We start from the raw sequence: 72,089 nt of genomic DNA, 5'->3' as shown, positions 1-72,089 counted from the left end.
GTTTCAAAGTCTCCATTGAAAAATAAGGTGTTATTCTGAAGGCCTGCTTTTATATAGATTTGAATTCATCATTTTTTTCTTGCAGCTTTCGATCTTTTCTTTCTTATGTAGATTTAGTGTTTTGATTATTATGTACTGTGTTTGGTTTCTTTGCTAGTACTGTCTTTTTGGTGTTTGACATGCCTCTTGTACATTGATAGGCATCTATTGCCTTAGACTTAGGAAAAATTTTCCTAGGATTTTGTTGAAAATATTTTCAGTGTCTTTGAACTTACCTGGGTATAAAAGTCAAGCGGAAAACATTTTCTGTGTCTTAAATTATCTCAGACAAGTAATTATCAATAAAATGTGTAAAAACACAGAAGCCAACTAATGAAAAGAGATGAGGAATTTCAACTAGCTCTGTCCTGTATAGTTAAAGAAGAACTTCACAAAGAAGATGGTACTGTGGTTGGGGTTTTAGAGACAAGTGCTACTATTCAGAAGAAAAAGAGGAAGAAAGTAATCAGAGTTAGAAATACATAGCATAAAAATAGATATATGAAAGACCATGTTTTGTATGATAAAGAAGAAATTTTTGTATGGGTACATTGTTTTCTCTCTTCTGATTATGGATGTTTAGAGAAGAGAAATATCAAGGCAAGTGTAGAGAAGACTGAAGATTCCCTACCATGAGTGGCATGTATTTTCTCATTGATACAACAGACTGGGAAAGGATTAAAATGTAAATATGGGGCTGGAGAGATGGCCCAGCGGTTAAGAATACTGGCTGTTCTTGCAGAAGACCCATGTTCGAACCCAGCACCCACATGGCAGTTAACAACTGTCTGTAACTCCAGTTCCAGGGGGATCCAACAGCCTCTTCTATCCTCCGTGGGCATTGCACAACACGGGTGCACTTACCTACATGCAGACAATACATGCAGACACATAAAATAATAATTAAAAATAATACAAAAATGTTTAATGTAAAGCTATTTTAGAGCTATTTAAAGATCAGTGCTTAATTCAACAATTCTTTCTCTTTCTTGAAATACCGAACTTTACAGTGCTGCTTTCTACTAGTGATTATTTCTTAAACATTTAAAAGTTCATCTGTATACCCTATTATATATTCTTTCATTTTAAAACCCTGTGATATTTTCAGGAAGTGTTTATGGTTACATGTTATTAGATAAGATTTCCAAGGTCCATGTAATTTAATTCAGTTACTTAAATGCAAGTGTTTAATTTATCAGGATAGAGCTTCTTATCCATAAGACGCAAAGCTCGCTTCATCTGCCACTGTCAACCACACCCATTTGAATTACCTTAAAATCACTAACTTGTTCTTGAAAATAGTCTAAAGGACTTACACCATCTGGACAGGGCAAATCAATTTAAATGGAATCAATTTGAAGATGTGTTTCAACTTAGTGGCACCGTTTTCTATGTGAAGCTTTTTCTTACTAATGAGTCTTCCCAGACCCTCAACTTAATTGGCATCGGAATTTCCATTTGTGGCTCTCATTTCCCTGGATTTTGACAGTAGAGAAGTTAATAGAGCACTGAGTTCATGGCTTAAATAAGTTTTAAAAAGACCTTGGCTGTGTAGATGAAAGTGACACTGATAAACAGGCCCAAGTGATGATGTGAGACTTGTGGCCTCTGGTTATCAAAAAGTTCTATGGAACATTTACCATTGTAGACTGACATGAAGCTGATGGCATGTTTGTCTCTGTAGTCCCAAAGTCTCACAGTAATCTTCTGATAGAAGTGTTTCTGACACCTCTAAGGAAAAAAATTAAAACTTAAAGGAAGGAAATTAAAATGAAAGTAATATTGCATCTTGAAATCTATATCTAAAAACTAACAGTGAATACATGCCTGAACACAAAATAGTATGTGCCTTATTTGAAAAATATTTATTGATTTCCTAGAATGACTTAAATGATTTAGTCAATTCTTTGTTGAAATTCAAATGAGAGCCTAGGAAAGCTTGAATATTTGAGTAAATCAACACCTCAAATTTATATAAATTTCTGTATTTTCAGTGAACCCATTCCCCTCAGTTTGTATGTTCTCTCAGGACAGGGATAAATTTTGAATATTTTTGTAAATGTCTTGTTTGTAGAATGATTTCTAGTTAGCGCTTAATATGTACCTAGTATTTGGTAAACACTCAGCAAATATCTGCTAGTTTTTGGGTATTCCCTAACTGTTAGTTATGGAAGCACTGGTGAGTTATATTTTTCCACCATGATTTTCTATCTCCGAGGTTCCCAAAATTTAGTCTGCAAGATTTCTCCAGGGGACCTGTGAAGTTAACAATATTCTTGTAATAGTAAGACATTGGTCATTCTCATTGTGCTTGACCTTCCCATTGATATGTTAAAAGTAATGAGGGGTAAAATCATTGAGGCTTAGGCAAGAAACAAGGTATTACAATTAATCATTGTATTCTTCACCACCATGCACTTGCATTTTTTTGAAAAAAAGAAAGTTTCACTTAAGAAGGTCTTCTGTAAATCAGTAAAAATTATGAATTATGTTGAATCCTGACATTTGTAGAAAAGTCTTGTTAAAAGTGTCTCTAATGAAATAGAAGTGCATATGCAACATTTCTGTATGGAGAAGTATGATGATTTTCTTCAGGAAAAGCACTTGTGCATTCAGTTGTGCTATGAGCTCAACAAGCCATTTTTCCCCCCATGGGGCATCACTTTTACTTGAAAGGATGATTGATGAATAAACTATTATTATTCAGACTGGGATACTAGGCACATACTTTCTCTAAAATTAATGAAGTGAGGTTATTACTTCAATAATAATAAGTGACAATCCTTGTTACCATTAATGATTATATTTAAGATTTTGAACACATTAGAATTTTTGAAATCTGGTTAATTAAACTATCAGAAGATTTACTGCTTCCAAATACTTAAAGAATTTTCTAATGCAAGGGGTGGAGAGATGACTCAGTGGTTAAGAATACTGGCTGCTCTTGCAGAGAACCTGAGTTTGGTTTCCAGCATCCATATGGCTACTAACAGCCATCCATAACTACACTTCCAGGGGATCCATAAACATCTTCTTGCCTGTGCAGTCATTGCATACATTGGAGAACTTACACAGTGTAGGGCAAAACTTGACACAATAGATCATAACACAAATGACAGAATGTATGAATTCCAGTGTGTGTGGAGTGACTATGGGAGGGTGCCAGTGGGGAAGGGGATATAAAGAAGATTAAGATTGATTGGGATGTTCTGTATGAAATACACAAAAATTCAATAAAAACAAATTTAAAAAATAAAATATAATGAAAAATGACAATTAAAAGAAGAATTTTCTAATGTGATATGTGGTGAGAATAATGAAGATAACTTTTTAATAATATATAATTAAGTGTATCAATATTTGCAAGATCTACATTACTTGGTAGATGAATATTCTCCAAATCATAGATATCTGTTGCTACACAATCATGGATGAGCAGAATTCATTGAAGCAAAAGACATATGTAACACAGAAAGAAATGCTTCTTTGACATAATTGTAGATGTCTTATCTACATCTAAACTATAAGAAATCACTACATGTCAAGTTTTGGTAGAACATGGTTTTAGATAGGGGGTAAATTTCAGACAATAGTGAAACAGAGGAAAATGGGAAGGAACTGCTGGGTGTGGTGGTACACACCGTTAATCCCAACACTTGGGAGGCAGAAGCAGGCAGATCTCTGTGAGTTCAAGGCTGGCCTACATCGTGAGTTCCAGGACAGCTGGGGCTACAGGGAGACCCTGTCTCAAAAAGACCCCACCCAAAAGGGAAGGAACTGTATAAATGCACGGAAACATGGAAAAGCATAATATATTTGACAAATTACAGTGGTTATGTATTCCAGGATGTAGACAGAAAGGAAGTAAAAGGAAAATAAGATTATTCAGGATCATGTATGAAATGATGAGAACTTAGATATTATCACTTGATTAATTTCTCTAATATTTTACCTTTGAAATTATGAACAGCAGATGTTATACCAGAAAACAATTTCGATGGCTCTGGTTTTACTTCAGGTAAGAAGAAATAAAAGCAAAACATCATTTCCCCTGAATTAGACAGCAGTAGTAATTGTCCTACTTTGTTTCTCCATTGCTGTGACACCGGGTCACAGTTCATCAGGGAGCCCAAGGTAGGAACTCAGGGCAGGAACGTGGGGGCAGGAGCTGGAGCACAGGCCATGGAGAAACACTGCTTACTGGCTTATTCCCCTAGCCCCTACTCAGCCTGCTTTCTTATGCAACATAGGCCCACCCGCCCAGGGGTGGCATCACCCACAGTGGGCTGGGCCCTCCCATATCTCACAATAATCAAGAAGATGTCCCACAGACATGGCCACAGGCCAGTTCAATGGAGGCAATTCCCCAACTGAGGGTGCCTCAACCCAGGTGTGTCAAGTTGACACTAAAGCTATCCAGCACAGTAATGAAAAGTCAGAGAGCATTTCATGATTTGTTTCAGAGTTGAAATGATTTAGAGAATAAACATTGGTAGTGGGCAAGTAGCATGATTCCTTGATGCCTTCTAGTTTTCATATTTAGTGAATAATAGAGATTGTAGTTACCGCCTCCATATTCAATAGTTGAAAAAATACTTTTATGGAGTATGCATTTCATATAATAGATCTTAATCACATTTAGACCCCCTCCCCATTAGTACCCCTTATACCCCTGACCGGATTTCATGTATTTTGTCATATATATTGCTCTATCTGGACAAGCGTTTGAACCCAAATGTTCCTCAGTGTAAGTTTATCCACTGGAATCTAGTCACCCTATTGAGAGTCACTCCCTTAAAGATCTATTCCCCCTCACCCAATAGTAATCAGTTGCCAATAGTTCCTCAGCTAGGGTTAGGGTCTGCTGACCATTTCCTTTGTTCTTTGATGAATTTTTGTCTGATTCAGTCAGCATGGGTTTTGTGCATGCTGTCAGGGTAGTGGCAAGTTCATGATATGAACAAGTTCCCAATGAACTGAAAGGCTCTGTTTCCTTATGTTCATGCACCAAACCTGGCTCTTAGAATTTTTCTGAACCCTTTTTGCAATGGTCCCTGAGCCGTGGTAGGTGAGGTTAATATAGGTGACCTGTCTTAGGGACATACATTCTGAAGTCTCATATTCACTAAAACTTAGACAGCTGAGGACTTCTGTGTGCGTCACACTCTGCTATATGAGGAAGCTTTGCTGGTAAGTTGAGTGATGCATTAGTAATCTCTACCTCCTGTTCCACTATATGCCTGTTCCATTATGTTAGGTTTAGACATTCCACTGAAGATGTGTCACTTAGGGTTGGGCATCTGTCAGACTTATATTCCCTGTGTGACCAGTTGTGGAACTCTGTAATAGCCTCCATCTATTGCAAAATATTTCTTTGATGAGTGGTGAATGGTATACTTATCTGTAAATATAAGGATTCATATTTAGCATACAGTAAGAAATTTCATTTGTCTAGAGATATGCTAGAGATAGGGCTTTCTCTAGGATCTCTGAAGTCTCCAGCCATGTGTATTTGGCTATATTTACAGTTCCAGTGAGAGGGCTTAAATCTAATTAGATAGCTATTGATTACCCCCTAGATAAACGTGACAACACTGCACAAATAGAGATATTTGCTGTGTCAGTCTTTATGTTTATTAGGCTTTAGAGCTGGGTTGGACCATTAATTTTTACCCTTAGCAGCTTGCATAGTATCCTCTAGAACTATGAGAGCTAGTCTTCAGGGAGAAGGCTTCCAAGTCATTGCCAGCTCCGCTGCTCCAAGTCCTGTGTTTGAAGTATGTCCTGTCTTCAGGAGGTTCTTACCTTCAGCTTCTGGGAGGTAATCAAGGGCTGTGGCAATAGATTGTGTTATTTTGGGCATGCCTTGGATTACTCTGACCAGCAACTTGAAGGGAGATTTTTTTTCCTGTCTGTTACTATGTTCCTTTTTATAAAGCCTTCAGGTGTATACATGCACTCATGTTCAGATAGTGTATGTGTATTCTTCAGAGTTTTTTTTTTAGTTAATATATTTCCTGCTGACTTTTTACACTACCTAAGTTTTATTTATTTCTCCTATCTCTCTCCCAGTCCAACCTCCCTCCTTCATCCCCAGTTTAAGTATCCCCATTTCTACCATTTTCCCTTGATAATACCTGTTTCCTATTATCCCCCTTTGAGTTCCTTCTTCCTCTATACACCCATGGTTCCTTGTATGCCCTTCATTCCATCCTTCCCAGTTGAATAACCACATTTTCCACTTTTCTGCCTTGTTAATGTCTGTTTCCTACCATTCCCTCTCTCTCAGGCTTTCTTTCCCTTTAACACTGTGCTTCCTTTCCATTTACCTGGATCCTGCTGCTACATCAGGATATATAGTCACTTACAATAAATTGGTGCTAAAAACTGCAAATGAGGGAGAACATACACCTTTGCTTTTCTGAGTCTGTGTTACTTCACTTAGTATATTATTTTATATTTCCATCCATTTACCTGAAATTTTCTTAATTTCATCTTTCTTAAATTCTGGGTAGAACTGTATTGTATAAATGTAGCACACTTTCATTATCCATTCATCAGCTGAGGGACATTTAGGTTGTTTCCATTTCTTAGCTACTGTGAAAAGAGCAGCAGCAAACATGGATGTACAGGTATCTTTAAAGTAGGATAAGTCCTTCGGGTATATGCCAAGTAGTGGCATACCTGGATCATATGGTAGATTTATTTTTAATTTTATAAGTTTTCTCCACACTGCTTGCTTGTGATTGCAACAGTTTGCATTTCCACTATCAGTGAATGAGTATTCCCTTTTCTCCACATCCTCACCAGCATTTGATGTCTTTTGTTCTCTTGACCTTAACCAGTCTGGCTGGGATAAGGTGAAATCTTAAAGTGGTTTGATCTGCATTTCTCTAGTTACTAAAGATATTGAGCTCTTTTTAATGTGTTTCTTAGCCATTTTTCGTCTTTGGGTACTCTCTGTTCAGGTCGTTAGCCCATCATTTTATTGGTCTTTTATTTTTTTGTTTCTTTGTTTTTTTGAGTTCTTGTTCATTTTGGTTATTAGTCTTCTGTTGGAAGTGGAGCAGGTAAAGATTTTCTCCTACTCAATGGGTTTTCCCCTTCATTTCCTTGGTTGTTTGCTTTGCAGTACAGAAGGATTTTATTTTAATGAAGTGCACTTTTTGATGGTTTACTTTAATGCTTCAGCAACTTATTTCTGACTAAGAAAGTCCTTTTCTACACCTATATCTTCTAGGGTACTTCCTATGCTTTCTTTTAGAAGTTTCAGAGTTTCAGGTTTCATACTGAGGACTTTGACTCATTTGGAGATGAATTTTGTGTAGAGTGAAAGGTAGGGGTCCAATATTATTCTTCTACAGATGGCGATCCTCTTTTTCCAGCACCATTTGTTAAAGATGCTGTCTTTGCTCCATTGAGTGTTCCTGCTACCTTTGTCAATCATCGTGTGGCTGAAATTGCATGCACTCATGTTTTGGTCTTCTATTATGTTTCTTTGATCTACATGCCTGTTTTTTGCCGTTACCATTCTGGTTTTATGCCTATAGTTCTACAACATAGTTTGAAATCTGGTAAGATGATTCCCCCAGTATTGTTCTTTTTGCCCAATATTGCTTTGGCTATCCGCAGTCTTTTGTGATTCCATATCAATTTTAGGATCTTTTTCTCTAGCTCTGTGAAGAATGTCATGGGGATTTTGATTGGTATTGCATGGAATCTATAGATTGCTTTTGATAGGATCTTCATTTTCACCATATTAATTCTACCAATCCATGAGGACAGAAGGTCCTTACATCTCCTGGTGTCTTCTTCTACCTCTTTCTATAGATTTAAGCTTTTCATCATAGAGATCTTTTTTTTAACTGAGCTCATAAAATTTCATATAATATTTCCAACTCACATCCAGACCCCTTCCTCTATCCATGCCTCCCCCAACCACCAAACCCTACGCACTCTGTCTTACATGCTGAGTCCTATTCATTCAGGTGTTTGTACCAAATGTCCTTCAGTATAAATGCAGCCACTGGAGTGCAGTCAGACCATCGTGGTCGTATGTAAGTCATACTCTCCCTCATCCAGCAGCAATTAATCTCAAATAGTTCTAGAGCTAGTGCTGACCTGCCACCTATTTCTCACCTCTCCTTTGGGCCCTTGTTTATTTGAGCTGACGTGGGTCCTGTGTTGGATGCCATCACTGCCTCAGGCACACATGACCAAGCCTTCACTGGCCTGGAAGCCTCCACCTTATATATTCATGAACCAGCCCTGGCCCTTACAATTGTTCTGCCTCCTCTTGTGCAATGGTCCCTGAGCCATGGGTGGGTGAGTTTCCATATGGGCATCCAATCCTATACTCTACAGTCTCTTAAGTCTCCCAAACTTGGCCAGTTGAGGCCTTCAGTGTGTAATGCAAGCTGATGTACATGGAAGCCTCACTGGTGAGAGTTAAGGGGTGCATTAGCCCTCTCTCTACCCATTATTCATCAGCCTTGGTTGTACAGATTTGACTGCAGCTGTGTCATCTAGTACTGGGCATTTCCCAGTAGGTTCTCTATGCCTGGCCTGGTGTGCAACGCTACAGTAGCTTCCATCTGTTGCAAAAAGAAGCTTCTTTGATTAATGCTGTATGGTATGTTTGTTGCTCTAAGGGAGGACTCTTCTATCTCGCACTACCTGTGAACTGCATTAATGCTCAGGCACTCTATATGCATTTCTCATAGGGTTTCTAGGGCATCACTTTTCCCTCTAGATTTCCTAGCCCCTGCCCCCCCCCCCCGCCAAGATTCACTCACCTTTACTCATTTTCTCCCATCTGGTCTCCCTTCCCACTCCCTTCCTAGTCACAGTGTGCCCAATATTCCTATCCTCCCCCCAACACCTCCCAACTCTTACCATCTTTCCATTTCTAATTTCCCTTACTCCCCCACACTAGGCCCCTTGTATGTCCCTCCCGCCTCTCCTCCCTGCCAATTACTCACAATCTTTCCACCTCCCTCAGATAGCATCTGTTCCTTACTATCTCTCTTTCAGGTTGTTTCTTTTCCTTTACCTTCCTGTATCCTTTGCCTTTACCTGGCTCCTGGTGTTACATCAGAATTTATATCCTCACATATAAGGGATCGGTGCTACAATCCACAATGAGGAAAAACATGTCAGTTGCTTTTCTGCATTTCTGTTACTTCACTTAGTATAACACTAGCTCCATCCATTTACCTGCAAATTTCATAATTTCATCTACTAGAAACATCACATGGATTTTTTGTTCTTTTCTTAGTCCTTTTACCAGTTTTATTTAGTACTTCCTAATTGATAATCCAAAGCAACACTCTACTGTTGAAATCATTCTTTGAAAGATATCCAAGTATTTGTCTTCTTTTTGACACTTTCTTATTTCCATACAGACCATGCAGTGGGATCAATTTTTGGTTTTATTTTTTTTTGTTGTTTTAAAACCAATTTTCATGTTTCCCAGGTTGGCTTCATTATATAGCCACAATGACCCTGAACCTCTGTTCTCTCTCCTCCAACTCCTAAGTGCTGTGGTTACAGACATGTACTAACTACCACAATAGGTATGTGAGGTACTAAGGATCAAATCTAGGGTTTTCTGTGTTAGGCAAACACTCTACCAACCTACCTATATTACTAGCTTTTGGATGACTTTTTTTAAATATCCAGGAATCTATTAAGATATTTTGTTAAACAAAAATAATTTTTATAGGGGCTGGAGAGATGGCTCAGCGGTTACAAGCACTGACTGCTCTTGCAGAGGATCTGGGTTCATTTCCCAGCACCCACATGGCGGCTACGAACTGTCCTTAACTCCAGTTCCACAGGAATCCAAAGTTCTTTTCTGATCTCCTCGGTGGGTTGCACGACACAGGTGCACTCACATACATGCAGGCAATACACTCATGTGCATAAAATAAAAATAATAAATAAAATAGTTTTAAAAATAATAATTTTATTAGCGTGGAAATATCTGACCGTATTTGAATGTAACAATAGTTTTATTGCCATTCCATTTAAATAGTTAAACCACATCCAGAACAGATATGAAGGTCTACAAAACAAAAGGTCGATATGCAATAGTCTCGTAGTATCCATGAGGAGCAGACAGTCCCAGATATTCCATAGATACTGAAACTTGTAGATACTCAAATCCTTCTAGTTTTTCCACTAGTGAACTTCTTTGAAGAACATTGTGCTACTATAAAAAAGAAATAGCAATATATTTATATATAGCTATATATGCATGAAATTATTTCTAGAGAATGTAAAAACTATAATTTATATGCTACATAAATCATTCTTATTTTGTACTGCTTAGGGATGATGAGAAATAAAATGAGAACTGTATTAGTTCTAAAGAGAAATTTTAAAATATACACATTTTCAATTCAGGGTGGGTTAAATCTATTGATTTCATACTTTTGAGCATGGAAGGCTGATTTTATAAATAGAATTATGTTAGTAGATATTGAGATACATGGAAAAATAAGTGCTACAAATATGTATTACCACAAATAGTAAAATTTAATATTATATTTGACTGTACAAGTCAAGGCAAAAAATGCAAAAGTATAGTAGATTACTAAATCTTATCTCATTAAAAGACATCAAATTTTAAAAATACTACTGAATTCTTCTTATATTCAAATCTAAAATAAATTTTCTATACTTTTCTTTTGTAGTAGCCATCAGTGATGAATGGCATCTTTATATTTTACATGAGATGTGGAAACTTATTTTTACAGATCTTTAATTAGATTTTCTGTGTGATTTATAGACAAATATGCCATAAAATAGAATTTCCAAGTTTCAGTTAATAGCATTAAAATGCAAAATTTGTAGTGATTAATCTAGTTGCAAATATCAAATTAAAAATAACTAGTGGAGATGAATACCAAGTTCTTTAGGTACTTTAGTTTTGTTCTTTTGCTTGATAAAACGGTTTGATCAAAATGTAGGTGAGCAAAGGGTTTATTTTTAAAATATTTTATTTATTATTTTTATACTATATGTATGAGTGTATTACTTGCATGCGTGTGAGTTTACTCTTGTTGTACAATGTTCACAAAGGTTGTAAGATCACCTGGAACAGGAGTTACAGGTGGTTGTTACGTGCTGTGTGGGTGTTGGGAACTGAACTTGGGTCCTCTGCAAGAGCAGTCAATGTTCTTAAACCCTGAGTCATCTATCCATCCCCTAAAGGGATTATTTTAGCTTATACTCCCAAGTCATATTACATCATTGAGGAAAGTCATGGCAGGATCTCAGTCGAGAATTGGAAGTAGAAACCATGCTATATTCACTGTTTGTTGGGTGACTCGTAGGTTCATGATTAAGTAGCTTTCTTAAACAACTCAGGACCACCTTCCAAGGGAATAATGTTGCCCACAGTGGGCAAGATGCTTCTACAGCCATTAATAATCAAGGCAATCTTCCACAGACATGTCCACTGGCCACAATTTGATATGAGAAACCCTTCAATTAACATGCCCATCTCAGGTAACTCTAGGCTGAATCAAGCTGAACTGTTAAAGCTATCTAGTACATTATGCAGAAGTCAATAATGCACAAAATACCAAATCTAGTCTGGCATTTGTTTTTTTATGACCCATAACATATAAATTTTTTGCTTTATAAAATATTTGGATAAATTTTAAAAATAGTATTTTTGACACATGTAAATTACATGAGATTAAACATTCATAGTTTATGAATAAAATTTTATTCAAATATATCCAAGCTCTCTCAGCAGAAACAGAGACTCAGTAGGCAAAACTTAGGGGAAAAAAAGCAAAGCTGTCAACCAACAATCCTACAATCAGCACAGCTATTCTGTAAAAATGAATGTGAAAAAATGACTTTCCTAGATAAACAAACTTAGAGAACTTTTTGCTGAAGACATGTCAAACATTGAATAAAACAAAGAGAAATCAACATATAGACTTGTTTGGGATAGGGAAAAATCTAGAAAATAATGAGTAAGAAAAATCCAATAATGGGTACAGTTTTTCTCCTGAGATATCTTGCTTTCTATAATCATGCAAATTTCTACCAAATAACAAAGAAGACCAATTTCATTGCAAAATAGATCTAATTTAATTAAAGTTGACCTTATGAATTACATAATTTCAGCACAAATAAAGATCGACCACATGTATATATAGGTGGTCTTAAAACATAAGCTTTGTTGATTTTTCAGATGGGGTCTCCTGTTGTCCAATCAGACCTTAAGCATAATATGGCATTCTTCCACTCCCTGAGTGCTAGTATTAGAAGCATGTGCTACTCTACTTTGCATGGAACTTTCAAGGAATCTCAAAGTGTATTTTTAAAGCCTCTTAATGTAAGGCAGTGAAGGCTTAAGACTCAATAGTTGATTTCATCAGTGATACATACAGATCAAGGGTAGACCCACTTTTCTTGAGGTAACAAACTTATTTTGAATTTTCTGGGACAGTCAGATATTTATTCACCTATCAGTCCTAGAGCTGTGAAGTTCAGGTAGTTATTCAGATTTTGAAAAAGAGTTTATTGACTTCATGCAGTTATTTTCAGGTGGCCTAGAGAGATGGCTCAGCAGTTCAGTGCACTGACTGCCCTTGTAGAAGACCCTGGTTTGGTCTCCAGCACCCATATGGCAGCTAACAACTATTCGTAAATCCAGTTCTTTGGAACTGATGCCCTCTTCTGACCTCCATGGGCATTGCACCACATGGGTGCACTTACATGAATTCATATATACAAAAAAATGGCATTGTCAGTTGCTTAAAACAGTCTGGTCATACCTGATTTAATTAAATTCTCAAATATGAAATTCTAGTCAAAGCCCTGCTAAGGTAACTGTTTTTTTCTAGTTGTATACCAGTATAAAGGTAGCATATCCTTAAAAATTATTTTATTATTTTTATTTTATACGTATGAATATGTTGCCTGAAGGTATGTAAGTGTACCCATCCTGTGCATGGCCTGTGGGGATCAGAAGAGGGCATCAGATCCCCTGGAACTTAAATTATGGACAGTTTTTAACCACCAGCCACCATATGGGTACTGGGATTCAAACTCGGGTCCTCTGCAACAGCAGCCAGTGTCATTAACCACTAAGACATCTCTTCAGCCCAAGAGGACATATTTTATTAAACTTATATAACTAGTTACATTTCCATGAAAATGACACCAATTGATATTTTCTGTGTCACAGATATAGCACATCTGGCTGCTTTATAGAAATTAGTAAGCTAATCTTTAATTTATATGCAATAAGTCAAAATAAGGTAAGCAATTTTTTTAAGTGTGAGAGAGTGTGACCCTTGTCTTAGAATAAATATATAGATCAATGGAACATAATTGAAAGTCCAAAAGTGAACTTGTATATATCCCTGGTCAATTGATTTTCAACAAAAGTCAGCTGTTATCTTTATTGCCGTCCCTTTGTAAGTACGATGTCAATTTTCACTTTTCTGCTTTTAAGATTTTTTTTCTTGTTGTGACTTTCAGTATTTTTACTTTGTTGTATTTGCTTGTGGGTGTAATTTTGTTTGTCATACTTGCTATTTGCTTAGGGCTTTGGATATTGTGAGGGTTAACATTTATTGTCAAGTCAACTGAATTTGGAATCGCCTAGAGTTCATAACTATGAGGATGTAGATGGCACCAATCAATGTGCTGGGAACCCAGACTGAGTAAAAAGAAAAAAAAGGATAAAACAACTTGAGTATCAGCACTCATCCCTCTCTGATTTCTGCCTCTTTGCACATAGGTACCAGCTGTCTCATACCTCTGCCCCTACACTTTCATGCTATGATGGACTATATCCTGTTAAACTGTGAACCAAAATAAATCCTTCCTCTCTTAACTTGCTTTAGAGTAAAACATCTAATAAAAATATATAGAATGTTTACAACAAAGCTGCTAAGATTTTGTCATTGTTTTTCATGTATGTTTCCATTCTCTTCTATTATCAATTCCTGGGACTCAGTCTACATAATTTGCTTTGTTTAATGTTTTTTGTTGTTGTTGTTTGTTTAATGGGACAGTGGTCTCCTTTTTTTCTGGATTTCTCTGTATGATTTGTTTTTATAATCAATCTATTGTCATGTATTTAAGCTTGTTCATTTTATCTACCAATTCAAGATACTTTTATTTGATGTGCTCTAGAGAATTTCAGTCAGAGATTGTTTTTCAACTTTATAATTCTCATTTGGCTAGTCATCATAATTTCAATCACTTTTATGAATTAAGATCAATCTTTTTTATAATCTCTTTTTGGCATATTATCATCATAATTTCTTTTATTGCTGTAATCATTGGTTCCTGTCATCCTGTTACAATATATATAATTGCTATACTTTTTCTCCTGATACATCTGGTCCACCTCAAAGAAATTTCTTTTTGATTTTTCCTCCCTCAATGCATAAATTATATATTCTTTTCTCTTTTGAGACATAACCATTTCCTGTAAACTGAATATGTGAACTATATTAATATGGTATTAACTCTTTGTAATGCCTCCTTCAGGAGCTTCGAGTATACATGTATATGCAGGAATATGTATAGATATAAATATATTATTGTGCAGTTACTGTGTTATTTTAGTTATTTGCTCCTTCCTTATCCTATCCCATTTTTTCAGAATGTCTCAAGGTAAATTGCTACACACCATAATATAATCAAATTTTCCTTCTTGTGTATACTTTCTGAGTTCAGTTCTTGTGACTTTGTTGTCACCACAACTGCATGAGATGAAATACAAATACATGATCAGGACTTAGCATTCATAGCAGGGTGACTAAACTGGAGCTGATTGAAAGAAAGGATTCTTTCTTTCAACTGCACTTGCTTAAATATTAGTTTTACCAATAACTAAATGGAATTCTGAAAGGACACACTGGCGCTCTTATCCTTCCAAGACATAGTGCCAGTTGAAAACTTGTGAGAAAGTAGCTTGGTACTTGATTGGAGCATCCTGATCTGGAGTCCCTAGGTAGTTGAACTGAGAAGTAAAAGAGAGAATATATAATAGCACCTCCTTTGTGTTTCCATTTTATGTAGTTTTGGTTACCTATGATTAAAATCAATCTAAAAACATAAACTAGGAAATTCCTGAAATAACATATTCATGTTTTAAATTTCATAATGCTTAAAGTGGCATGATGACATCTCATGCCATCTTATTCCATGATTGGGCATGTATCATCAGTTGGTCCAAAATATTGACAATGTATGCATTACCAAGTGCTATCTAGCTACATAGTACTAATTTAAGATATCAGATCAACTGACTCATGGTATCGCAGACTGTGTGTTGAAGTGACATTTAGGTTAATTAACAGTGAATTCCAGAGTGAAAAAGTAGTGATATAAAGGAGACCTCAGAGAATACAATATGAGATGATAGATTAACTTAGGGACTATATGACAATAATGTAAGGCATATAGATTGCATTCATATAGATTGCATTCATATTGCATTGTAAGGCATATAGATTGCATTCATATAGATTGTATTCTTCAGATAATATTCAACTCAAGGTTGAATATTATCTGAAGATTCAGGAATCCACTATGGGTCATGGGACAGGTGCCCTGCAAATAAATGGTAACTATTATAGTGATCTACGCTCAAATACTTTTATTTCCTGTTCACTGTAGAGTCACTCCAAAAAGCATTTATTAGTCAGCTGTGTATGATTTGTGCTGTGGTTTGTGTGTGTGTTGTTTTCACTGGTGTTAGTGAAGTTAATTTTTTCAGTGTGATATTGATTAAAAGTGCTTCATACCTGACCATTAGTTCCTCTTAATAAAAAGAATCATCTAATATCTCTGATTCTCAGTTTCCACAACTATAAAATGAGATGGCTCATATAATTGGAACCTTTTTCTCACTTAATATTTGTATAACTCGCTATTTTAGTACTACAACAAAATACACAAGGTTAAATAACTCAGCTTAAGTCATAAATTCAATGAAATGAAAAATGGCATAAATAGTTTTGATTGATGGGAAAACAATACAAAACAACTTGCTCGGCATAAGCAATTTGGATTTTAAATAACACAAAGCAGAAAAATTACCTATTGATTCTTTCAACCAACTTCTTTTATCATGGGAGGTGTATTCAGATACATATATTCCCATGGTTACTCAATTGTTAGAAGAAAGAAAACATAGGCTCTTTGGGGCATTTTGTGGAGAATTTAGTTTTTATTAAGTAAATAGTGCTGAGTTTTGTATTCTACAATGCATTGACTGTTTTCTTGGATTTTAATAATCAGCAACTTTGTTTTTGTTAAGCCAAGTTTAAATTAATTTTAGTCTCTATGACAGTGTTTTGCTTAAAATACCCTCTTGTAACTGCTATCAACCATATGTAGCACACTTAGAAAGGGAGGTTAATGAGGGAGAAGTTACCTTAATTATTAAAATATGTGCCTCCAACTAGATATCAGTATTCCCTAAAGTAATTCACTGTACAAAATTGAGTAAGTAATAGAACCGTAAAGAGAAATGTGATGCTCAAATGTTATTCTGTTCTGAATGTAAGAAACTTACTTAACCACAACTGGTATTCTATCCCACTACAGTGGGACCTAGAAAATAGATAATTTTATTTATCAGAAAAATTATTAAAATTTATATGCTCTATTTTATCTGGTATTTTGAGGCAGGAATAACATTAAATCCTTTTGAAAACCTTTTCAGTTGGGACTTACTTATAGATTACTTAAACATGTTTTGTAATTTATGTTTATGAAATGCTAACTAATTTGCAAAAATCTCTCCAAAAGAAGATTTCCAGTTTCATCTCCCTGGTACAAAGAGTTTGGAAGTGTTTAGTTCTGTTCACACAATAAAGATAACTAGAGAAAAATTTATGTTTGCTCACAGTGTAAAACTGAGGTCAAAAGGAAAGTGAAAAAGTACCAAAATTTGAAGAAACAGCTGATATTAGAGAGTCATATCCAAGATCTGATAATCTATCAAAATTTTCTTTGAAATACACAAAATACTCTATCCAAAAGCAGAATACATACTCTTCTCAAACTTGTAAATAGCATTCTATAAGACAAACCAATTTGGGGCAATAGGATATAAATTAACACACTTTAAAAGAAGAGACTCAAGAAAATTATTCTATACAAATAAAATGGAATTAAATTAGAAATAAATGATAGAAATACAGGCAAAAATACTCCAGTGTTTGGAAATTAATCCAATCACTTCTTCACTATTCAAAAACAAAAAGAAAGGTCTCAAGAGATTTAAAAAAATGATTCTAAGGGCCTGGAGAGATGGCTTAGCTGTTAAGAATACTTACTCCTCTTACAGAGGATCTGCATTCAGATCCCAGCACCCACAGGATGACTAAAACTCACCATTAACTCCAGTTCCAGGGTAATAAACACTCTCTTCTGGCTGCTGCAGGCACTGCATATACACGTGAAGAAAGATACACTTAGGCAAAACAGTGATTCACATAAAATAAAAATGTGAGTTCCAGGACAGCTGGGGCTACAGGGAGACCCTGTCTCAAAAAGACCAAAAAATGAAAAAATAAAATAAAATAAAATAAAATATTAAATAGTATCTTTTGAAAATAGCACTTTAAGTGAAAACAAAATTATAATACAATTTGTGGGATTCAGCAAAATCAGTATTTAGAGTGGAATACTGGATTCATATATTGGAGAAAATGTCTAAATTTAACAATCTGAACTTTTACATTAGGGAACTTGTGAAAGAAAACAAATTTACACATTACATTATCATCATCATCACCATATTTAAGTATAAACCAATAATTGTGAAGACAGGAAATGTATAAAGCCAATCAATGAAACAAACAGTTGATTGGAAGATCAATAAAATACAAAAGTCTGTTTTAATCATTATTACTGATATTATGGGTAATAAAACTACAATCAGGATTAACATAAATGTGAGATATGTCCATAAAACGAGTTGTGTAAAAGGATCCAATTATTCAAAAGACAGAAATTCCCTCCTAAGTCTCAGGGATCATTGTGGAAGAGGGGTCAGAAAGATTTGTAAGAGCCAGAAGTGGTTGATGACCACAGGGAAACAGTTTTTCAGACAACTGGAAAGTTATTTGTATGGACTCACAGCAATGGTGACAGCATGTTCAAGTCCCACAGAAGCTCAAACCAGACAAAATTCCAGCAGGGACATGGGGAGGTAAGAAAGAAACCCTAACCCAACCTAAGGAACTAGTGAAAACCAATGTCTGCTTGGAAGGGAGAGTCAGCTTTCTTTACTGTGAGACTCTTGTTATGTTGACCAGGTTACAGTAAATGAAGCCACACTAAATGGTATTTTGGGACACAAGTTTGACCCTATAGTCTCTCTCTCTCTCTTTCTCTCTCTTTCACTCTTGATCTCGCTCTCACTCTCATGTCTCTCTATCACACACATATTGGGTATATTATACATATACGTATTTATGTATAATATATACACACATATGCATATATGTATACATACATAATGTATACATGTATGTATGTATATAGATGACCTGAAATTTGGTGGAGGCAGTGGAGAGGTGCTCATGAGGAAAGGGTCTAAATTCAATCAAAATATTTTATATGAAATTCTCAAAAATTCAACAAAAGTAAAAAAAGGCAGAAACTAAAACTCATATAAAAAAAAAGTATTTTAAAAGTTCTATACCTATTGTAAAAATTGGATAGGTAATCATTTTCTAAAAATCAATCACCAAATTTACATGGCTACACTGGTAAATTTTGTGAAATAGTTAACAGAAAAATGATATCATTAATACATTCTATAAAATAAAAGCGGAAGTAATATTTCTTAAATCAATCTATAAAATTGTCATTATTCCAGGACCATTCTCCACATTATATGAAGTAGAGAATGTTGGCAAATATTTTCCATAAATACAGATGAAAAACTACTGAACAAAATATTTGTAAATTTGATCTATCAATATAGGAAAAAATAATTTTAAACTAGGAAAAGGTGAGATTTATAACAAATACGCAACACCTAGAAAAAAGTCAAAATTTACATATGATGTTTGTCTGGTCAAATCTTTCAAGACTCATTTCGTTGGAAACATTCCAGTTTTAAGTAGCATGACAATGAAGTTTCTTTTATGTTTAATCTTCAGAAAAAGGTAGCCTGCAGTACCTGAGGTTAACCAACCAACTATCTTTCTTTTGTTAGATTTTCCATTCTCCATCTCATAAAAAAATAGCTTTGAAATGACCAGTGCACCTTTTATTCTTCATTTCTGCTGCTGTTTTGGATCTTTCACTGTGAAAACTACATCTTCTGCTCAGATCATGTGATGCTTACTCTATCATATGGAATGAAACGTTTCTTGACTCTAGAATTGCAAAATAAATTCAAGTAATCTTAAAAAGAACAAAAGATTCAATCCTTTTTATTTTTCCTTCTTTCTCACATGTGGACAAAGTAGTTAGAAAGAAATGGTTTTTCTTCCTTTGGAACTAGTACAAGGTTCATAACAGGCCTTCCTTCTTATGTTCGTTCAATGCTGTCTTCAAGGCCATTTTCGGCAGCCATAATGCTCTCCATATATATCTTCATTTTTTAATTAATAAGATTACTACAAAACATAAGCCAGCCTCAGTATTCAGAAACCAATTAGTATATTGTGCCATGCAGACAGATTAAAAAAAATTATTTCATAAAAAATATACAAAAAAATTTATTTGGGAAAGCTGACACCATTTTATGATTAAAAACTTTAAACAAAATATGAAAATTTGGAAATTTCCTCATCTTGGTGAGGAACATCTTCAAAATTCTGCACCTAACTTTTTATGGGTGAGAAATGGGATATTTTACCCAAAGTATGTGTGGTGGGTTGAATGCGAATGCTTCTTATAGGCTCCAGGTATTCAGACATTTTGTCCCCAGGTGGTGGTGCTGTTTGTGGCATGTCACTGGGGGGAAGGGGCTTAGATAATTCATAAGACTGCCTTCCTGTGCCTGCTTGAAGATGTGATAGCTTAGCTTCTGCTCCTATTCCAGCCACGACTGCTGCCATGCCTTCCTGCCATGGTGGACTCTTGCCCCTTTGGAACCAAAAACTAAATAAATCTCATATGTCCCTTGTTCATTGTGTTTCTATCACAGCAACAGAAAAGTAACCAAGACCATAATTGGTACCAGGAGTAGGGTGTTGACTGTGAAGACCCTGACCATCTGGGTTTTTGGAAGAATGTGGAATACTTTGGAAGTTTGGGCAAGAAAAGCAGGTGACTGTTTTAAGCAGAGCTTAGCAGGGCATTCTAGTAGATGCCTGGAAGAAAGTAGTGCTGAGAACAATGTAGTTCCAGAGTGAAATAAGGACTTAAGCAACACTTGGGATATTTTGGCTAAGAGTCTTGGAGTCTATCCTCCATCAAAAAGCTTGCCTGAGGATAAATTGAAAAGCAATGGACTAATTTCTTTGGCAGAGGATATTTCAAGACAGCCTAATGTAGAAATGGTAGCATAGCTATTAATGGTGACTATTATGTAGACCTACAGTGAAAAAGATCAAATGGGGCTGAAAGAAATTCAGAATTTAAAGTTTAGATCAAAAAAGAGCACTAGAAAGAATACTGTTGGAGTCCAGGCATGTGCTGAAGGAGAGAATCCCTTTGACAAGGGGATTAAAGTGATTAAGGTGACTTCTAGAAATTACACTTAAACAAAGGAGAGAATGCCTCTAGGGCAAGACCACACCCAGCTACGCCTCCAATTTACAAAAGAAAAATGCTGTTGGAGTTTTCTACTAGAAAATCACTGAAGAGAAAACTTTCGAAAGTTGATGAAGCAGACTGGGGTCCATCCAAAACTTGCAGTATCATTCACCCAGTGCTGGCTTTAGAGGCATGAAAGATGTCAGAGTGAAGGTCATCAGTTCTTCCTCTGCAGTTTCAGAGTCTTTGAGTACAGGCAGCATGAAGCAGAGATATCCCTGCATAAAGAAGGCCCTATATTTTAGGCCAATGTGTGAATCTGTGAAGGTGAAGCCTTGTTGGCAGTGGATATCCCAAGAAGACATTTGTGATACCAGAGCTGTGAGACATCTGCCAAGAAGACCTGCATAAAGCGAGTGGTACTAGCCCGAGAGAGATGTACGTTGCACTCAGCAAAGCTGGAGAGGCTGAGCCAATTAAGCCCTTTCTAAGTAAAGTCCCAGAAGTTGTACATGGAGCTACTGGATTTGTTGTTTCTCCTGATGATTTTTGGTCTTGTTTTGGTCTGATATTTCATCACTATGCCTCTATTCCTCCCTTTTGGAATGGGAACGTGTATTACGTTCCACTTTATGTTGGGAGTACATAATTTGTGTTTTGATTTTGCAAGGGGCTTAAAGTTCAGATATTGCCCTGAGTCTCAGATGACACACTGAACTATAGACTTTTGAATAGTACTGAGATTGGTAAAGATTATGGGGACTTAAAAGGTTGTATTAAATGTTTTTTTGCATTTTATATGGTCAGGGGCCTATGGGCACCAGCGATTGAAATGTATTTAGAATGAGAATGTCTCCCATAGGGTCCAGGCACTGTTTTGGTAGGTCATAAAATGTGTGGCCATGCTGGAAGGAGCACATCACTTGGAGCGGGCTTAAAGAGTTCTTAAGTCTCGCTGGATCTCCAGTCACAGTCTGCTTCCTGTGCCTGCTTGAAGAAGTGAGAGCTTAGCTTCTGATCCTCTGCCTGGCACCTCTGCCTCCATGCCACCCTGCCCTGATGGACTTTTGCCCCTTTGAAATCAAATGCTAAATAAACTTTTTCTTTTATAAGTTCCCTTGGTCATGGTATTTCTATCACAGCAACAAAAAAGTAAGACAGTATGGTAAGATGATATGCTGGATAGTTTCAGTTGTCAACTTGACACACCTCGGTAGGGGGAACCTCAATTGACATATTTCCTCCATTGGATTGGGTTTGGGGTATTTTTCTTAATTATTGAGTGATGTGGGCATAGCCCACTGTGGGTGGTTCCAACCCTTGGCAGGTGATCTTGATTGTGTAAGAATGCAGGCTGAGCACAGGCTAGGGGAACAAGCCAGTAAGCAGCACCCTTCTGTGGTCTGTACTTTCGTGCTCTGAGCTCCTAACCTCTTTTCCCTCCCTGATGAACTGTAAGCTGGAGGTGAAATAAACCCTTTCTTCCCCAAATTAGTTTTGGTCAGCTTTTTATCACAGCAAAAGAGAAGCACACTAAGACACATGACAAAAATATTCTCTCTGACTAGTCCCATTTAACATCAAAATGGAAGTCCTAGATAGTGTAGTAATAAAAGAAAAACTCTGCATGAGATCTGGTAAGGAAGAAATACAGGTAGTTAAAGATGATTCAATTATCTATAGAGAAAATGCTAAGAAAATCAATGACAATAAAACTACTTGAACCTAATTAAAAAAAAAAACATTAAACAGGGTCTTCCTAAAGCCCCACTTGACCTGGCACTCACTATGTAGACCAGGCTGTTCTCAAGTTCACAGAGATCCACTTTCCTCTGCCTTTCCAGAACTGGGATTAAAGACTTGTACGACCACTCCTGGCCAATTTCAAAATTTTGAACATAAGATTTAAAACTCAGTTGCTGTTCAACAGTGTAGTAACAAATACTTGTAATTCCAATTTTAAAAAATTATTTATAATTGCAACCCACCTCACAATTAAATGTTTATGTAGAGATTTAACAAAATGTCTTCAGTTTTTATATGATGAAAAATGATGAAGCACTGCCAAATTCTTTAAAATCTAAATCTATTAGAAAGTACTTTGTGTTCATGAATTTAATTACCCAACATTATTATATCATTTTCTTCAGATATTATAGATTCAGTCCTATCCTTATGAGTAGCCCCAAAAGCTTTTTTATGGATATTTGCAACATGATAATAAAGTACACATAAAACGTAAAAACATAGAACAGCCAATGCGTAACTAAAGAACAATGTTGAAGGATTCATGCTAATATATGTTAAGGTTTATTCCAAGGCTACATTAAACAAAGTGTAATGGTATTGGCAAAATAACAGCTACATAGATCAAAGTATATGAATAGAGAGTCCATGAATAGAGTCACACATAATGCCAACTAATATTTGGCAAAAAATCCAATGGCAATTATACAGAAAGGTGGTAGTCTCTTCAAGAAATTATGTTACAATAATTGGGCATCTATGTGCAAATAAATGACCGTAGACAGAGAGCTTACAACTAATGTTAAAAATTAGCACAGAATGTATCATACTTAAGTATAAAATACAAAGCTATAAAGTTTCTTGAAATAAAACATAGCTTAAAAACTACATGCTCGTGGGTTTCTTGGTGTTTCTTAAAATTCAAGTCAAATACTATGAATAAAGTTGGACTTCATTGCTGTTAAGGTCTTCTCCTTTATGAAAAGAAGTGTTAGGAAAATAAAAACATAAGTTACAGACTGTGAGGAAATACTTATATATCACTGATCTAATAAAGTATATATGTAAACTCTGCAAACAATTTATTACATAAGAACAAGAAATCAACAAACTCAGAAAATGGACAAAAAACTTCATCTCCTGATCTTTTCACCAAGGGCAAAGTCTGGAGAGTCACCTCTGGTGTCCTCACATCTACAGCCAAAGTCAAAGTTATCCCAGATTCTGGCCCCATGGTTTATTTAGTTGTCCCTGGAATCTCAAACCCAGTTCTGTAAGGGACTTCAAAGAGTCACTTGGAGGGCTAGGGATGTGGGGCTACTTGGGAAGCTCTGCCTTGGAAGACTAATGCAGACAGACCCTCTCTCCACCATGAGAATTGGACATAGGATCTCCCACATGCTAGGGAAGTGATCTACTGGTGAGCCACATCCCCAGCCCCCTTTTTAATTTTTATTTTGAGGCAGGGTCTCATGAAGTTGTCCAGTCTAGTCTGGAGCTCACAACGCAGCCCAGGTGGCTTTGAACTCCTGCCCAAGTATCTAGAGGGGCTGGGATGACAAGTGTTAGCTAGTACACCCCACTGAGGACAGTTTTTCATCTCTTCTTCCCCTGAGGTCATCCCATGAGGGAGACACCAATAGTGCTCTCCGGAGGACCCTAGAGATCTGGTTGCAGTGCTTTCAGTACAGCTTCTACATGGCCAGTCTGTCTCTCAAACCAAGATGCTGGACATTTTTGAGAGACAGATAAAGTCATATGACAGAAGGTCTCTACAATGAGCAAAACACGGTGAGTGCCCAGCATGCTGTCTAGAATTACCCTGTGCTACAGTAGCCCTACTCAGGAGCTCAGGAGGCAGCATATGGCCTAAGGGCAAACTGGACAGCTCCTCCAGGACTCCTTCGCTCTCTACTTTGCATGCAGTTTTTCCATCTTGTTTCCCTTCTCTTCCCTCCCTTCCTCTCCCCTCTTCTTTTCCTTTTGAAACAGAAACAGGGTGTCATGTAGCCCAGGCTGTTCTCAAACTTACTATGTAACTGATGATGACCTTGAACTTCTGAGTCCCTGACTCTACCTCCTGAGTGCTAGAATTACAGGCATGTACCATTGCACCCAATTTATGTGATGCTGGGGATCCAAGACCAAGCTTCATATATGTGTATACTTTACCAACTGAGTTATAACCCCTTCCCCTGATAGGTTATCTGCCAACACTAAGTGAGCTAACAAATAATGTCTGTCGTCCCCACATTCAATCACTCAAAACAGGGTCTGGAGAGATGGCTCAGCAGTTAAGAGCACTGACTGCTCTTGAGGAGGACCTGGGCTTGAATCCCAGCACCCACATGGAGGCTAACTGTAACTCCAGTTCCAGAGAATCCAACGCCCCCTTCTGACCTCCTCAGTCATGACACAAGTGCACGTATACACATGCAGGCAATACATTTATAAAATAAAAATGATAAATAAAATATTTTTTATAAAACAACAAAAAAGAAGAAAATGGGCAAAAAATAGCTTTATGTGGATTTGAGGCAGGATACAAAGAGAAAACTATGGGGACAAAGGAAGGGAGAGGAGCCCAAAATGCTGGAATCTGATAGGAGCTTCTCACCAGCTGAGAAGCAAGAATTTCAGGACTATTAACATCTGCTGTGAATGCTGCCTACACAGAGGCAATATTATTTTTGAATACAGATATTTTATTTTTATTTTTTTCAATGTATATTTTTATTGAATTTTTGTACATTTTATATATTTTAATCATATTTAGACCCCCTCCCCCCTCTGCACCCCCCATACCAGATTTCATGCATTCTATCAAATATATTAAGGCCCATCAAATCAAGTTTGTGCACCCAAATGTCTCTCAGTGTGAGTTCATCCACTGGAGAGTTTTTTCAGCCTATCTAAATTTTCTCCCTTAAATAAGATCAACTCTCCCTCACCCAGCAGTAATCAGTGGACAGGAGGCCCCTACTATAGCTGAGAAAATATTGGCAGCAGATATTTTATTTTAAAATGGTAATGACTCAGGTTTAAGTCTTGAATGTATGTGACCTTGGGTACAGCTTCATCCCTCCGCCCCCCAAACCAGACATTCTCTGTGAATCTCAATCTGGATGGTTTACTCTGTTCATATTAAAAATACCTTACCTTCCTGTATCACAATAATCTAGAATTTTACCTTATCAATTGTAAGCCAGACATGTGTCCCTTAGGAACCATCCTATGATCGCATTTTGGTTCTTTAACCACCCTTTAAAGAAAATAGCTTCAATCCAACCAAAATTCTTTGTATAATTATTGTAAAGATAATGAAATGTCTCTCTTTTAAAGATGCCAAACACCTATGATCTTGGGTGTGTCTTTCTAAGCATCCCTCTTTCTATCCTAATACTCATGCTTAAATCTCAGCTCTGCTTAATACGGACTAGTCTTGAAATTCTTTTATATGCCAAAGCCATGGGGATGAGATGAGGTCCCTGAAAAAATAGGGGAAGTCCGCATCTCTTCTTCTTACCATAGACACATCCACGTGACCATAGCCTTAGCAATAAAGAGGCTCTTTCAGGACGATCTTGAGTTTGAGAGGGAACCTGGAGTACATAGAAGACCCTGACTCAAAACAAAACAAAACTGAAAATGAGGGGGTGATTAAAAATATTAAAAGTTCTCAGTACTGAAAATGAAAGCCTTATCATGTCAGTATGTATTTGTTAGAATGGTTAATATCAACACACAAGGAAAGCAACTGTAAATAAGACTTGTGGAAATAGGACACATGGAAATAGGACTTGTGCTTTACTGATGGTATGAAGATGCAGTCTTTTTTTTTGAAAAGCACTTGATTACCTTTTCCTGAACTGAGTGTAATCTTACTTTCTAACCCAAAAAAATATTCCTAAGTGTTTATCAAATTTGTTTAAAAACTTATTACAGAAAATTATGTACACATACATTCAAAGTGATTTTATTCATAATCAATCAAACTGAAAGCAACAAAAAAGTCTTTCAGTGAATAAGTGAGCATCAAACTCTGCTGTACTAATACACAAATAAAAACTAATGATCTATCAAGCCATAAGTAAACATGGGTGAATCTCAAAATATATTTTGCTAAGTGAAAAAAACCTGTCTAAAAAGGCTACATACTGTTTGATGGTGATTTTATGGCCTTTGGAAAGATAAATTGTTAAGATGGTAAATAAATCTCTTGTTGCTAGGGATTTTCACATCAGAATTGATTAGGTGAAGCCCAAGGGAATTTTTAAGGCAGGGAAAATATTTTGTTTAATACTTCAAGAATGAATACAAAATTTGAAGAATCTGCCAAAACCAATAGAACTTTAAAGTACAAAGCATATTGTTAATGCATGCATTCGCGGATTGAATGCAGAATATGGCAAAAGAACCTAAATGCATTACATATGTATTTTATAGCCTTACTTGATGGAGTTTGGGGAATAAACTGCTGACCTACACGAATTTGGAAATATGTAGAATCTGTAAAACTGAATGCAAAGAAACTATACAAAAAAGTCTAGTTAATAAATAGGTTTCCCACCACAATATGGATCAGTTCTGATATATATGTATGTATGTATTTGAATCGAATATTTAAGTAAATGGGTGATGGATAGTAGGACTCGGTTTCTCAGTTTGGGAGTGCAAATTTATAGATGACAGAGAATCGTCTAAACTATGGCAAGGGGTAGTGAATTAGAGTTGAGGAAAGGAGTAGTTTAATACTGCTGGATAAATATGTATATATATATATACACAAATATTTGAAGATAAATATACTATGTGTAATATAAGATACACACATGTATTTCCTTGTTCTCTCAGACATTAGAGCTCATAACTAACAGTACTCCAGTATAAATGATCATATCCAGACTTTTTATTTCCAAAACTCTTCTCTAATAAAAAGGACGGTGTTTCTTGGACGATTGTCTGATTCTAGGTTTGTGGAAAAGAGGATTTAAGATTATTGTGAAGTATAATTTACTGCCTGAAAAATGGAAGCCCCACCCTAAAAAAAAGAGAATTTCAAGGAAAAGATAGGAACAGAGAACAGAAGAAGAAAGAAGAGGAAGATGGGGAAGAGAATGAAGAAATAAGAAAATAGAGGGTTATTACATTAGACATATACAAGAAGTAACTGAAATACTTCACAATGGATAAAAGTGAAAAGTTTTGTGCAATGAAGTTTTTTTATTATGCCTCGCAGCATAAAGTAAAAGTTAATATGAATACAAATGTAATGCATCAATAAATCAACAAAAACATTAAACACAGAATGAGAAACAAATCTCCCAAACCGATGAATTTCAAATACTTTATCTAGATACCTGGCTCTTCCCTTAAGACTGATCAGAAGTCTCCATTTCTAAAGTACGACCTATGTATAGTGACTTACAGAATACAGTGTGAGATACAGAAGAAAATAGGGTGACCTTCCATAGAATAGTTTGCAAAACAGTGTAGTCAGATGATCAAGGCGGCACCATTAGTGATGAATTACATTGATAGTATGTACCCTTAATACAACATGATGTACATGATCCTAAATTAACATGATCATAACCAAACACAGAATTCCCGCCTAATATTTTTTTTTAATTTTATTCTTTGTTCTGTACGAAATACACAAAAATTCAATGAAAAAAATTGTAAAAAAGATTTTATTCTTATTTGTATATGTCTATGGGCAGGTGGGTATGTACACCATCTGTTTGCAGGTGACTGTGGAGGCCAGAAGAAGGTGTAGGATCCCTCTAGAACTGGAGTTATAGGTGGGTGTGTGTTACCAGACACAGGTTCTCAGAACTGAACTGAGGTCCTCTGGAGAAGCAGCAAAAGCTCTTAACAGCTGAATCATCTTCAGCACCTTAATAATATATTTTTAAAATTAGAACCCCCCAGTGAATCTACATGCTACAAAATATCTAAGCAGTTCTCCTCAAAACTTTAAGTCAGCAAAAACAAAGAGGAGCTTAAAAGGGCATGACAACTAGATGCAGTGTGGAATCCTGGATGGGGTCCCAAAAGAGAAAAAGGTTAGGTAGGTGAAAACTCAGGAAATCTGAGTTAACGATGAATTTCCATTAATAAAATGCTCAGTTGTGCTCAATAATTGGAGCAAATGTGCCATTACCCTACAAAATAAGAGTAATAGTAATCTGGTTGTGGGATATATGGGAATGCCATACAATCTTTGTCATAGTCAACAATTCTAAACCTATTTTCAAGAAACTTATTTTTAAAACTCCTAGGATCTACAGATGGACCCTATAAAAATAGAGGAATAGTAAAATTTAGAAACTCAAAATGACAACAGTCAAGTCACTAGATATATTTAGAACTGAGTTGTGATAGACTTGAGGAGCATTAGAGGACATGCTGTAGGACAAGGAATATCCATCACAGATCTTCATAAAGATGTCGATAATTCTCCAACTCACTCACAACTATTGGCAGGTGATGACATAATCTGGCAGCTGCAAACACCAGAAGGTACCATACCCCATGACTAAAAATAATAAAGCCCTTATTCCCTAACAAATAAAACTATATCATCCTCATTAAATGACTTGATAATTCAGGTTATATTAGGAGCAATGCATAATATCACATGTAATCGTGATTTTTCTTTTTTAGGGCCTGAAACCTCACTTAATAGCGCATAACTTCCAGGCATTGAAAGTAAAAGTAGTTATTCAGTTGTAAAATGATCTGCATAACTATTTTCTTCTTTTGTACTGGACTATTTTAGGGGATTTCTGTTAAGTTTGTGTGGCTAAGAGGCTAATGAATCTTTTTACGCCCCATGTCTACACTTTGCTATAAGAACAGGATGCAATAAGTTGGAGAAAAATTCAAGGCCAGTGAAAGATATGAGGAAAATTCTACAGTCCTGCCTTGATTGGTCTACCATTTTAAATACAAATTAAAAATGATTTTGGAGAATTCAGACTGATAATATTTGTTTGTATTGTAATTGTGAAACTTCACTGCTCAAAACCAGGGACTCAAGTTCCTTAGAATACAGATGCTCCTGTATCTATGGTGGTTTTATATTTCAGTGAATCCACCTGTGGTTGTTTGAATGAAAATGTCCCCCATAGGCTCCAAGTATTTAGACATTTTGTCCCCAGATGATGGTGCTGTTTTGGGAGGTTTTAGACAGTGTGCTATCCTGGAGGAAGCACATCACTGGGGGTGGGCTTAGAGACTTCTTAAGCCTTGCCAGATCTCCAGTTGTTCTCTTTTGCTTCCCATGCCTGTGTGATGATATGAGAGCTTAGCTTCTGCTGCTCCTGCTGCAGCCACCTCCAGCCACCATGCCTCCCTGCCATGACAGACGGTAATTCCCCTTGAACTGTAAGCTCAAATAAACTCTTCCTTCTATAAATTGCTTGGGTCAGTGTTTCTATCACAGAACCAGAAAAGTGACTAATACAGTTATCGCTACCAGAGAGTGGGCTGTTGGCTGTGTAGAACCTGACCACATGGGGTTTTGAAGAAATGTGCAAGACTTTGGAAGTTTGGGCTAGAAAAGCAGTTGATTGCTGTAAATGGAGTTTAACAGGCCATTCTAGTAGGCACCAGGAGGAAAGCAGTGCTGAGAACAATGTAGTTCCAGAGGGAAATAAGGACTTAAACAGCATTTGGGATATTTTGGCAAAGAGTCTGGCTGGATTCTGCCCACAGCCAAAAAGGTTGCCTGAGGCTAAGTTGAAAAGCCATGGACTAATTTCTCTAACAGAAGAAATTTCAGGACAGCCTAATGTAAAATTGGTGGTGTGGCTATTACTGGTGAATATTATACAGATTTACAGAGATAAAGAGCAAATGGGGCAGAAAAAATTACAGAATGTACAGGATGGGTTGAAAAAGAGCACTAGGAAGACTAATGTTGGAGCCCTGGCCTGTGATGGAGAGGATCCCATTGATAAGGAGATTAAAGTGATTAAGGAGATTAAAGTGATTAAGGAGGGGCCTAGAAATTCAAACTTTATCAGTTGAGAGAGTGCCTCCAGGGCAAAACCACACCCAGTTAAGCCTCCAACTTGTGAAGGAAAATGCTGCAGGGGCCACTGAAAAGAAAAGCTTCTAAAATGGATAAAGCAGGCTGGAGTCCACCCCAAACTTGCAGTCAAATGTGGCATTGTAGTTCACCTGGTGCTGTCTTTAGAGGCATGAAAGATGGAAGAGTGAAAGGGTCATCAATTCTTCCTCCGTGGTTTCAGAGAGCCTTGGAGGCTAGGCAGCGTGAAGCAAGGGTTCCTCCTGCCTAGAGAAGGCCTTGATAGGCCATTGTGTGAAGCTGTGTAGGTGAAGCCTGGTTGGTAATGGAGACCCCAAGAAAATGCCAGAGCTGTGAGGCATCTGCCAAGAAGACCTGCATACAGGGAGTGGTAACAGCACAAGAGAGAGATGCGTGTTGCACACAGCAAAGCTAGAGAGGCTGAGCCATCTAAGCACTTTGGAAGTTAAGTCCCAGAAGTTGGACGTGGAGCTACTGGATTTGGTGTTTGCCCTGCTGGTTTTTGGTCTTGTTTTGGTCCAGTATTTCCTTACTATGCCTCCATTTCTCCTTTGTGGAATGGTAATGTGTATTCATTTCCACTGTATGTTGGGAGTATGTAATTTGTCTTCTGATTTTATAGAGGCTTACAGTTAAGATATTTACCTGAGTCTCAGAATAGACTTTGGACTGTGGACTTTTAAATAGTATTGAGACTGATAATGACTACGGGGACTTTTAAAGTTGGACTAAATGCATTTTGCATTTTATATGGTCATGAGCCTATGGGGGCCAGGGGTTGGAATGTGGTGGTTTGATTGAAAATGTCCCCCATAGGCTCCATGTATTTGGATATTTTGTCCTCAGATGGTGGCACTGTTTTGGGAGGTTTTAGAAGGTGTGGCTGTCCTGGAGAAAGCAAATCACTGGGGGTGGGCTTAGAGAGTTCTTAATCCTTGCCAGATCTCCAGTCGCTCTCTTGCTTCTTATGCCTGCATGACGATGTGAGAGCTTCACTTCTGCTGCTCCTTCTCCAGCCACCTGCAGCCACCATGCCTCCCTGCCATGATGGACTGTAATTCCCCAGGAACCATAAGCTCAAATAAGCTCTTTCTTCTATAAACTGCTTGGGTCAGTGTTTCTATCACAGTGAAAGAAAAGTGACTAATACACCACCCTAAGGTGAAAATACAGCACGTCAAAAATACATTTAGTATGCCTGACCTAAATGAGATCATAGCTTAGCCTATCCTGTGTTCAATGCATGCAGAATACTTCTATTAACTTACTGTTGGGAAAAACAGTCCGACACAAAGCCTACTTTATGAGGAAGCATTGGATAATTCATGTACTCTGACACAGTACTCTGGAATGGGTCAGTTGTTTACTTTCATGGTTGCATAGCTAACTAGTAGATGTAGCAGGCTGCTGGTGCTCAGTATATTGTAGGAGTATCATATGGCTGCCCAAGAAGTGATCAAAATTCAACGATTGCTTTCTAATGACTACGTATCACTGATATACCATCATGCACTTGAAAAATTATGTTGAACCATCATTATAAGCAGGGAATACAATCTTTCATATGTGTGAACATCTGCCACAATAAGCATAAAATCACTGATCTTTGTCCTATTTGTATTTACTGTTTAAGCATGTGTTTCTTATGTCTGTGCCAATTTGCTATTAAATATTCATGTGCACTAAAAGCCAGTATAACTTATTACTGTGCATATATTTCAAAAGAATAAATTTCCACCCCTTTTGTAATCGATAATTTAGAATTGTTATAAATAGGTTTACAAACAGGGAACTCATGTTATTTTACTTGTATTTTTGTTTTTTCAGGACAGGATCTTACTCTGTATCCTAGGATCTCACTCTGTATCCTTGATTATATAGAAAACTTCCTACCTCAGCCTCCCAAGTGCACAGATTTTACATTTCAGTCTCCATGACTGGCTCCCATACTTAAAAAATATTTATTATTTTTATTATGTGTATGAGTGTATTGCCTGCATGTATGTAACTGTACACGTGTCATGAAATGCCCTGTTGGCCAAGGTCAGAAGAAGGTGTTGGAATCCCTGGAACTGGAGTTATGGATGTTTGTTAGCTGCTGTGTAGGAGCTGGGAACTGAAACAGGGTCCTCTGCAAGACCAATCAGTGATCTTAACCCCTGAGCCTTATTCCCAGTCCTTTTTTATTATTATTATTTTATTATGTGTAAGACTGTATTGCCTGCATGTATGAAAGGGTACCTATGTCTTACAATGCCCACTGAGGTCAGAAAAGGGCATCAGATACACTGAAATTGGTCAGAAAAGGGCATCAGATACACATCAGATACACTGAAACTGGAGTTATGGATGGTTGATAGCTGCCATGTGGGTACTGGGAGTGGTTCCCATATTTTAAAAATCAGAATAAAATAATGATATGAAAATATAGGGTGACCAAAATATCAATGCTTTTTAATTTTTTTTGTTTTTACTATGAAGAGCTAATCTAGGAAGACAGACTGGTAACAAGACAAGAAAGGTGTTTTCGGTGGACAGACTACCAAATAGAAAATTTGCCAGTATCACTATCTGGTCTGACCACACTGCATATGGTTAAAAATCAACAAACATTTTTAAATGTTAAATTATAATGAAGATATTCAAAATACTTTTAACAAAGTCTTAGACCTAACTATACATCATTTATTCTAATTTTTAAAATGACATTTTAACAATTAAACAAAATTATTGATTTTCATTATAGTACTTTTATTCATCTACAATATATAATTTGATCATATTCACTGCAACATCATACTCCTTGATACCACCCTTCTCCCAGCTAGTCTTCCACCTACTATCATGCCTTTTTGTTTAAATCTAAATGTCTGGATTCTTGCTGTGAGACAAACATGTGATACTTATTTTTATAAGTCTGGTGATGAATAACACTCAATTTTACACCCCTCACGCATACTATATATATATATGTATATATATAAATACACATATATATATACACATTCATGACCTCCATTCATTTGTCAATGAGCACTTAGCCTGAATCCATAAATTAGCTATTGTGAATGTAGACATTATCTGTTCTCTATGATTTTTAAAAAATATTTTATCATTTTTTATTTTATGTGTATTGCCGTATTGCCTGCATGTATGTGAGTGCACCCGTGTCATGCAATGCCATGGAGGTCAGAAGAGGGCTTCGAGTTCCCCTGGAACTGGAGTTAAGGACGGTTTGTAGCCGCCATGTGGCTGCTGGGAATTGAACCCGGGTCCTCTGCAAGAGCAGTCAGTTCTCTTAACTGCTGAGCCATCTCTCCAGCCCCATCTCTATGATGTTTTAATGTCAAAGGATAAATAATAATCTTTATTAATGGTCATAAAGCTGTCATTATTTCTATTTGTGAGTTTTAATTTTATAAAAGCTTTTGTCAAACTAAGTCATATTTGAGAATGACTGAGCATTTTAATGGAAATATACATACCATTGTAAAGTGATGGCACAGTTGAAGGAGAATGAGCTAAAGAATTTCTAAAAGCCAAAAAGGAAAAACTAACTTAAGGTGCTTGAATACAAAGTTCATCACTAGTCTTTCAGAACCAATGCAGGAGTTGGGATTAGTTCATTTGGGTAGGTTCCATTGATCAGAAAGTGTTCTGTCAGAGGCACCTACTCTGAATTTTTTTCTGAACATTTTTTGTCATAAGACTAAAGATAAATTTTATGACTGAAGTCTACAGATCATACATCTTGGGCAATTACAAAGTGTTCGCGAAAGTGCTTAATTCAGACAATCAGATATGAACTTACCTCTTGAGTCTCTGTGGGAATGGCTTTTCTGGGAATGTCTTCTGCTGCAGATGGGAATTTTACCTAAACTTGTAATCAAAGTTAATGTTATGTTTTGAGATAATTTAACATGATCTCAGCATGTTTATAATGTAAACAAGTTTTACAGGCCTTAGGCTCCTCTTGGAAACTAAATATACAGAGGCAATACCTCATGTCCCTCCCTTGCCAGTGAATAATGCATGTTTGTAGGTTGTTGAAATATCAGCTGAGGATCAAATATTTGTTGGAATGAAGGATTTATCCCATTTGTGTTGCAAACAACAGGTGGTAATAGCTTGATAACATCTTTAGCTTGTGTATGCTGCTCTGGGTCAGTCGGGTCAGAAACAGAAAATCCTTTGATAAGACAAGTTCTTTTTTTCCTTTCCCATGTCATGCTGGATGTACTCTTTCAATATTTACATGTTAAGTGCATTGTTCAGGGAACAGTTCCAAGCTAAATCAGTAGGAACAAGTTAGCAGAATAGCTCAGGCTAACTATTGGTTCTAACTGATGCCAAAGGGTTAGACTGTCTTTGTTCAGGCACTGTCATAATATGGCATCTTTCAACTACAACTTATCTTATATAAATTTGAGTATGGAAAAAGCATTTCATCTTAATACCATCAAATCTCAGATTTTTTATATCAACTAGTTTTTATTCTGTCTTCACAAAAATTTTCAGAGGATTTATTATAAGTTCATCAAAATATTGAAAAAAATAAGCTGAATATATTGACTTTATCCTATCATTTCTCCAGTCTCTCTAATAATTATAATATTTGCTGTTGATGCTAATTGCATAAAACCATGTTGGGACTGTGTTTACTGTAATAAGGAAATGCTTTGAAATTTGTCAATATTTTTATAGTAATGCCTTCTTCCTCCATTTTGTAATGTTCACTTCCACCATGACAGAAGTTAGGAACTTTCTTATGGTTGTATACTAAATGAAGTACAAGTTCTAAAAGACTTCATAACTTGCAGGAAAATGAGAGAAAGGTACAGGATCTTACCTCCTTAAGTGAGGTAGAATGAGGGGAAAATTGACTGAAGAATTTCTACTATACCTACTAAGGAGAAAGATCTTGGGGCAGCAAACTTTTTATAGTGAAAGGCTTGTGTTTTTCTGGTTTATGTGTTTCAGTTGATGTTACTAATTAGAAAATTAAAAAAAAGAATTAAAAACAAGAAAATCCAATTATACATGGAACTGAAAGAAATATAAGTCTGACTGTGAAGCCATCATCATTAAAGAGGTTTTCAAACTGGAGACTGGAACATGTTTGTGGGTTAAGAAACCTTCAATAGGCTATGGTAGGCATTCTTTTTCAAAGGTAATAGAATATAAAATATCAAAGCATCACAGGTGATAAATAAATAATATGTCATGAAATTTTTGGTTTACACTGTATAAATAAAAAAGCATGCATGCACTGTGTCATGATGTAAAATGTACTTATTCTTGTGAATCATCTTTAAATAATTCCAAGTGTTTTTCAATATTAATTTGTTTCAGTTTTGTATAATATCAAACTCTCACATCAGTACTGAAGAAGAAACACAATTTTTTTCTAAAATATTAATGGTTAGTCTAAAACTATATACATAAGGAAATATACTTAAAAATAGCTGAGTAGGCAGTGCACATCTGTAATCTCTGTTTGGAATTTGAGTCAGGAAAGTTGCTATGAGTTTAGACCAACATGGGCTACCTGTTGGCTTCCAGTTAAGCATAAGCTACAGGATGAGACCCTGTTTCAAAAAATGCAAAACTTTGTATTTGCTTTGACAGTAACATTATACAATGGATTTTAAAACAAATGTGCATGGGTTTGAATGATTGGTGAATCATTTAGAAATTTTATGATCTTAGAAAATTATAGCATTCTTTCATTTCCAAATCTGAACTTTTAAATTTATTTGGATATGAGTATTAAATAAAATAAATTGTGGAAACTACAGCATATGAAATAATATTTATTGAACACTGTGGGCTATTTATGTACACTTTAACTCATTCAGTACTTTCTGGGTCACATAATTGTTTTACTGATGTACTGATAATTTTCTATTGTATTTTCATTTCTCTTCTCACCATGATTTTACATTGTTTTCACTCTAGGAATCAGTAGTCAACGCTATAAATATTTCAAGAAGGTACAAAGCAATGCCAATGTTTTTGTATTAGAACAGTATTAAAAATTTCCCCAACTAATAAACGTGTATGGTGTGTGTGTGTGTGTGTGTGTGTGTGTGTGTGTGTGTGTGTGTGTGTGTGTTTTTATAGACTCATAAGGTTTGGCTCCTGTGATACAGCCATTAACTTTTAGTTTCTCCTATATCATTTTAAGCTGAGTTAAGGATAGTCACATTTTTAGTTTAATATCATTTTATTGGATTCTTGTCATTTCAGAGCAAGTACATGACATGTTCTTTTGGGGAACATGAAAATAAAGCTACCCTTCCATGTCCTGATATTTTGCAGTATTTTCCACTTGGGACTCAAGATGAAAGGGTTTATTGTTCTCTGGGGAATTCTTATGACACGATTTAGGTGGTTGATTGGGAGCTGTAGGTTAGAAGTAGAGTCACTATAGCATCCCAAGAGGTAAGACAAGGATAGCAAGAGCTTATCTAAACTAGGCGTAGTTATTGTGATACAGTATCATGATTGAGATTATACACATGCTAGTGCACTTATGTGTGTGTGTATCTATGTGTGTATACATTTGGATGGGTGCAACTTGACCAGATTAAAGGCATTGGAAGCTTTTTAATTATCCCCCAATGAAACAACAATGCTTATACTCAGTCAAAATTGTTGCAACTAGCTTTTGTTTTACATCACTTTTGTTTTTAACATATTTCATAAACTGTTTTGACTGACTTTCTTTTAGGAAATTTTATCCCCTACCCTGGGAATCATACTTCCAGATGAAACGGAGATAGGAAAGGTACCAAACCCATTAAAACATGGCATGAGTACATACATAGTATACATCACTGAATTGTTTTATGGCTGTGAGACCGATATTGATCCAACTTTTTCCTAAATAATCTTCAAGTGAAATTTCCTTCCTAGTTCTTTAGCATATACACATTTTCAAAAAAAAAATGTATCTCTTCTGGAATCCTACGAGACCTGTCTTTCTTAGTGTACGTCTAGTTCTTCCTGTCAGGGAAATGTGAATATTTTCATACTCTTACAATAATAAGAGGCTACAATTGCAATTTTAAAGAAGTTAAGCTCCATCACAGTCTTCTCTGTGTGAATTACAGATATAAACATTTCCCTTCCATGAATACTATATGCTATTGATGAAATTATTGGTTTATGCTTGGCTTTAAGATACACTTTTCTCTCATATCTAAGGAATCTATCCAACCTCTAACATTCTATCTTAAAATTCAGATTTTGTTCCAATTATGACGTTTCAATGCAATCACTTAACAAAAAAGGAAGTTAAATCAATGAAAATGTATCAACTTGACTATTTGTAATCCTTCAGAATAAACAAATACCTAATCAGCTGATGTCCTTATTTTCAGCCGACTGTTTTACTATCACACAAATTGAATTAATGTGGGAAAGAGTTTCCTTTGCTAGATTGCTATTGTGGTGGCTGTTGTCATTATATTCCTACCTATTTTGCAAAATAGCACTCCCTTTGGAATACCTATAACACTTTAAAAATATTTTTATTATTTTAATTTTACGTGTGTGTGTGCGTGTGTGTGTCTGTGTGTGTGTATTGCCTGCATATAGGTAAGTGCACCCATGTTGTGCAATGCCCACGGAGGACAGAAGAGGATGTCGGATCCTCTGGGACTGGAGTTACAGACAGTTGTTAGCTGCCATTTGCTTGCTGGGATTCAAACCCGGGCCTTCTGCAAGAACAACCAGTGTTCTTAACCACTGAGCCATCTCTTCAGTCCCCTGGAGTACCTATAATACTTTTAAATGTGGTCTTCCAGAAAATACTGAGTGACTGCTGTGCAACTCTACAGATGTCTTTTCACTTAAGATGTCCAATTAGCAGGGAATGGTGACACATCACTGTTGTTCCGGCATTGTAAAGGCAAGACAAGATAATGCTGAATTTGAAACCAGTGCTAACTACATAGGGAAACTCAGACTAAAATTAAAATGTACAAGTTAGCATAGAAAAATATAAGTAAACATATTTTCAGAACACTTATGCTATGAGTATTGACGCTATTGCACTGAAAATTCTGCCCAACAATTTGAAGTGAAAATTATTTGTTCAATTGTGTTACCATGGAAAGAAACTACTGGGTACCTACAGGGAATATATTTTATCATCAATCAATCAACAAGTTCTTTTATCTTAGATTTACAAAGGATTAACTGGCTCAATATGTATGAAATACGGCCATTTGAGAAAAGAGCAAGTTCGATGTTTCACACGCAATGTCAGGTAATTCCTTTCTATCCCCTTTCAAATCAGTTCTTTTTCTCTGTCATGAATGAGACCCTAAATATTTACCCATTATTCCACACAACTGGCTTCGTGTATCTCACATTATTGTCATCAATGGCCTCCCTTATTTTACAGAGAGATGATATTTGATTATAAAACAGGATAGTTATTCAATGTCCAATTTCTCCCTCTGTGCAGAGTACATTTAATGCAGCATGTGATATACTAAATTATAATAAAAAGTGTATTCAGATAAAAATAAATTCTGTAAGAGGTTTCATATGGAAGAGAGGTTAATGGATTTACAGAAAGAAATGGACTAGAGCATTTTGTCATTCAGTTCCAGTGAGGTTTGATTTCTTTTATCACATTGACTAATGATTGTTGGTAGTTGCCCTTTTCTTATCATAATAATTTATAGTGAATGGAAACACATAAGATATTTCCCATTAGCTTAGAAATAACAGTTTAACCAGTGGTTTATACATGCTTAACCTGTTCCTTCACAACTTAAAATTAAGGCACTCTGAAAGATAGTTTTGTTATGAAAAAGCCATGTGTGATTAGGAATTTATGGGCATGACTAGTTACTGTGTTACAGTAGGTACGTAAGGTCTAGTCTTGATTAACTTTGGACATACAAAATAATTTTATATGTTATGAGGATAGAAGAAAGCATGGTTTTAAAGATCTAGGGAAGAAAACCTTTTAAAGGTCACGTAATACATCAGTACTTGAAATTATATTGTGTAGTAATAATTAAATAGATTCTCAGAAATCTAAGCATTATAAAGAGATTAATAAGTAACACTGTGAACAAAGTATAATTTAAAAAAAGAAGGTAAATATGACACACCAACCCACACTCCCAGTACAAGATTTTAAGAGAACACCTCTTCAACAAACATACAAAATCCCAGTTTGGATTTGCAGCCTAGATCCTTTCTGACTCCACTCATCTTCCAATCATCAGCATCTCTTTTTGTTTTGAGGTCACACAGGATTTTTCTGTGTCAACTAAGAAATTTTATTTTTTTTCCATAGTAAAAGATTTTTTTAAATTTACTATTTTTATTTTATGTGTATGCATGTATTGCCTGCATGTACGTAAGTGCACCTGTGTCGTGCAGTGCCCACAGAGGGCAGAAGAGGCTGTTGGATCCCCTGGAACTGGAGTTACAGACAGTTGTTAGCTGTCATGTGGGGGCTGGGATTCAAACCCAGGTCTTCTGCAAGAACAGCCAGTGTTCTTAACCGCTGAGACATCTCTCCAGCCCCATAGTTAAAGTTGAATCTTACATATACATCTAGAGCTTTGGACCTGTAAAGAGACACATTTGTCATTTAGGAAGAAGTCCTGAAGCAGCAGGTGTGAAGAAAGGTGGCTTGTGGCCTTGGTTAGGCATTTGGTTAGGGCTCTGATCAATGTATGTGGAGATGTCAGTTTCTTCAGGAAGCTCTGCTAACTTCACTTCAAACCGGTTCTGAACATCATTGAGGATTTGCATTGTTCTCATCAGATACGAAAGTGACAGCCAGGCCTTTGGGACCAAAGCTACCAGCACAAGACACTCCATGGAGGTAGGTGTCTGTGTCTTCAGGCATGTCATAGTTGTCTGAATCCACCAAAATAGATGCTGTTTTAGGGACCTCCACAGGTCCTTCTGTACAGGAAGAGCTGCACAAATGATTATTGACTAGATAATGATGCCTTCAGAAAAATCTCAGAATCACAAGAGGTAACCTCTAAAAAAATGTGAAGGTGAAAGGTACACTAAAGAAAATAATACAAAGTTAGCAATATAGACTTTTTAATGATAAATACAAATTTTAACAGTTAAATAAATGGGGAAAATTGAAGAAAATGTTAAGTTTGACATTTTTCTTTTTAAAATTTTCTTTATTATATTAATTTTATATGTATGTGTTTATTATCTGTATGTATATAAGTGCACCCATATCATGCAATGCCTGTAGAGATCAGAAGAGGGCCTTGGATCCCCTTGAACTAAAGTTATGGATGGTTGTTAGCTACATTTGTGTGCTGAGAATTGAACCTGGGTCCTCTCCAAGAGCAGGAAGTGCTCTTAACCACTGAGACATCTCTCTAGTCCTCAAGTTTGACATGTTTCATTCATCCAATCCTGAGTTGAGCTTCTGAAATTGGCCTCTGTAATAATTTTGTTTCTATAGCTATAAAAAATACGTTGGCAAAAGCAGCTTAGGGGAGAAAAAATTTAATTTGACTTACAGTTCCAGAGAAACAGAATCCATAATAGTGTGAAAGGCATGGCAGCAAGCGAGAACCTGCTTGAACAAATTAATAAATTTTGTATGAGATAAGAATATGTATGGTGCTTTAAGAAATAGACCACATTTTGTTCACATTTCTATTTATATGACAGGACCTCACTTCGTAGATCAGACTGGTCTTAAATCCATGGTGATTCTTCTGCCTCTATCTCCCAAATTCTGAAGTTACAGGCCTGTGCCACCAGGTCTTGTTTAAAAGTATAATTTTTAAATGGGTCTGAAATTATGACGTAAACCAGGGATATTTGTGATTATAGCAGTAATGTAAAAAAAATATGACCATAGTTCCACCTGTGGCTACAGCTTAGAGATTTTATATGAGAAAAATAATGTGAATGGAGCTTCTTTTTTTTTAAGAATGAGGAGGTAGGTGGCTGGAAAAATGGATGTGTTGAAAATGCAAATACTAACAAGCATGAGGACCTGAGTTTTATATCAAGCAACCACACAAAAGCCAGGCATGACACTATATATCTGTAACTCTGCCTCTGGTGGAGGTGATGAATTCTAAATTCAGTGTCTAAAGAAAACAAGGTGATGAATGATAGAGGAAGATATTCAAACTCAAGCTCTGGACCCCACATTTGCTTACACACACACACACACACACACACACACACACACACACACACACACAACAGAAGGGAACTGTAGCTATCCCAAACCTATCCCACAGTGCTGTTTCAGAAGACAACATTCAGAAGATGAATGCTTATACCTAGTCAATTTTCAAACACATTCTCTGCTTGAGGATCTGAGTTAGGTACAATGACAATTCAACTTAAAGATAATTACTGATTTCATTGATATGTAACTTGAAATTGTCGTGACTTCAACAACCGTGCAAGAGCTGATGTGTCCAACAACATTTCTATATAGAAAAGGAATTCTATGTCTTACAGAATCAGATTGTGCATAGCGTTTGAGCATATATGGATACGAAAATCTAAAACCTGAATGCTCTTAAATCTGAAACTGCTTGGATGCCAGCATATTGCCCTAAGTGGATTCCACTTAATGGGCTTCAGTCAAAATGAAGATACATTAAAAATATTGTGTATGCTTCATCTTTAGGTTATGCATTAGGATATTCGAAACCAAGTTTAAGTTTGTATTTGGACTTGAGTCCTATCCCTATGACTGATTCCATATACCCAAAATTTCCAAAATCTAAAACACTTCATTCCCAAGTGTTTCAGATGGAAATATTTAACCTGCATATGTAAGTATACAATGTTTTATAAAGCCTTTAAATTTTGGAATATGTATGACCAGTAAACGTTGAGTAATGAAGTCGCATTGCCCATGTGTGCCTTAAATATTTGGTCTTTCATTAAATGCAACTTTTTCCATTTGAATTTCTGGGGAGATAGAATTTACTAAGAATATTCAATGGCAGATATCTGGTGAGTTTATTTTCCTGAGAAGAAACATGAGGAAGAATCCCCACATTAATTTTTTCTTTCATTACTAGTGACTATTTCATCTACTAGACTACTTGAGATTTTCAGTATTCCTAATGTTCCTCAAAATAGACTTCAAATGAGGATAAGTTCAAAAATCTTTTCATCCAACATGTCTGTATTTAGTAATAACTTGGGAAATATTAGAAACGAGAATGATTTTCAGCAGGAATTCTTCCAGCAAGAATCCCTGAGATGCCAGAGATAATATTTTACATTGGTGTCTCGAAATTACCAATGCAATGATGCTGTGAAGAGAGTTGTCACTGATAAAAATAATAAGCAATAACAATATTACTTATACAGCTCTTTCATCTCGAATGTTATAAAAGCATCCTATAAAGGAATCATTTCTGATATGTAACCAACTCTGGGGAAAACTTGGAAGCTATTTAACAGCTGGCCATTACTTAGAGACAGGAAGTGAGAACCGTGTTTCCCAGCAGAAACTGCAGGATATACAATGTAATTACCTAATTTAAAATTAGTTTAGGACACTGGAGCTTATTAATGTCCACATCCTTGAAGAAGTGGCATAGGATAATTAGTGAGTACAAAATAGTCAGGACTTCTATTATACATGCTAGCTAAAAGACAAAGGGTAGTGATAACAGTCTTCCCAAATGCTGATTCAGTATTGTCTAAACACTGAGTCACAGTGAGAAGCAACAAGGGATGTGATAATTCCTAATCAAAATACACACGTGCACACACAAACAGACACAGAAAAAAATCTATAAAATTCTATAGAGTTATTTTGAGTAGAATTGCAAATTCAGTAATTTGTCCTAACACTCAATACTGGCTGTGAATTTTACCCCGCATCTTTCCAGCTTCTTGATTCAACAGTGCAGGTGTACTCCATTACATGAGAATTCAGCAAACAGAAATGTACCATCACTGAAAGGTAGGGAATAAATTCAATATGTTTCCCGAATCCTAGCATGAACAGAACTGTGCCAGCAGACAAACAGTTTCCAAGAGCATATACAAAATGAGTTCTCCAGTTGTCTATACTGGGCCACAGAAGCAGCAGGATGCGACCAGCTGTTACTCATATCTCCCACAGCCTGATCTTGGATGTGCCATTAAATCTAGGCTGTGGCAGTGGGGGATGAGAAGCTGCCTGCATGAGGCAAACATTTGAAACTAAGGCAAGGTGGAAAGAGCGGGACTTCCTGCATCCCATGCCTGAATTGAGCCATGGCTTTAGGCAGGTAGCAGATGTTCAGAGTTAGTGGAGTAACTGTACCCCTCTTGTGCTATAATCACCTTTAGGCAGAAACAGAAAAAATAACATGAAAAAAAATTCTGGGGCATATTACTTACAGTATTATAAAGGTCAAAGAGAAAAGATAAGTTGTATACAAATTTGCTTTACAAGCTTTTTTTCTGAGTGATAATTACCAGTTAAATCAAGAATCGTTAAAATATGGTCACTGCAGCTAGTTAAATACAGAAAAGGAAACAATAATCAGTAATGAACATTTAATAAAATACGTGAGGAGAAAGAAATACCTCTTCAACAGTTCAACTGAAGAATGAACATTTTATCTATCAGGTACATAGTTCTAAGGTCTTTATTTTCTGGAATATTTTGATAGAAATTTTAGTGCAAGAGGATATTTGTGTCTTCCTGTTAGTTGTGAAGATTGTGAAGCCTTAGAATAGGCTGTTAAGTTAAACCAACTTTGTAGAATCAACTAATATTGCTAGTGTTACAAAGCCAAGAAAATTAATATTCAAGAGTGTAATACTGCATCAAGATGAGGAAAACTTATCTGATATTTTTCTACATGGGTGAACTTTATACAGTTGACTTCCTAGATAATTTGTGACTCTTCTTATTCTTCTGGTTTTCAGAATCAAACTATGAATTTCTTTCTAGTATGAATAAAATAGTTTTTTAACTCCTTAAAGAAAATATCTGTTAGATAACTTAGTAGAATTCATATTTATGAGAGCTCTTAATTTAAGTATGATGGTTAGTTTTTGTTACAAAAGAAGTTATACTCACATGTATATGCACAATGATTTCCAAAAAAGGTAATCAAAGTCATATTGTTTTCTGCTTCAAACTGATGTTTATGGTTATTCTCTCTTTCAGGAAAATCATCAATCAGCACTCAATGGGAAGATCAATATACCTATAGTGCACCCTTTTGTTAATTACATTTTATGTTGCGATTTCTGTTTCATTTTGGAATAAGACACTAAATATTTAATTTTGTGAATGTTTTACATAAGTAGATGTTGGATACTGTCAAATATGCATGGGTTTGATAAGAAATACTTTTTGTTTCTTGCTAATAACTTCTTATATTCAAGATTTCTGAAAATTTCACAAACCACATCTCAAAATAAAAAGCCAAGCTATTGGTACATGCACAGTGCAACCCCCATACTTAAGGCTCAGGGACCATCAAGGAAGTGAGGGCATAAACTTTCTAAGAGTCAAAGGACCAGGATGCCTGCTAATTAGTCTTCCAGACATGACAGTGAAGCTTCACCCATGAAATCTTAATGATAAATTCTCCTAAACAAAAATCTGCATAATTACAACACCAGTTGACATGCCAAAGTAAACAGGGAAATTTCACAAGGTCTCACTTCAAGATGAAGAGTTACATGTAGTCAATGGATATTGAGAAATAATTAGTTTTCTTCAGGGTTGAGCTCCCTAAATTATCTAATCCAGGTGATCACTCGTAAACACCTGTACACACAAAAACCACTAAATGGACTCACTACATTATAAATGAATATGTATGAATACGTAATATTAAACATCAAAGAAGTAAAAAAACTTGAGTGGGGATATGGGCAGAGTGGAATGGGGAAAAAGGGTTGTGGAAATGGTATAGACAGAATACTCATGAATGACATGCTCAAAAAAACCAACAGATTTATTTTAAAAAGCTAACTTCGAATTCAAATTCATAATTTTTCAACTCAGATTTCAGGTAGCCTACAAAACTATGGGCTTTGCTATGGCATTTTTGAAAATATGTAATTCATATTTACTCTCCTGTCTCTATGTTCCCAAAATTGAGTGTCCTTTTCTTCTAACCCCATAGTCCTTTTTCCTTTCATGTATTCTATCAACTTCTATTTTTCTTGTCTGCTTTTATCATTCATTAAATTCTTTCTTCCACTGCATGATCTTTTTTTCTAGTTTTGTGGCTTACATCAACACACACACACACACACACACACACGCACACCACATACAATATATGTGTGTGTATATTAGCATGTGTATAAATTAAAATCTGGGACCTGCATGCTATAAAACATGAATTATTTCTTCTGATTCTGGCTTATTTAACTGAACATTATTTCCAGTTCCATTCATTTTTTTCTGCAAATGTCAGGATTACATTTTTCCTTTTGAAAATTTTTGTTATTGCTGTATGTGTTTGTGGAGAGATGGGGGTCAGCGTACTATGGCACATGTGTGGAGGTCACAGCATAACTTTGTAGAGTTTATACTCTCCTTCTACCTTTCTGTGTGCTCTGAGGACCAAACTCTAATTGTCAGGCTTGCATGGTAAGGTGCTTTATCTCCCAAGGTACCTCTCACTGCCTAGTGTCATTCTTCTTTACATTAATTCTCTTTTGAGGAGTAAGCCTCAAATCGCCATAAATCTGTTGATTACCTCATAGTCTTCATGCTCCTATTGTATCAGTGAGTGCCTCTTGCTGGGCAGGTCAGTATTATAGCATGCAGGAACTACTGATGGGAAAGATCGGTGCTGACTGAGTGTAGGAAGACTGATAGTCTCAATAGTTTAAGCAATGTAAGTTACTATGTCCTACCTTCCCACAGGGATTTGTTTAGGATTCTGCTTTCTGCCATAATTCCTCAGACAGAAACACCCCATCACTCACCTGCAAGTTACAAATTCATGTCTGGTGTATTGGGGATCATTCCAAGCTGTATTTTTGTGCCTGAGGCTTTGAGGACCTGAAGAAGCCCTGTATACATGTGTTAACCATTTTCAGTAGGAGATTTCTTCCCAACTGTAGCTATTAGTGAGACTGCATCCAGTTCTATAGTGCACTTCTTGCATATCTGTGTCTCTGTTCACCCAGGAGAGGACAGCAAAGTTTCCTTCTCAGGATATTCAGGTGAGAGTGCCTATGACAATATCATCTTCAGGCTCCAAGCTCCCACCAGAATGGCCCATTTAGGTCTTCAGTAAGCCTGTAGTCCTTTTGCAGACTGTACCTGTAAACTTTTCCACATTTCTCTTGCAAACTACTTCCAAAGGCCTATGAACAACATGGACATGTTTATCACAGAAAGCACACCACTTTTTCGTACCAATTTTTTGTATTATTTTTCTCATTGCTATAACAAAATAACTCATAAAAGCAATGGAAGGATGGAAGGACTTATTTTGGGACACTGATTCAAGTATAGTCCATCACAGGGGGAAGTCTTGGTGACAGAAGTTTGAGGCAGCTGGTCACACAGTATCTGCAATCATGGAGCAGAGAGAGAAAGGCTAATGTTAAACTCACTTTCAGTTTTTAAATGCATCCTGAGAGCTGATGCCATGAGATGGTATAGTCCACATTCAGAGTGAGTTATCACTCCTTAGTTAAAAAAAAAAACCATTTTAGACCCACTTTGAGGTGTGCTTCCATGGGGATTCTAAATCAAGTTGACAGCATAAACAAAATATAAAATATCACATATATCATGTTAAGCATGAGTGTTCTTTATCATTCATGTAAATGATATGGAATTGTCTAACTTCTTGCTAAAATAATACTATTTCAAGTCTTCCAAGTCTCTTTGTTTCTTCTCTGTCAAATGTTATGTTTTGTCAATGAACATTTATAACTGAATGCCATGTTCCAGGTGTAATCTTGCCAAAGTAAACTAAGGTTATGTGTTACTTTTTCCATGCTTTCCTTTACAGAGTACTTTTGCACTAAAAGCATGTTGTGATTTTGATATTATTTTTACAAAGTTAGACACCTTAAAATCACTATGTAAAGTATATTTTGGCACAACTTTATATTTTTCAATAGTAGCTTTCAATTGTGCTGTGTACTATAATGATGGGAAGATACATATTCTTAAATAGATCCTTTTTTCCCTGTATTTACTTGGGAATATTTTTGCTTATTTGTCTACAGTCCCTAGCTTCAATTTAAATATAATTATAATTTCATGTTTGGGTTCCCTGAATATATACCAAGCATGTAAATGGAAGTTATATCCTAGGCAAACTGAAATGAGATAATTGGATCATTAGTAAAATTTATATTAGTCAGTGTGGATGTTCTGCTAGAAATTCAACTCAGAGTTCAACTTTCTAGCTCAGGACTTCATTCTTCCTTTAGTGTAACCTAAGATTACTTTATCTTAATCGGCAGCCCTATCATTCTCTTAGAATACTTCACGCTAGCTTCATCCTCAATTTTTTTTCCATTGTGTTTTGTAGACAGTCTATGCTTAAACCATACTTCCACTGTGTTGTATTTAAAGAATTATGATATGTCTGTACCCAAGTTCACATTAGATCTGTTCATTGACTGAACCTGCAATAATATATTGAGATTTTTTTTAATTATTTTTGATCTTGCAGATTTGATCAGTATAGTGTCAAATGTCCTCATCTTGAGCATTTATTCTTAACTAAGTACTTATTGACTGCCAATTTATGCCAAGTACTGAGGATAGTAAAATTGAAATGTTTGGGTACCAGAGCATTCATAAACTCTTGAGACCATTTCTCTATAGTCAGAACAGAATGGGAGTAAATACAGATTATATGATATTCTATCAAATTTCCTAAATTGACATTTATTTATTTAATTCACACAATACATATTGTTGTTAAACTAGCTATACAACCTCATTGTCATAAGATTAGTGACATATTTTGGTCCATTTCATTCATGGGGAGAATCTGAGGACTTTGTGTAATCCTTGGAAATATCCACATATGTTATCTTCAACATTCTTTATAACTTATTAACTATTAAGGAGGTTGGGAGATGAAAGAATGGCAGGAGAGTTCAAGTGAAGGGTTATTTGTTTTCCACTGAGTACTAGCAAGGGGTGGAATGAAAGAATGGTTTGGAAAAGATAAACAATGCAGGAAGCAGTTAATACAGTATGGAAAAAAAGAAAGAACTGGACTTATAAGAATAGTATAGTCCTTGGTTATGAATATTTTTGGCCTCTGTTTAAATGCTGTCAAATACAAAACATTTTCCATATGTCTAACCAGAACACACATCTATATGGAGCTTTTCCTTTTAGTTATATTCCTAAAAATCTATGGTTTGCCTTTCAGAAAAGTTGTCCTATTACATTTTCTACATGATGCAATGAATTACAATGTTCATGCAAGATAATATTAATCTGAGAAGGAAAGAGCAGTGCAACTTCATGAAATGGAATGATTTTCTTTTTTGTGTGTCCTTCCTTTTCTATTCATTAGGTTAAGAAACTTTGCATCTCTATGAGGGTAGTTAAACATTTTGACTGAAGCCTGTTTTTCCCTGACCAAAAACAAATCAATGACAATCAAGAAACAAAATGTCTTCCGATGTGTTCTTAGAAAAGAGTAACCCCAAAATATGAAAATAATGCACATTTATGATGCATTATTGACTCTCAGAATATTAAAAACCTTTGGTGTGATGGGACGAGCACTGAGGAGGAAGAAGATGTTTACATTTCAGTCCTGGTTCATATATGAGTCTTCTATGTCATAGGCAACTTATGAGCTTGATGTAAGATCTCATTCATGACAAATAAGTGAATTGGGTTAGACACCATTTTAGACATACTTTTGAGTTCTGATCCTATCCTGTGCACAGTAAGAACAATACATGAGAACACACAATAATTCTGTCTTGGAGTGGGATAGTATAAATATGAAACCATCTTGCAAAAGGGTCTTAAATATAAACGCACATATGAAGCCACAGAGCTTATAAAAGTATGCACAAAGGTTGTGGAAAAAGAAGACAGGTTGAATAGAAGAAGACAGCATGGATGCGGTGGGGGGGGGCAGGCTGGCAGTCCCAGCACTAGCTGAAGATCTATTGGCAACTGATAGATGCTGAGAGAGAGAAATCCAGTTTTCGCTGCTGGTGTGATGTCTGGTAGGTTGATCATACTCTAAGGGATAGATACACACCCAAGAGCAACTGAGAAATGAAGATTAGAATCAACAGGCCTTTAACAAATATTTTTAAAAAAACAGAGGCTGGAGAGAAGACTCAGTAGTTAAGAGCACTGGTTGCTCTTGCAGAGGACCTGGGTTCTTTTTCCAGAATTCACATGGTGGCTAACAACCATCCATAACTCCAGTTCCAGGTGCCCTCTTCTGACCTCCATGGGCATTGCATTACAGACACACAAGTGATACACTCATAAACATAAAATAAAAATACTAACTAAAAATATTTTAAACTGTTAAAAAAAACAAATGATAGAGGACATGAAGTCAGGTGATAGAAAGATGGGATTAGAGGCAGACAGAGTTCTGGATATAATCAAAATAAATTGTCCGAAATTCTTGAATCAAACAATATTAAAATATTAATCCTTAAATAAACCTTCTTGCATGGGATTACAGAAATATCTTCCATAGAATTTCAAATATATTGAGGTTTTTGTACTTTTTCTGGGTCTCTGAACATTGAAATCTTATTCTTTAGGCTATGGAGAACAAATGCTACAATCAAAATCATTATATTAGATGTCAAAGACAACCAGAAGCAAACACTGTTAAGCAGAATTAAAGGTATTAGTAAAAGACTAAAATTGGAGAAATTTTTGTGTTCTTCACTTTTAGAATGAAAACAAAGCTTTTAGAAGTAAGGATGAAAGTAAACTTATTGGACAAGGCTACAGAAAAAAAAAAAACGAACAAGGGTGCAGCAGTGTGTCATGGGAAAGGCAGTCCTGTGGCAGTCTAGTCATCCTAGCTTTAGATTTAGGTATGCAAAAACTGAAAAAGTTTCCCTGGACCATTCCCAACTCTTTGGTTTAGATTCTTCATCTGTAGCTCCAGAGGTAAAATAGGGAAGGAGTCTCATACTCAAATAGTTTCATGGGCAAATGACAACAGGGAATAGAGAATACCCAAGGGAATTAGATGTTATATATTCTTCCCAAGTCATTCTAATTAAAATGATTTTTAGAACTCAGCAATATCCAATAAAACAAATAAATATATATATATTTTTGCATAACACCCAGGGTTTTCTTAAGAAATAAAACTACCGGACTGCTTGTTTCTTTCTTTCCTTGAAAGAATCAGTTCCTGTAGTGCTAGCTTATGCAGGCTAGAACTTCAGATAAGAGTTGATATAATACTGAACCCACAGGCAGATCACAGGCTAGAAATTCAAGTAGAATTTTCATGCTATATTCCTTCTCTGTGAAACCTGTATTTTTTCTCAACGCCTTCAACTGATGAGATGAATTCCACAGGCATTATAAATGGAAATACCCTTTACTGATCATAGACATTTACCACATCTACAAAATGCTTTCACAATAACATATAGACTAGCATTTGAACATACAACAGGGAAATATAGCGTGTACACATTTGCATACAATGTACCATCACATATTCCCATAAAGATTCCTACTAAAGCATTCCTAAGAACTCTTTGAGTTTTATTATTTGATGGTGCATGCAGTCCTCCACACATGTGGATTCTACACCCACATACTCAATCCAATAATGAATCAAAATATTAAGAATGTAAAAGGCAAGCTGGAAGAGATATATAAATTATTTTATTTTACAATTAAATAGAAAACATTGACTGTTATTTAGACAACTATTTCTCATTGATGATTTTGTTCTTAACCAGAAAGTGCTGCTCAGATGTAAGACTTCAAATCTTGGTCTCCAATACTGTAGTGGCCACTTGTAGCTAAGGGAGACAACCTGCTATTGTTCTAAAATGATGGATAAATTTGTTTTCACCCCATCTGGAAGCCTTTGAGAGAGAACTGAAACGGATTCTAACCACTCCAACAGCTATCAAAATACCTGAAAGCAAATCCTGAATCTATTGCTCTAGAGTCCAGCCTTGGAAGACAAAAAAAAAAAAAAAAGATGAGGAAGAACCCAATAGAGGGATGCATTTGGAAGCCCTTGTCAAGAAATTCGATGGACTCTCATATGAACATTTGAAAATTGCCCTGTTCTGACCTTTTCTAGTTCCTTGTCTAGAACTTGTAATGATAATTACTCTTGCCTTTACTTCTTCACATCTCTTATTCACGATTCAAGGACTTTCTTTTCCCCTTAGAGATAAGAGTTATGCAATTTGGGAGTCTTTTAGATAGACCCACTGAAGGGGTACTTCAAATGCTTCATCCTGTGTCCCTGTTCAGCATGAAGAAGCCAGAGTGGTCTGCATCCCTATTCCCTATTAGCAAGTTAAGTAACCCCTTCAGAGGATGGTGTGATAAGAATAGGAGATAGGAATTTGCTAGGCAGTTAGGGTAAAATACCCCAAAGGAAAGTAGCCAGTTTCTTGGCTAAAAGTCAAAATGTCCTGGGGACTGTTAGCAACATACTCTGTTCCAAAAGGCAAAAATGTCAAAAATATTTGGGTGCTTGTATCTAATCCTTAAAAGATTTTAGGGTTACCTCTGCAGAAAAGGGAATGTTAGAGTACCTCAATGCCCCATAAAAATAAATGAAAGAAGAAAAAAGAAAAGAAAAAGGTGACGGGGAGATATGGGAGGTGTTAGAAGGGAGGGAGTGGGCATGGATTTGATCAAAACACCTTATATGCATATATGAAATTCTCAATACAGTTTTTGTAAAAGTTAAAAAAATGCCTTTCTAAGATATGAACTGCCTCTGAGGCTACCTTCAATGTATATTAGGCTCTGCTACAGAGAACTAAACTGAAAATTCACTGGAGTCAAAACAGAGATCCAATTTGTGTAAGTATCTAGTTGGCCAAAAACAAGGTAGCAAACAAACAGGAAAGAATTTTTGTAATTTCAGGGAGAAAAATGTGTTCAACCTCACATAAACTGAGTCTAGCAACTTTGGGGCTTTATTCAGATTAGGAAAAAGGAAAGCTGGATGCTATCTGATATGTGTGTGGGCATATTTCTTGGGGAATGTATCTTTAAGAGAACTTGTGCTAAAGCTGCCATGCTTATAATGGAGGCCCAGAAAAATACAACTATGTAAACTTTTGCAAAACTGGTCAAGCTACCCTGGACTTTATACTTGTTTCTGAAACCTTGTAACATTTGCAGCTTCAGGTGTCCTGTTCTCTTACACTAAGGGACTGCTTAAGAAGCTAGTCTGTACATCTCCTGCTCACATACTAATCACCCTAAATCTCTGCCAATGTCTCTCAACTAGCTTCCTTATAGAACGTTAATACTAAACACAATCTTGGATTCTACCTGGCCTCACAATCTATGTGATGCCATTCAGGCCATTATTATGAAGGACATAAAGGACAGCTTTCTCTTATATTAATTAAAATCTATGAAGTTCATATGTCATTAGCACTTTTTTTTACTAATCTTTTTTTAAAAATATTTTATTTATTATATTTATGTGTATATGTGTATTGCCTGCATGTAGGTTAGTGCACCTGTGTCATGCAATGTGCACAGAGGATAGAAGATGCTGTTGGATCCCTTGGAACTGGAGTTACAGACAGTTGTTAGCTGCCATGTGGGTGCTGGGATTCGAACTTGGGTCTCCCCCCGCCTTTTTTTTTTTTTTTGCTAATTCTTTAGTGGTGTTTTTTCCTATCAAATTAACAGGATTGACCCAGATCATAGAATTAACATTTACATAATTTTAAGAGAAAAGGTTTTCTGTGGTAAATACAACCTTGAAGCCCTTCTATGTAGCTTGCATCTCCTTGAGAAATTCAATAAATGCAACAACTACTTAGTGACTAGTCTATTATTGGTTATACTCCTCTTACACTGAACAGCACATAAGTCAAGATAAAAGGTTGGAAGAAATATTCAAGCATTTAAATCTCATGTCACTTTAATTAATATCAAGTGAGGCAGAAAATACAGTAATAATTGACTAGATACTTCAATTACTAAAACATTCAGATGTTTAGAACAGAAGCTAACTTTATGTTGTATAGGACTATCCAAGTTTCTTTTATTCTTAGAGTGAGAGTACAATTTATCATCCAAACCAAGATACTTCTGAGAGGCAGAAACACAATATTAAAAATTACCGTATGAGTTATTCAGAAGCTTCCTCAACAAAAAAAAGGGTAGACATGTCCTGGAGGAATAGATTTTCTTTGTTTTCTTACAAGCAAAGTATAAAAAGACAAGGAGTAGAAAATGTGCATCAATGCAGAAATTGAAATGATCTTAAGAGCTAGGGCCTAGATGCTTTTTAACATTATTATAAAGCATCTTCTAAAAAATTAAGGTATCAAGGGCTGGAGAGATGGCTATGTGGTTAGGAGCACTTCTTTGGTCTCCCACAGGACCTGGGTTCAATTCCCAACACCAATATTTGTAACTCCAGTTCCAGGGGATCCAACGTCTTCTTCTGGCCTCTGAGGGTATTGCAAGACAAGCGTACACCTACATACATGTGGCAATATACCCATAAACATAAAGTAAAAATTAATTAATTAAAAAGTATTAAGATATCAAGATTGGGTTACAATTCTTTTGGTGAAATGTGCCTATAAAATCCTAGAAGAATGCTCTGTCAATTGGTACATAGTTAGGAAGTGTACACATATATCTAACTTGGAACTACAACACGTGGTCTTATAAAAACAAACAACATATAAATCAAACAACAGTATTTTTCTACAACTTGGAATAATATAAAGATAAACATTGATAATTCTTTCTCATGTGATATGGATTACTTCAATTTTTTTCCCAAGAGATACTCTATCTGATGGTACAAAAGGTTGTTATTTTTCTAAATTCATTTTCTTAACTTCTCTTTGTAAGAATTTGAGAAGAGGTAGATTTTTAAGTGGATTTTACCATTTAATTGTTTCCATATTAATTGGAATTATTTTGTATTATACTTACAACAACACATTTTGCTTATATTTTAGGTCAAGAAGACTTAATAGAGAAACTTTTAAGACAAACCTAGATGGAAGAAAAATCTGTGCCATCTAAAATACTTTGAAACACTTTGCTTCACTATAAAAGACATTTAACTCTATAATGAAAATTGCAATGGAAAAGAACATCTGATTTAATCAGAACTGTTGTAATTAAAATAGATAAGAGACACTAAGCCTGAATATCTAGAGTTTGTCTGTTGGCTCAAGATGCTAATTTACATTCAAATTGACTTCTTTAGTTGTGAATTTGCCTTATCATGAAGCTTCATTGAAATGTTTCTTAGACCCATTGTGCAGATGACTGGATCTAAAGCATCACCAGTTAGACCATCATGAATCCAAATCACAATGAATCATTAAAAGAATGTTTATGTTACAAGAACATGTAAAATTATTCCCTCAGACAAAAGATGGTAATACAGAAATTCAACTAAGGAACAGAATCTGGTTCAGAATCTATGTTCTAAAATATACACTCAAGTTTTATGACTAAAAATTGTCCATTTTTAACATCGTTATAGTAAAGACAAAGATATTTGGAGGTTATGACAGAACACAAGGTTTATCTTAATCAACAAGAACATAGGGCCAGACTAATAAAACCAAGAGACCTGTAACTACTTAGACTAAAACTAGCACAAGTTTTGATTGTTGTGCTAGAATTTGAGAGAAGGACTTTGGAACCATCATGTCTCCCTAAGGCCTAGAACATTAGTTGACACATATAAGATTGTATTGTGTGTTTATAATATGAATTAATGAAATAACACCCTCAAGTACTTAGTGGTCTGAACTAATAGAAAATCCTCCCTCAGAAGTCAAGACAAAATGAAAATTAAATAGACATACAATGAAAATGACGTGAGTGCATCCATGAGTTCAAAGAAATCAAGATCTGGGTATGATTTTGGTTTTATTTCTTTATGAGACATGGCTGCTGATTGGAATAAAGTAGGAAACTGAACATGGGACCTGCATAACACCTGGTATTGGAATGGCAGTGCAATTCACGCAAAAACATACTGTTAAGACTCCTAAACTTACCTAAGATAATAATACGAATGTTTGTTCTCCTCTTGGGACTCTGAGGGATAAACATATCTGTGTTATGAATTAAATGCGAAGCCATTAAATTTTTATTTTGAAATTCTAACCTCTAGTATCTCAGAAGGGCACTTTATTTAGAGATGTAGCTATTAAAGAGATAATCAAGTCAAAATTAATTCATTAGCATGGGATCTAACCCAATGTTTATAAGCATCTTCATTAGAAGAGAAGTTTGAGCAAGATAGGCGCATTGAACCCAGATAAGATGAAGAGATACCATGCAGCAAACAAAAAAGAAACATAATCTAAGAATATACCTAAGAAATATAATCTAAGAATTAACTAAACCTAGATTCTCCATCACAGATATCAGAAAAACAAAATGAAAGAAAAAATCAGAAGCAAAATTTGAGTTGTCTTGACTTTGTGCTTCTAGATTTGAGATTTATGAGAGAACAAATTTCTTGTGATTTAAACCACTCAGCCATTGATACTTTGTAACAGTCACATCACCAAACAAATATAGTCTGGTACTAATATGAAATGGGGAGAATAATGGCATTATTTCATATGCATCGTTAGTTCATACTGCCACCTATGCGACACAGAAATTCTCAAGGTGAAAAACTGATGAAATGTCAAAAAAGACTGTCCAAATCACAGGTTTTTGCAAAAGTAAATGCAAATATTACTTTTGAGCACCACTCATAATTTCCATAAAAATCATCACTGTGAAAAATGAGTTCATGATAAGTATTTATATAATTTAACGCGATATGCCTCAACATAACGAAGACTCTGAAGATGCAACAAACCCACACTTCAGATAACAGAATTAGCCATAATACATAAACAAGTCAAAGCTATATTCCCACAGTGGTTTTCCTCCTATATTATATTTAGGCCCTCACTGGAAGAATTAGAAGGAAACTGAACTCAGAAGGGAATGGAAGACAAAAGGCAATAACGAATAATGAAATTGGATGAATATATAATGTTCATTTGCTAAACAAACAATAAAAATCATTTTCTGAGGCTTAAAATGAATTGGAAATGAAAATCAAGGCAAGAGACTCCTGAAACAGAACTGGTCATGGTGAATAAAGTAAAAGTAATTCAAAGTTCTTAACTCTGAAGCATACTAGAGATATTGACTAATGTTGGAATTTATTATATCAAGTATACATATGAAACGTTATGAAATCTACAAGAATTGGTAACCTGTACAAGAGTACTAATGAAATGGGCAATTGACAAAAATTCAATGAGCTTAAGAGAATGTGGAAAATATTTTATAAAAAAAAATAAAACAATGTAAATAATTAATACTTAAGTACATTAGTGGGGAAATTCAGAATATTTAAATCACTTGTTAAGGATCAGATTCAATTATGACAAATTGTTTCAAGCATTTATAAGTGATAGGGGTAAATACATATCATACAGAAATTATTAATATGAAAGTGTAGAAAATAGAGAGACATTAATATGGTACATAAACTTTTCCTAAATATCATTTTATTTCCAAATAGTAACATTCAGATGATAGTTAATACAGCAATATTAATATCCACCAGAATATACATAGAGATAATAACATTTTTGGTGATAAAACATGAAATTAAATTGTGGTATGGATGGAGAAATGGCTCAGCGATTAAGAGAACTGACTGCTCTTGCAGAGAACTCAGGTTCAATTCCCAGTACTCACAGGGTGGCCATGAACCATCCTTAACTCTGGTTCCAGGGGAATCTGACACGCTCTTCTGACCTCTGCAGCACTGCATGACATGGGTGCACTCACATACATGCAGGCAATACACTCATACACATAAAATAAAAATATTAAATAAAATTTAAAAAGAAATTAAATTTTGGCAAAAGAAAAAGGAAACAGGAACTTATAATCAATTATGAGTCATTTTATACTTAAAATTAGTTTGAAACATCACTGCTAAAAAGTTAAAAGAAGCATTTCTCAAAATTGATGTGTCCCTGGAAATTGTCAATTAGTATATAAAATTCTAAGTATTAAAAATGAGTTTTCTTTGATTGGTATGCAGACAACTCCATTGAGCAATTAATAATTTTATGCTATATGTCATGAAATTTAAACATTTACACAAATTGAACACTTCATAGACTGTAATGGAATATTTAAGCAATATCAAAGAAATAACATGTAATATAATTTCATGCTTTCTCTGACCAATATGTAAAAAACTTGTAAGCCAATAACAAAATGATGACAAACCTTCATAGATTTAAACTTTATGTACATAACTCATTAGTCAATAAATAACTCATAATGGAAATAGAAAACTTGCAGAGAAAAATGCATGGCACACAGTTAAAGCAATATATACATCAAATTGCATAGTTCAAAATGTAATTATTAAAAAAGATTAAGACATAGGGTCTGGAGAGCTGGCTCAGAAGTTAAGAGCACTCACTGCTCTTTGAGAGGACCTGGGTTCACTTCCCACAACCCACATGGCAGTTAACAGCCATCCATAACTCAATTTCCAGGGAAATCAACTCCCTCTTCTGGCTTCCGCAGGCATTGCATGACAAAGGTGCATTTTACATACATGCAGGCAAAACACTCATAAACATAAAAATAAATAAATAAAATACTGGAACTTAAAATTATGCTTACAATAAAAGAATAAAGAAAATTTAAAAACAAACAAATTCAAAACAAATGATAAAATATTACAACACAAAATAAAAGAGAAGACAAAATTACTAAAGTTGAAATTTGGTAACAATTTACAGTCAAGATGGGCAGACGTATTCAGAGAGAAGTGTAAAGTACCATTAGAAAGTACTGGCGATGAAAAATTTAACACAACTTTGATTGCAGTAGAGATGACACATTTGCAGAGGACAATTATAATAAAATTTTGCCAATAAATTTACAAATCATATCTACCAAATGTGACTTACTGCAGATATTTTAAATAAACCTTTAATCTTCAGTAAATGAATACCTCTACCAGAAAATCAAAATTTTACAAAGTTTATCTTTAACAAAAAGCTGGAGAAGATAATCACCAGAAGTGAGAATTCTACAAAGTTTTATCCAATGTTTAATGAATAGATAAACATTAGTTTAAATAATGTCTTTGTGGTGCAAATAAGAACTTCTCAAAGGAATTGCTATAACATTGCCTCTAAAACTGCAAAGTTTTAAAAATTGCCATTAATAAAATATTTGGAAACAAGTTGAGTAATATGCTAAAATTGATCTAATTTGGTTCAAATAGGAAAAAAAAATGGTCATTATGACAAAGCAATGAAACCACCACAGGAAAATTTCACTGTGATTAAAAATATTCATGTCTTTTTTCTTGGTCATTTTAAAATAGGGTCTCCCTATAGCCACAGCTGATCTGGGACACACTATGTAGAGCAGGCTGACCTTGATCTCATAGAGATCCACCTGAATTTGTCTCTGAATGCTGGGATTTAAGGCATTCTCCACTATGCCAGGCTTCATTTAATTAATTTTGAGAGTCTTTCGTGATAAAACCGTATGCAACTAGGAAGAAATAAGGTCCTTTTAAACCCAATACTTGCCCATGACTAACATAACCCTATGTAAAGTACTAAATAATAGCAAAACTCGAGAAGTACCTCTTTCATTTTTTTCTCAGCTCTTATAATTTATTGCAGTTAGTACACAGCCTAAAAATTCACCAACACACCAATAGTACAAAACTAAAACATACTATGATTGTTAAAGCTAGATGTGAAACTAAGAAGAGCAAAAATAATCACTCACAGTGGCCACAAAAAGACATTCAAATATGTCCATTTTCTCACAGACATTGATTGTCTTCTCTAAAATAGTAAAAATTAGCTCAGCACAAACTATATTTAAAGAAACTTGAAAAGTCTTCAAGTAACTAAAGATAATGCTCCAAGGCCATTTTCACAGCGTTTTTGCTTGTTTGCTTGCTTGTTTTAAATGCCATTACAGCTAAATTAATACTCATTTGACCAAATATTTCCAAAACAGTCCCAGCAACACACAACGAACTTTTCCACTCAGTATCTTAAGCACAAAAATGGGCTATGATTACAGCAGTTATGGTGATCAAACTTTAAACAAAAGCAATTTAAAAAGGGGCAAAATAGCAAAGGTTTTCCACCTACACCCATAGATCTTATTTGTAACTACAGGACAGGAAAAGGAGCACTGTGAAAAATGCTTTTGCCCTGTGGGCTGGTCATTAAAACTACACATAAGGCTGCAGCCTCTGCTGCCCATACACATAGTCTACTGCCCCCCTGCCCCATGTCAATCAAAGCAGTCCAGTCCTTTCAGCTTGGGCGTTTTTCAGTCCATAGAATCTTTTCATGAGATGGGGGGTGGGAGAAAATAGAGGAGAAAAACAAAGGGAAGCCAAAAAGAGAGAGAGGAAGAGTGACCTACTGTCAGTTTGTGCAGTAGTTATTCTAAAAATGCTCAAGTGGGTAAAACACCTAACTTTGAGCTGGCATGGGTTCTGCGCAATTACAAGTTTGTTATAAATGCACGCTGCACATGCAAACCTTTAAGAGTTTTGTAAACAATTATATGTTCCTAGTTATGTATCAAAGTTATCAACTTGAAACTTAAGTTTTAATTCAGCTTAACAGTTTCAACTTAAAAGGCAGTAGGAAAGTCAATTTAAATTTTACAAAATAAAAATAAAAATGATGCATTTTCATTCTTTGTAACACCAGTTTTTCCCCCAAATGGTGCTATTTTTCTAAGGAAATTAAATAATTTTAAATTCACTTGTTAAAGTTATACAGTGAAAACAAAGACATAAAATATAGGAACTAATAAGATATAGAGAAAGCAGAAATACAGGAAAATGTAGCAACTAATGAAAAACTTTACTGTAAGTCAGCCTTATTAAAATAGCAATAAAAGTGCAAGAGAAATGGGAATAAAATGCAATACCAAAAGTATAATATATTTAAGGAGGAAGATACAGAACTTGATGAAAGTAAATTAAATAAGAATTAAAGTTCATAAATGAGCTAAGCTACCTGTTTTCTTAGAGAGAGGTAAGAGAGATAAAGAATGCTTACGTAGTATGAAAAATGAAAGGGAAATTTAGTATTTAATAAGCCTTCTGAAAAATACACATATAATATAAATGTGAGTGCATGTGTATAGCTGAAGGCTATATAACAGAAACTACAGGGCCAGGCAAAGGAAACCTCCCTTTGAGTTGTTTATCAGGTTATTCCAAGAGACTTCAAAATAATACAAAATAATACAGGCTATCACCCCACAGCCCTTGATTGCTTCCCAGAGCTACAAGGCAACCGTATTGCAGAAGACAAGACATACATTCGACACAGAACATGGAGCAATTGAGTTGGAACTTGCCTGTAAGCCTCCTCTCCAAAGACTAGCTCTAATAGAATCAGAAGAAATTTTGCAAGCTGCCAAGGGAGAAAACCAATCAGTGATCCCACCCAGCTGTAAAGCCTACCAAACACAAACATGACTGACCACCAAACTATCTCTATTGGTGAAGTAGTTGCACTTTTATCCTGGGGGTAAACAACAGCTGTCTAATTGGACTTAAGTCCCCCTCAATAGGCTCAAAATCATTCATGACACTGTAAACACAGCCAAGTAAGTACAGATGGTTAGAGTGGCCATAGACACTAGAGAAGAACCTACTTCTGTCACTTCCCTAGACCAACGTAATTTGTAATTATTAGGTTTTTTACTATATTCTAAATACATATCCTAATATTTATAGACAAGTGTATCTCTCACCACTCATCACAGAAAGTTCTCTTTCAAACAAATTTAGACTAGGCCTGTAGCCCCAGCACTTGGGAGGCAGAGGCAGGCGGATCTCTGTGAGTTCAAGGCCAGCCTGGTCTACATAGTGAATTCCAGGACAGCTGGGGCTACAGGAAGACCCTGTCTCAAAAAAGACCAAAAAAAAATTGTTCAAATGCAGAGGAAAAAGTCACTATGAGGTGCCCAACAGAAGTGATACATCTACAGGGCAAATGCTATGCCTAAGGCTCCAGGAAAATTCTTGAAAGAGTGGGCATAAAGAATGTAAGAGTTAGAGGGACCACACTATGTTCCATGAGTCTTAGTTGCAGAGGTTTCATTGTAGATGTGTCACTTAGGGTTGCGCATTTCACAGACACCTCAGGGACCATTAGGGAACAGGAGGCAGAAAGACTGTAAGAGCCATGGGAGGAAGTTCATGACAATATGGAAATAGAGTCTTACAGGCTCATATGAATTTACAGCAGTGGTGACAACATTCACAAGACCCATACAAACTCAAGCAGATAAAAATCGTAGCATAAAAGTATGGAAATGGGCAGCAGACCCCAATTGTAGCCAAACAACTATTGGGCAGCTGATTACTACTGGGTGAGGAAGAGCTGATCTTAAAGGGAGGGACTCTAGATAGACTGACTAGATCCCAGTGGATTAAATGCGCTGAGGGACGTCAGGGAACATTGAATTGACTAAATAGGCCTTCACCTAAATGACAGAACACATGGAATCCAGTGTTGGGGAGGGGGTGAGCCTATGGGAGGGTGCCTATGGGGAAGGGGATAGAAAGAGGACTAAGATGTTGTATATAAAATACACAAAAAATCAATAAAAATACATTAAAAATTTTTGGAAAAAAAGAGAGGGACAAAACACTTGCAGTTTATAAATGCATTCTAGACATGATAAGGAGGCTATACCAAAGAAATCTCCACAGTATGGTAGTCTAATGAGATCTGCATAATTAGAAACGCAGTTGACATGTCATGGTGGATGGGGGAAATTTCATCGGGTTCCACGTCAAGATGAAATGGCTGCAGGCAATCAATGGATGTTGAGTGAGGAATAGTCAGTTTTCTCCAGGGTCAAGCTCCCTGCGTGGTTATCTAATCCCAAATGGGCAAACCTAAACACAGGTTCACATGGACTCAGTTCATATATATATATATATATATATATATATAATAATAATAAAGAAATATAATAAATAATAAAGAAAATGAAGAGGGATTTGGAAGACATGGCAAGAGTTGTTGGGTGAGGGAGAGATGAAAATAATGAAAAGAGAATACGTGTGTGCATTTTCAAAAATAAAAACATTTGTTTTATATTTTTAAAATATTTTATTATTTTTATTTTATGCATATGAGCATATTGCATGCACATATATAAGTGCACCTATGTCATGCAATGCTCACTGATGTCAGAAGAGGGAGTCAAATTCCCCTGGAATTGGAGTTAAAGACAGTTGTTATCTGCCATGTGGGTGCTGGGAATCAAACCCTGTCCTCTGCAAGAGCAGCCAGTGCTCTTAACCTCTGAGCCATCCAGCACTCTATCCCTCCCCAAATAAAATAAATTTAAAAGGAAAATAGCCCACGTATTAAAATCTTTAGCTTCATTAAACATCTTTTCTGCTTTTTAGAGTATAAGTTTTGGACACTGTTAAATATATTCCTAATATTCTTTTTGATGGTAACATAAATGTAACTAATTTTCTTCATTTTCTTTTTAAATTGGTTATTGAGAAAGATATATTTCCTTTCTTGATCACCTGGACAGAAGCCCACAACACAATGAGATGCCAAGAGCTCATCTTTTATCTAGTTTCTAATTTAGGGAGACGGCTTCAGCTTCAGTATCTCGCCATGAAGAATGATGTTAGAGGTGGAGATGTAGCTCAAGGGTAGATAAGAGGCTTATCAAGTACAGGGGCTTTTCTTTAATCTCCAGCATCACAAAAATCAATAATATAGGGAGGGGCTAAGGACGAATGGATGGATACATGATATATATTTGTGTGTGTGTGTGTGTGTGCGTGTGTGTGTGTGTGTGTGTAAAATTGTCAAAGTATAAATAAAAGTATTTTTTGAAAAGGAGATGTCAATCTTCTTCCTTCCATTCTATTTCTCTTTCTTCTTTCTTTCTCTTTTCTTTCTTTCTTTCTTTCTTTCTTTCTTTCTTTCTTTCATCTTTCTTTCTGTTTCTTTTTTTTTTCTTTCAGGCAATGTTTTCTGTAGTCACTGCTGTCCTGGAACTCGCTCTCCTAGAGAAACACCTTCCTCTGTTCTTCAAGTGCTGGAATTAAGTAAGGCATGATTGGCACACCTGTTTCCTTAATATTAATTGATAAACTCTATAGTTATTTTTAAAAATTCTTGTAGATATTTTTGCATGACTTGCTGACTTGAGAGACCTTTAGATAACTAAATGATCAAAACTCAGTCAAATCTTCAAAGGAAAAACCAGTAATTAGGTAGACCTTATTCTACCATTAATGAGGACTTAAAATACAGCTATGTGTTGCTGAACTGATGTGGATTTATCTAAGAATTGAATCATAATGAGATTTGTTTCATTATATGGACATTATAGAATGTAGCTATCCAAACCTAGACGGTATTCCCTAGATACTCCTAGACTGCATCATTGTTAGGTACCTGATTTTAACATAGGAGCTCTGTCCAATGGTGTACTCATTCTTCTTTGTAACTCTGTTACCCTTAAAATTATTGTAAATCTTGGATTTTTAAATTTTTGTCCATTTGCACTATAATTTAGAATATGATATTCTTTTTAGATTCTTCTACAGTAGGTTAAATATTTATCTATAAATCTGTCTAAGTAAAAATCCTTAATACCCGTGAATGTTACCATATATTTAAATTGATTCTTGTAATTAAAGGATCTCAAGATGAGATCATCCTAGATTTATGGTGGGTCCTAGGTCTGACTATGAATACTCAGAAATAGAAGAGACTGGAAAGATAGTTCAGTGATTAAGCCTGGTTACCACTTTTGCAGAAAATGAGGGATTGGTTTCCAGCACCCAAAGGGTGGTTTACAACTGCCTGTAACTCCAGGTTGAGTGAATTCTCTATCTTCTTCTGATGTCTGTGGGCTTCTGCACGCATGTGTAACACACGTACACATATATACAGGTACACATATATGCATAAAATAATATAAATAAATATTTTACAAATAAGTAGAAGAAAACACAGAGACACCCAGATTATAAAAATATTGGTTATATATTTTTTAATGCAGAGATTAGAGGAATACATTCATATGTCAAAGAACTCACCATCAGAAGCAAAGAGAGAGGTATGGAATGATTTGTCCACTAGAGCCTTGATTTCAGGCATCTGACCTCCAGAAGTGAGAAGGAATAGATTTCTGTTTTCAGATTGTAGTAATTTTTTATGACACTCTTAGGAAACTACCATAGTGCTCTTCTGCATTCCATGTAAGTTCTGAGTTTTTAAATGGCTGATCTGAGTGTGTCATTCTCTTTTTCTCAAGGCATTTGGAAAGTAAGAGTCTTTTGACATGAAATCAGGAGGAAAGACTATATGTGTAGAGAAAAGAAACTGTCCAGTAGGTGAAGGAATTACAACAAAATATAATGGCACATATGTTTGAAAACTGTGTAATGAAACTCATTCATTTTTATGTTAACTTTAAACATAATTTAAAGTAGATTGGAAAAATATAAAAGTAAACTAGTCAACTCTATCATCCTTATATTAATTGTTGATTTCATATTGTTCAAATCATACACATAGATTCAAAACTTTCTACATCTGGTTAATAGGTAGGTCAATTTTGCATGCTGGTGCAATTACAAACTTGTTGATGCACTACACCTAGTGGGATGGTCCTTGTATTAGTCAGGGATCCCTAAAGAGATCCTGATAGAATGAATGAATATATATATATATATATTATGAATGAACATATATATATAATTTATTAAATCAGATTACTTCAAAATAATACCAAAAGCAGAACCACACCTGAGAGATGTGAGATCACAATAATGACAGTTACTTGGTTCTTGAGGCTGAGTGCTTCAGCAGTCAGAGTATTCCCACAGTGACTGTCTCAATCTGAAGCCAAAAACCCACTATTTGCTCAGTCCACAGGGTTGGATACCTCAGCAGTCCCAACCTGATGCTGAAAACCTGGATGGTTCCTAGAGAGCCACTTGTCCTTAGTCGAAAGAGTAGAAAAGCTAGTTCTGATGTCAGTGACTGAGTTGGCAGGAACAGCAAGAGGATAAATGAACTCATGGGGAAAAGAAAGCCAAACATGGAAAAAGGTGAATGATCTTCCTTCTGCCATGCACTTTTTTTGTCTGGGCTGCTATCAGAAGGTACTGTGGCATTCTGGGTGGGTCTTCTTATATTTGTTAATGCAATTAAGACAGTTCCTCAATTGAGGGTCCCTATTCAGGTGACTCTAATTCTGTGATAGGTTGACATTAAAACCAACCATTACAATAGTGAATGAAATCTAATCTCCTCAAATATTTCACTTACTTTCAATATAGTAAGTAGTTGGCTAAGAGTAACAATTGGAGGTCAGTGATATATTTGATTGGTTATAGATGTGAAAGAAGCAAAATTAAATCAGAAACAGAGAGATCTAGAAAACAGACTATGGGGGGGGCTATATTTTTGGTGCAGGGTCTCCCAGTAGCAATAGCTGGCCTAGAAATCACTATGTGGATCAGGCTGACCTGGATCTCACAGAAATCCACCTGACTCTGCCCTCTGAGTGCTGAGATTAAAGACATGCCACAAGGCCAGGCTAAGAATAGACATTTTAATGGACCTCTGGACAAGGCTATACATTGGATAGAACTCTATGCTATTATGTGAATGTCCAATAGGTAGCGTGTACTAAAGCAATGCAGTGAATGAATGAGTATATCATCTGGTCAGCCAGGAAAGATCTATTATCTGTACATGGACACCCCAATACTTTTACCTCAGGCACATGAACAGAACAATCATGACGACAGGGATGGTGATTATACATTATTTCAAAAGCGTGATTTCTTTTTAATGTGTGGCTTTTGGAAAGCCAGCAGAGAGAAATGTTGGACTTATAAATTGGTAAAAAATCTCTCACAGAGATGTCAACCACTTGATGGCAAATTGATTACATCAGACCTCAACACTGGAAGGAAGTGTTTCCTCTTTACCTGAGGTAGCAGCAACCCTGAATATGAATTATCCTTCCTACCTACACATAACTCATGAAAGCTTTTAGGTTCTCCTGAAACCTGAGGAAAGTCACGTGCCTGAATTTCATTATAGCCTTCCCATCTCATCTGTATTTCACATAAGGAAACATTGGTAAGTATCTTGGTACTTACCAAGGTAATGGTGAATCTACTGCAGCCAATCATTGCAACTGTTAGAGGCTGTTAGAAGCAATGCATTTGGAACTCTGGGGAGGTCCTTTCTCAGCTCTGTGGCAATCCTGAAATTAAACAACCCATCTTCTATGAATGTATCTCAAGCCCTGGGTTCTGGAGACGGCAGAGTAGACTTTGCTCATAGATTATTGTCATATCATTATGCTGAATCCCTAGCACTTTAAAATTTTATTTTGATATGTGGACTCACTATGTAGCCCAAGCTAGTTATTACTTGGGATCCTTTTGACACAGCCTCCCAAATATCTGAGATCATACATGTTTCTCCACCACATCTGTCTATACCATGCTTTATTTATCCCACATTCTGTAATTTTTTGACAAAACTTATTTATTATAATTCAATATTTTGAGAAAAACAAGATCATTGCACCCAGATATTCACTATCTGATTCAAAATTTTTCTACTTCCAATAAGGTGATTTTTATTTTTGTATAAATTTAAATGATGTAGTATGATAGTTCAGTAAAGTATGCAATTATTGGATCACAGTAATTTACATATTTAAAAACTATTTTCTACATTTATTTATTTTAGCGGGAATGAGCTTATATGCCACAGCATGTATATGGATGTGAGAAGATAGCTTGCACATTTCAGTTCTTTCCTTCCACTTGTGGGTTCCAGGGATTTAACTCATGGCTTCAAGTTGGCCAACAAGCACTTTTACCTGCTGAGTCACCTCACTGAACTTTGGGTGTATTGGCATGTATTTTACCTTATGTACCTATTTGTTGTTGGTGCTGAGGGCATTCAAAACACCTATTAGCTATTTTAAACATGCACGCTAACTCTTGCTAGCAATATTTATCCCTCTAGACTATGGAATAGAAGTTATTCTTATACTACAAGATTGTGCCTTATTGCTGCATCCTCTGGAGGTGATGAATGTTACATTTGCATGTGGAAGAAGAGATGGAAGAAGAACAAATTTAGCCACCTCAAACCTTTCAAAAGAGGTAATGCATACATTAGAATGACTCCATTGTTGTCTAATCAATATCTGAGGCTTCTGATTTTTAATACTGTTGAATTGAGGTATAATTTTCAACATGAAATTTGGAAGGAAAACAAACATTCAAATTATGATCCCTTCCTTGATATAATGAATAGACCAAGTGGGCAGAAAATCAATAAATATTTATAGAACTTCAAAAGGATCATAAATCAATTTAACCTAACAGAACACTATAAGAAATGAAGAATACGTTTTCCACAATTGTACACAAAATATTCTTCAGATTAGATCATTAAGACAAAACAAGTCTTAATCAAGTCTGAAAGACAGAAATGTTATTTAGACTACCATATCCATGCACAACGAATTAATGTTGGAAATCATTACAGGAAGAAATACACAAATATAGAGGAGTTAAACAGTATATTTTTGTTATTTGTTCTGTATTCTGGCAGAACTAGGAATTGAAGTAGGAGCCTCATGTGTTTGAGGCAAGTGTTCTACCACTTAGCCTCAGCCCAACAGCATACTCTTAAATATCCAAAAAGTCAGCAGAGAAATCCTAAAGTAAGTCATAAAATGCCTTTTATTTTGAGGACTCAGTGCTTTATTAGTCAATGTTAATTACATAGAACAATGGGTTTCAGTATGAGAATGCAATACATGTACATAATATAATCCTATCATATTCACCATTAATGATGAAGACAGAAGATAGGAACAGGATAGGTAGATTTAGAAGCAGGGATTCCCAAAAGTAAAGAGTCCTAATTCTTTTGTGAAATTCCTTGGCAAAAAGAAAAAAATGTCCTTGGTTCCATCCTGACCAAAGGCCAGGAATGCCACAAGGAACTCTTATTTCTCTTCTTGCAAATTAGCACCTCTTCCTGAGGGCTATAATTGAAACTGAAGTCAAGAAACTAAGTTGTTCTAGTAAACAGCTTTGGAATTGGATCTCTATGTTTTCGTGATGAGAATGGGTTGCCTCTAATCCTCAATTTTAGCCCATCTCCTAAATGAATTCTCTTGAGAAGGGAATGCTACAGTAGTCTTGAAGAATATTGAAGATGAATCTCAGGGTTCTCTTGAGGCCCATCAAGGGAAAGATACTTTCTCTGGTTAAAATAATATACATGCAAAAATTTTCATAAACATAATAGTAAATTGAATCCTTAAATTTAGCTGCACAGTATGAAGATTATAAACAACGATCAAGCATGAGTCATTCCAGAAATATAAGGGTAGTTTGACACAAGAAAACAATACATAAAACCCTCCACATTAATGGAATGAAAAAAATGTATGATAACCTTAATTAATGCAAGGAAATCATGTGATAAAATTATTTATTTTTAATATATTAAGTAAAACAGAAGAGAATAGAGCTTCTCAAATCTCAGAATGGTCACATATGAGCATCACTCAGCTACTATTACAATCTTTGGTGAAAGAATGAAGATGTTGTTCCTATGATTAGGAAAAAGAAATATGTTGTTCATTTTTGCTATTTCTATACAATTTTGCACTGAAAGTTCTGGCCTGAAAAATTAAGCAGGAAAAAAAATCCAAATAATCTACACAAATTAAAAAGAAGCAGCTTTCTCTTTTTGCACATAAAATGGTTTTAAATGTCAAAGAACACACACACACATACACACACATTCTATTAGTGTTAACAAATTACTCAAAGTTTCAGGAAATATAACCAACACACAAATAACTGCTGTATTTCCATGGACTAATAGAAAACTAGGTAAATTTAAGTAAAAAGACTACTTTCATTTACAATATCTTCACAGATAAGAAAGTAATTAAAACATGCTTAAGCAAGTAATATTAAAGCTTGTTTCCTCTTTTCTCCAAGACTAAAAGAACATAGCAAATTTTCAGAAATACCTAGCTATCATTTCTAAGTTTATCAAGTGATGAAGTGCATCTTGAAATTTCTTCTACTGTTTTGAAATTTATTTATTTATTTTTGTTTTATGTGTATATGTGTTATGTCTACATGTATGTAAGTGCACCTGTGTTGTGCAGTGCCTGGGGAAGACAGAAGAGGGTGTCGGATTCCCTGGAACTGAAGTTACAGATGACTGTTAGCTGCCATATGGGTGTTGGGATTTAAACCTGTGTCTTCTGCAAGAATAGCCGGTGTTCTTAACCACTGAGCCATCTCTCCAGCCCCAGTTTTGAATGAAAAATAATAATTTTCTAATGCTGTACATGTTCAAAAAGTCACCTCTTTCAATCTCTATAGAATTCTTATAGTTCAAATTCAATAGAGAAATAATACATCCAGTTTTGGATGCTTGAGAATCTTTAAAATTCAGCTATTTTGTTATATATCAGTAATTATTATTATTTTATTTTTTTGAACAATTTTAAAATGGAGGTATTTTGCCACAGGGTATTCTATAAATCCCCCAAAATTTGATCTACAACATTATCAAATTATATCAAACTTATTTGGTATGAATGATAAATTTATTTGCAAACTTCAAATAAAATTTGAAATCAAATTTTATTTGAAAACTTGAGGACAGAAATTGAATAAACCTACATATATAATTTATTTCTTTTTAAATTAAAAAAAAATTGTGTGTATGAGTGCATTGCCTACATGTGTTTAAGTGCACACATGTGGTGCAATACCCTTCGAAGTTGGAAGAAGTCGTTGGATCCCCTGATACTGGAGTTATGTACAGTTGTTAGTCACCATGTAGGTGTTGGGAATTGAATCCATGTCCTGAGCAAGAGCAGTCAATGCTCTTAAACTCTGAGCCACCTCTCCAGCCCCATGACTTTATTTATTTTTATTTTAAGTGAATAAGGGTTTTGCCTGCATGAATGCAAGCACACCGTAGGTATGCAGTGCCTGAAGAGGTCAGAAAAGGATGTCATGTTTCCTGGAAAGGAGTCATTGATGCCTGTTAGCTATAGGCACTTGGAACAGAATCTTGGTCCTCTACAAAAGCATCAAGTACTCCCAGCTGCTGAGCCATCTCTTCAGCACTTGTATTAGTCATTAATCTGTTGCTGTGATAGAAACACTGACCCAAGCAATTTATAGAAGGAAGAGTTTATTTGAGCTTATCGTTCCTGGGGAATTACTGTCCATCATGGCAGGGAGGCATAGTGGACAAAGGTGGCTGGAGCAGGAGCAGCAGAAGCTAAGCTCTCACATCTTCAAGCAGGCACAGGACGCACGAAAGCAACTGGAGATCCAGCAAAGCTTAAGAACTCTCTAAGCCCGCCCCCAGTGACATGCTTCCTCAAGGATAGCCACACCTTCTAAAACCTCCCCAAACAGCGCCTCCATCTGGGGACAAAATGTCCAAATATTTGAAGCCTGTGGGGGATATTTTCATTCAAACCACCACAGCATTCCAGCACACAACACACTCGTGTGTGCATGTGTGTGTGTGTGCGCCTGTGTCTTTGTGTGTCAGTGTGTCTATTTGCATGATACCAATCACCCCTAACAATATTATTGAGCATATTTATCAACTAATATATCATCTGGCTTATCATCTTAGTAAAACAGAGTTCACAACAGCAAATTAGGCTTTATTGTGAAGTATTAACAGAGCATTAATATGACTAGATTTGTCCTGCCTGAGAGTCCAAAAAAAGGGAACCATAGTCAAAACATGCTATTATTGGAATGTTAGGAATAAATAAAAGAAAGGAGTAAATGAAATATAATCTGAATATATGCATGCATATATATACTGATTTTTGATGAATACAATTGGCTACTTTTGTTTATAATTTTTACCCTATTTATATTTCACTGTACCATTGTTCTTTTATTGTTTTTCTTTTTAATTGACATAATTTCACAGAGTTACAGAGCAAAATATGGTGTTTTGATACACATGCACCTCACTGGACATTTTTACCCATAGAAAACAACCTCTGATATATCTGAAGTGCAAGAAAGAGTAACAGGCTGATGCTGTGTCTTCTGTTTCCCAATAAACTTGGTCAGCATTTGATACATCTTAATAAATGTTATATATAGAATGGATTGGAGCCAAGCTCTAGCATCTCTGTGTTTGAAATGTATCATTCTTCCTAAATAAGATTATCTTTTTGTTC

Source organism: Nannospalax galili, unplaced genomic scaffold (genome assembly GCF_000622305.1).
Source record: "Nannospalax galili isolate Female #2095 unplaced genomic scaffold, S.galili_v1.0 scaffold3, whole genome shotgun sequence".
Taxonomy (NCBI): domain Eukaryota; kingdom Metazoa; phylum Chordata; class Mammalia; order Rodentia; family Spalacidae; genus Nannospalax; species Nannospalax galili.
Note: the sequence above shows the minus strand (reverse complement) of the source record.